The sequence below is a fragment of the Malania oleifera genome, chromosome 13 (genome assembly GCF_029873635.1).
Source record: "Malania oleifera isolate guangnan ecotype guangnan chromosome 13, ASM2987363v1, whole genome shotgun sequence".
Taxonomy (NCBI): domain Eukaryota; kingdom Viridiplantae; phylum Streptophyta; class Magnoliopsida; order Santalales; family Ximeniaceae; genus Malania; species Malania oleifera.
In genome coordinates, this window is record NC_080429.1 from 81,872,224 (window position 1) to 81,944,312 (window position 72,089).

Genomic DNA, 72,089 nt, shown 5'->3' on the forward strand with positions numbered 1-72,089 from the left:
ATTGAAGTGTATTGTGTACATTTTGATTTCCTTAGAGAAATTTGTGTGTCATTACTTCCGTGGATGTAGGCTTTGCCGAACCACGTAAATCTTTGTGTTGATCTTATTTTGGTTGTGTGTTATTTACATTCCCTTGTTATTATTTATTCCGCTGTGCATCTTCATTATACAATCCATATCACAACAAATTAGTATTAGAGCGTAGTTGTTATGACATCAATATAGTCTTTTGCAAGATTTGACGTTGTCAAATTTGATGGAACCAGAAATTTTGGTTTATGGCAGAGGAGAGTGAAAGATATTCTAGTGCAACAAGGAGTGGCTAAAGCATTGCTTGATACTCGACTGGAAGGAATGGATGAGACAACATGGGTAGATTTGAAAGCAAAGGCAACGTCGACAATACACTTGTGTTTGGCCGACAAAGTTCTCTATCGGGTAATGGAGGAAGATTCTCCAGCGGCTATTTGGAAGAAGTTAGAAAGTATGTACATATCTAAATCCCTCAATAACAAACTTTTTCTTAAGTTGTGTTTATATTGGCTTAAGATGTTAGAAGGATCTAGTCTAGATCAACACATCAATGCGTTTAATCAAATCATAAGTGATCTTATGAGAGTTGATGTGAAGTTTGATGAGGATGATAAGGTTTTGATGCTGTTAAATTCTTTGCCCTCGACTCATACCTATGAAAATCTTGTGACCACTCTTACGTGGGGAAAAGAAACACTTGATTTGGAAGAAGTAACAAGTATTTTGTTAAATTTTCATCAAAGGTTGAAAATATGTGATGAAGGAGAAGAACTTGTGGTAAAGGGAGGTAATGAGCGAGGCAAAGGAAAGTTTAAAAATGGGTCTAATCAGAATTCCTATAATCAATCCAAGAAGAAGAAGGAAATTCGATGTTATAAATGCGGTAAAAAAGGGCATGTGAAATTGAAGTGTCCGGATTGGAAGAAGGAAAGTGCTAATAAGCGTTAGGAGATTTCTAAATCTGTGAATGTTGTTTAAGAAGAGGATTCAGCGGATGGTGATGTTCTATCAATTTCAGCAGAATCAGATAATCTAATGGACTCTTGGATACTTGACTCGGCATGTTCTTATCACATGACTCCAAACAAGGAGTGGTTCAACACTTATAGGTTAGTAAATTCTGGATCAGTTCTTATGGGTAATGATACTTCTTGCAAGATCATTGACATAGGAAATGTAAAGATAAAGATGTTTGATGGTGCTGTAAGAACTTTGTGTAATGTAAGAAATATACTTGAATTGAGAAAGAGTCTAATATATCTTGGTACTTTGGATTGAAATGACTTTAATTACAAGTCCCTAATATAATTTTTTTTTTTGTACTTTTTGTTGTCCCATTTTATCCTCCAAAAAAAGAGACTCGATTTAAAAAAAAAAAAAAGACTTTATTCCTAAAAATAGAAGGACTCGAACTTAGAATAAAAATGACTCAAATTAAAATTAAAATTAAAACAGCTCAATGAAAAAAAAATTTAAATACTAAGACTTAATTCAAAATACTGGGACTTGATCTTAATTTTGAAAAGGACTCAATTTTGAAAATAATTGGGACTCATTTTTTGAAAACAAGCGGGACTTGATCTTAATTTTGAAAAGGACTCGATTTTGAAAATAATCGGGACTCATTTTTTGAAAACAGCCGGAACTTGATCTTAATTTTGAAAAGGATTCGATTTTGAAAATAATTGGGACTCATTTTTATAAAACAACCGGGACTTGATCTTAATTTTGAAAAGGACTCGATTTTGAAAATAATTGGGACTCATTTTTTTGAAAATAATCGAATCTCATTTTTTGAAAATAATCAAGGCTCGATTGAATCCTCCCATTCTAGGGAATAAAGTCAACTTAAATTGCGCCAGGTCTTCCTTAGGGAGGCCTGGTTAAAATTGGGGTGTCTACAATATTGATTACAATAAAAGAAAAAGTATTACTTGATGGTTGTCGATGGTGGATTTTATCTGAGGGTCCCAACAAAGAGAGAATGATGGTTCCCGAATGAGAAAGAAAAAGAAGTTTTGATGGAAAAGGGGTAAAAATATTAAAAAATGGTCCCCACCTTTTTCTTTTTATGAAAACACAATAAAAATAAAGAAAAACCTTACGAAAGGTTTTTCTAGAGTCTACAGAACCTAACAACCTAGGCTCTGATACCAAACTATAACAACCCAAAAATTTCACCATTTTTTTCCATAAAATATAACATAAAAATTACTCTGATACCCCTGTATACCTGTTATATCATCTCAGGACCCTGATGGCACTAAGGTATCCTGTACATAAACCGACACACCTATGCAGCGGAAAACATAAAGTCATACATCCATAATCACAATACCAGAATTCAGTGTTTCCAAACCATATGTATACATATTTACACATCACTTCAGTATCATCTGCTCAAAAATATAATCCCCTGAATACACTTACCCAATAAATAGGGCAAAATAAAAGATTTCTCTATCTGCGAGCCTGATCTGCTCACCTAGTTGGATCACCTGAAAAATGTTAAACCACTGGAATGAGACAACGCTCAATAAGGGGAAATATGCTATTACTAGTGTGTGGTAACTGAGTTTCATAAACATTATAATAACAATATCTGGAACTGTAAAAGCTGATAACTTAATATATGGTATAAATTGCATTTATCATAGTCTAAAGTATAGCTGTAATATCTAAGTTTTCTACTTTTCATACTTCTAATATCATACTATATTGTTGATATTCTGTAAATCTTGTACACATATATATAATTGAGATGTTTATCCTAGAAAATTGTGCGTCATGATTAACCTCTCATGACAGGGTTGTGCGGCCCATGGGCAGAACTTAATCTTGGTTGGCCTACCAGGTAAGTCAACTGTACTCTATCAATCCTCAGACTGGCCAAATTATGTCATCTCCTAAGCATGGAATTGGTAACTACCTTGTCAAACTGACCTCCTCAACTCAGAATACTAGGGAGACTACAATCTCTCTATAGGCACGATTGACGGAATCCACATACTATATGAGATATGTGGTTACACTCTGATACGTAAATAGCAACGGTACTGTGCTCTGCTAGCTGAACATAACTTGATTCATCAAGGGCTAATATTGTATATACTATTTTTATAGATATCCTACTGTTTTCATCATGATTCCAAAATAACCATAACATTATAAATTTGATCTGAAAATACTATAGTATCTGATTGTAATGTCTGTGTTATGGTTTTGGAAAGCATGACATTCTGTAATTACTATAAAATATCTATCTGGTAAATATATTTGTCTTTATATATACACTGTAAATCATAATATTTGTAGCCACGTAAATACTGTGCTAATATGCTATAAGCTCATGCCACACGATTTAAATAAATAAATTCACATGCTATAAAATCTGTATTTCCTGCTAAACATATATATTTTATAATCTGAATAATAATAATATGATAAAACATATAATTTTTGCTGATAATCATACTAGAATTCCTAGCATAGCATATTTCTCTTACCTAACTGGTTAGGAGGCTCGCCTCTAACTTAATCCTCATACTCACGGCGTACTATCCCCAAAATTCTATAATAATACATATATACACACATTTCAATAGATTAATTATATTCCCTCGAACCTACATACTCGTAAACTTTCTGAATTATATTTTACCCGGGCTCCTGAAAATATTCACTGGGTCCTCAACCCATGCCTGCAGGGTCCTAAAACACCATATTCCTGAAAATATAATTCTCAAATTTTACTTCACAAAACTCCAGTATATTAGCATATAATACTAAATCTGACCTCAAATGAACTGGGTAATACTGAAAATGTTCAAAAAAACCACTCACTCTGGTTTTGGGATGGTTCCCAAATTTCTCAAATCAACGTTTCACTCCAACCATGTTATAGAGAATCTCCCCAAGATTACCGTGGTAACTTCTGATCGTCGAATCGGGGAGAGACGGAGCCAGAAACTTAGAGAGAAGTGAGAGAATCCCGTTTTTAGAGAGAGAGAGAGAGAGAGAATTTCCTTCGCTAAAAACCTGTTTTCTGCATATTTATAGATGTCTTGACGCGTGGCCTCGTCGACGAGTCACGTCACCTCGTTGATAAGTTCAAGAGAAGTTTTATTGACGAACCCTTACTCTTCATCGACGAAATTTAGGTTCTGAAAATCGTCCTCTTGGTATCTTCTCGTCGACAAGACATGTGTCCCCGAGACCCTGTTGACCTTCTTAAAATTTTCCTTTACTTCTTCCTTTCTTTTATTATTTAATTACCATAATTCTACGGGTCTCTACAACATATATAGACAAAAGACATTCATCTCCCTTGAGGTTTAACAAAAATATAGAGACCCCAGCTTCCTTAAAGTTTCAAAAAATCCATTGACCTCTCCTAAGGTTTCAAGAATTTCAAGGACCTCCCTTGAGGTTTGGTAAAAGCACAAACCTCAATTTGTATTTTACAAAATGAAAAATCTTTTGAGGTAAGGTTTGTGTCTTTTGCCAAACCCTAGAGGAGTTTTGTGATATTTTTGAAACCTTATATCAGGTTTATGAAAATTTTAAAATCTTAAGAGAATTCATTGTCTTTTTTGGCTAAACCTTAGAGAAGGTAAGTGTCTTTTATCCTAAATATTGAAGAAATAAAAAATAGTCATAAAAGTGAAAGAACGCATGCCCTAGATATATTAGTGATGGAACACACAATGTGTGTGAAATATCTCTTAAAGCATTTTTAAGCTTTTGGGTGGCTATTCTTTCTTAGGAGAAGGATTTTACCTGCAAGAGATAGAATCCTATATTAATTATTTGTTTAGTATGCAAGAATGGAATATAATGGAATTGGATTAATCATTATAGAATTTCAAATCTTACCATTTTCATTTTTTTTTTCTATCCTCAATTTTCAATTCATCTAATCATTCTAGCATACTAAACATTAAGTAAGAAAATACGAAGAAATTATGCTTAGTTTTTATGTTTAATAGAACAAGTATCTTCAAAGAGATATCCTAATGGTAAAAACTAGACATCTATTTTGGAGGTCTGAGATTGAATCTTGGAGACGATAGGAGTATAAGATAATAAGAGTTCTTTATCCTTTATTACACAATCTGAATTTAGTTTCAACCTCTAATCAAACAGAAAAATAAAAAATATGAGCAGGGATGGTTTATTTTGTCTGGTTGAGGAGCACATTTAAGATGTTTTTTATTTTTATTTAAAAAAAAAAAATTTGCTTGCATGATTAATGAAAAATAATTTAGTGCTGCATCAGGAAGTCCGAAAGGCTTGTTGGTGGCTGGAGTTCCTATGTAATAAAAAAAAAAAATGTTCTAATTAAATAGCAATATTGGTAAACCCTAGGCAACTTATTCAATTGGCATAAAAATAGTGTGATTTAAGTCTAAACTTGAATTGATTTTATGTTAAATTAAAACTACGCATGTTGGTCAAAAGTAATAAACTTTGATAAAATTTAGGTAGTCTGACAAAACTAAATACACCCTCATGTGTCGTAGTGTGAATTTTCACTTTTTTTACCATTTTTTTTTTTATTTTTTAAAAATTATAATTTATTTTACTTTTTCATATTTAATTGTTACATTTTTTTTAAAAAAGGTATTAATAAATTAGAAATGACAATTTTTTAAGAAACATTGTAGTAACTAAAGTTTAAAAATTTTAATTTAGAAGTCTTGGTTTTCAATTTAAATTACGTAAATTAGGATTGAAAATGACTATTAACATTCAATCCATTAATTAAAAATAATTATAATTTGAAGTAACAATGATGTGTATAAATTTATTAAAACTAATTTCTACACACACATTCCATAAAATTATAAATAATATTTTCACACAATTATTTATGCAATTGCATGATCGGGCAGCTGTGATAACTTACTTAATTTATTTATAAAATAATAAGTTTCTATCCTAAATTTTTTTAAAATATTATTTTAATTTTTTAAAAATTAAAATTTTTAAAATTTAAAATATATATTTTAAACGAAAAAAAAACACAATATTTTTAAAATGAACCCGGTTCAGACCCAGAAGAAGCAGTGACTAAGTATGTCAATATGACTCTGAACACACCCGTTCGGCCGTCCCTGCTCCGGCAGTACACGTGTGCATGTTGGCGCGGACGTGGCCGTCTGCATGCCGAGGTGTAGAACGCACAGGCAAAGCTGCTGCCACGTCACCTAAACATTAAAACAACAGACAAATCTTTTTGTACGTACTAACATACGTAGCTTCTTCATGAACCTTCCTATTAGGAACAAAGGCAAGAGAGAGAAACAGAAAACAGGAAGAGAGAGAGAGAGAGAGAGAGAGAGAGAGAGAGAGAATGGCGTCGTCCGGTGAGCAGAAGTACGCGTTTCCGCCGCAGACGCAGGATGAGCAGCCGGGAATAGAGTATATTATGAACCCGCTTCCTAGTTTTCCAATCCTCACTACAGCCCCTCCAACTAGCTTCATGTACGCTCTCTCTCTCTCTCTCTCTCATTAACACACTTAATAAATCATTAACTCCGAATATTTATAATTGAAAAAGATTATGCATTAAAAAAATCTACCGTACAAAAGTTTTATGACCCCTCAGAATTATATGTTATATATGAAAAGATTTTTCTATATTGTGAAATTTATATTTATGTTCATATTTTGTATACAAGGCAAAAGACACTCATTTTGTTCTAATAAAAAATACAAAATTTTATTTATCATGTAAAAAGTTTACCGATAGATTTTAAAAATTTTTATAGATTTTTTAGACAATTTTAAAAATATTTGTATTTTTTATTGTCTGTCTGTGTATCAAATATTAATAATTCGTGTTTTTCTTTTCAAATTTAATTTAAGAGAATCTTAGCTTAGAATTTTTAATAGAGCTTTGCGTTTTCTTAAAACAAAATAAAAGACCTGAAATTTTTGACATTCTAAAAAATTAGTGCGAAATTTGTGTTATACAAACTCCACTGTCATCTTTTACAATCTTTTTCCTTATATTATAAATATTTAGCTTAATTAGAATAGCTTTGTTCTTTTGGGTACCCTACAGAGACTTGTCCTTCATGAATATGGTAATTGGTAAGGGTGTAGCTGTATGGATGACCAGAGCAGCCCTCAAGCCTTTGTAAACTTCTTTATGCAATATAGATCCATTATTGCTTGTGTTTCTCTTCCTTGATGTGGCCTTAAATCTTTATATTAAAACAAGAAAAAAAAACATTACTTGTATTGTAGTTTATGATTTAATTTATATCCCAAACTTTGTATTGTAGTTTATGATTTAATATGTCTTTTTGGAAGAATTCTTTTAATATTATATAATTTACTTAAATTGTTGTTCTCTATGCCAAGAATCACCCGGTCTGATACAAATTGTTGTTCTCAACAATCAGCCTAAGAAATCAATTGTCGATTTTGAGTGTGCGCAGCGGAAGACCTCACATGAATTTTTACAAAGAATCAATGGAATAAGCAAGCTAGCACTCGATAATGAACTATACTAAATAAGCGTTCACTTAGAATCAATAAAAGTAATAATTAAAACATAAGAATTTACATGATTCGATAATTTGCTTCCTTCCACGGGAGGAGCGGCTATTTTTCACAATGAACGATGAAACTTACAAAAGCCCAATCACATTAGGGTGACACAATAATAATTACATACTAATATAATGCGTACAGAAGATTTATAGTTTATCTAAAACACTTTTGTGGCGATCCTTTAGGGAAATTCTTCTAAAAATTCTCAATCTACTGGTCTTGGATTCGCAAATCCGTGATATTTGCGAGTGAAATTGTCGACTATTTAGGTCGAACCATCGACGGTTTGAAGTCGAGAAGATTATCCTTGCAACACTACCTGAAATCATCGACGGTTACACCCTAAACCATCAACAGTTTGCCCTCAAGGTTGTCCCCTGCATCTCTCTCTTGGTCCCTGGCTTTACGGTGCTTTTCCAGATACATGTGTTTCACTCATAATTTGAGCCACATCCCCAACAATCTCCACCCTGGCAAATATTTACCACTTAACAGAAATTCGAAAGCACAATTCCCGTTGTTCCTCCCGAGCCAGTAGATTGGGACCCACCTCCCGTCTAATACCTGGAGACGTAAATTAAGTTCAAACCACACTTGAACTTCACTGTGGTAATAGGAACTCCACCTAACTAAACACCCAACTCCTTGAACCATCCTCTAAATCAAAATGCCACTTTGGCAGCCTCAGCCTCTCCCAAGAACTCCGATCCAGCTTTAACTAGCACACTCTGAGACTATACCTTGGACTTTAAACAATTAGGTCTTCCAACAACATACTCCGTTGCAAGCCTCCTATCTTCAAAGTCCCCTATGTAGCCTCCATCTACGAACCTCACAAATGATGGATCCCTCTGTTGTCCGTTGAAGTACTGCATTGCATTGGCATAGAAAACTTTTGACACGTCTTGAATATCACCATCCATCATTGAGTTCTAAGCAGTAAACTATTTACTTAGATTCGTTGTCAGTGTACTAGTGATAGGTTTATCATTAACCATGCTAAATCTTTTCAACACCTGATTCACAAAATCACCCTAAGATAATCACAATCTTCATATAGTTTTTTCCATACAGTCGCCCTAAGATAACACAAATCTTCCCGCAACTATAACTATAAAGTCACCTTGAGATACTCCTAATCTCCTTATAACTTTACTTTTGCGAATCTCCAACCCAAGAATACTCTTGTTAGTACCCAAAACCTTTATGTCAACTTCTTTTCTCAACAGAGATCCTAACTTTTTTACCTCAGTCAGAACCTTCTCAGCAATTGAAATGTTACTCATATAAAACAACAGAATATTTGCCCACTTGTATTCTCTCTCCCTCTCTCCCTCTGGGAGCTTCATCAACCCCCTTGTTTGATTCTTATATAGTAGCTCAATCTCCTCCACCATGGCACCTATCCACATACCCTTCTCCTAGTTGTGCACTACCCCTCCTAAAAGGTAGTAGGGTCCTTTCTGGTAGTATTGGTTGCTTAAGGCATCATATCATACTTGGGCGGTGGCCTGATAATGCCTTTGAGCCTATTGTGATCTTGCTGGTCTCCTGAGCTTGAACTTCCTATATTATGATCAATGTCATCTATGCCTTAACTCTGAAACTCCACCTGTATCACAATCCCCTTTCTAGTTCAATTTATCTTGTGATACTGCAAGTCACCTGAGTTAGAACTCGCTATACTTCTGCCCTGAGTCTCCAACTTCACCTGCAAAATATGCTAATTGTTGTTACTGCAACTTTCTAACACTTTTTCTCTTCATTTACGAGAGTACGTTGTCTTATGATTCTAACACCTAAAACTATGTCTCCACCAATCGTCACCTTATTTGTCATTAGATCACTTAGCTTGAACCCATCTTTTTTATATCCCAAAACGATGTACCGTCCGGACATGACACCAAGCCTAGATCCCACCTCACTAGAAACGTGCATGGTTGGACCCTCTCTTAAATCAGAGAAGTCTATCGCATATCTTGTCCAAGCCTATCCTGAAACTATCCCATCTAGTGATACCTTGGGAGATTAATTAATCGAGAAACTCGTCATACTTGCTGACTTTACCAAGAAGTCCCTTGCAAGCCTTGCATACACCATGTCCTACTCACAAAACTCCTTGAACATTAGCGTACTTAACATTAATATCTGACTTGAGGAACTCTCTCCTGGTCTAGTACTCCACCTCAGCCACAACTTAAACCTAACAAACATCTCCAACTTGTGCGCATGAGATACCCTGAGACCTTTTGTGATAACCTTACAAAGTACCCATGTCTAACTCGTGATGCTGCCCTCACAAGTCCCCAAACATCCATAACAATGTAGTTAAGAATACCCTCCATTTTGTGCATGGTGGGTTAACACAAATCGATATTATCTAAGTCATGCCCCTTAAAAAATCTAATATAATGTCTCGGTCCCAAAGTGGATACCGAGAATTCCTGTTCATAGAAACAACACCTATGTAACGGAAAACATAAGTTACATCATCATATTTACAATACCAGAGGTTCAGTAATTTCCAAACATACATACACATTTCTTCGAAATCATCCACCAGATCCCCTAGGAACTATTCAAAAATACATCTCCCAAAATCACTTACCCTACAGACAGGGCAGTACAAGGGTCTCCTCTATCTCCGAGTCTGATATGCTCGTCTAACTCGATCACCTGAAATGTTTATGAATACTGAGATGAGACAACTCTCAGTAAGACGAAATATTTTATTACTAGTGTGTGGAAAATAAGTCTACGTGAGCAATATATTCATTCATCAGGCTGTGACGGGGATAACATATAAGGATAAGATACATCACAACTGACACTTATGTCACTTAAAGCACAAGTGTTTATTAACTTTCTATTTAATCATACTTTTAGCTACTATATATATATATATACACTTTCTGTTTCTGAAAATCTATTTATAACTGTGAAAACTTTCCTAGATGAATAATTGTATGTCATGATTTAACACCTCATGATAGGGTTGTGCGGCCCCGTGGGCTGGATTTAACACTAGTTTACCTACCAAGATAAGTCAACTGTAAACCTCTGTCATCAGATTGGCCGCCTCAACGTAGACCACCAGGGAGTTCATCTCTCCCAAGGCACAATTGACTACTCATAAATTGAACACTTTATCTGAGATGTGTGGTTGCACTCTAAACTGTAATAGTTACGATACCGTGCTCTGTAATATGATCTGGTCTATCAGGGTCTGATATTATATAATACTATTTAATATATCTTATTATTTTACCATGATTTTGTTTCAACTATAATAACCTTGATTCTGTAAAATTGTGTTAACCATAACGTTGTAATGAATTGATCTGTGTAAGCTGTAATATCTGTATATCATGGTTCTATAATATGAATATCATGGTACTGTAAAAACTGTATATCAAAGTTCTGTATAACCGTGTAAACTATAATTTTGTAAAATACTATATAGTCATAGCTCTGTTAATAAAAGTGTATAATCCGTATATCATGATTCTGTAAAAACTATATAATCGTAGTTCTGTAAAAGCTGTGTAGAATTCTGTACTATACCAATAGTCTCATGCCACACAATAATTAGAACTCATTAAATATAATTTATAAAACTGTATAATTTCTTATTCTGAATTATTCAAAATTTTACTCTGGAAACCCATAATCATATACTATATTTTACTAGTAAAAATCTATAATTTAATTGGCATGACATATTTCTCTTACTTGAGTAACCGAGACTTGTTTATTATTTACTAATTTATGCCTACGACATTCATGATTTCAAAACCCTGAGATTATACATATATATTTTTCCTAGTCAATCAACAGAATTTCCTAAAATAATTATCCAACTCACATCTTTTCTGAACCCTATATTCATAATTTCCTAGACTATAAACTATTATCATCTTTACCTGAGTTCCCGAGAAAGTATCCACTAGGATCCTTATCTCATGCCTATGGTGTTTGCACTAAATCCTGTATTTCACATCAATCCCAATTTAATCAATTCAAACTTCATTATATTTTGTCTAACACAAATCCTAAGCCCAAAAATACCTAAAATTCATGAAAACTTTAAAATAACCCATTTACCCTGATTTTGGGATGGTGCCTAAGAACTCCAGACCAACAATCTGCTCCAGTAATCTTGTAGAGAATTTCCCCACGAACTTTGTGATAGTTCCCAATCGTCAAACTGGGCTTTAATGAACCGAGGATCGTAGAGAGTAGGTGTCCATGCCCAATTTTATAGAGAGAATAAGAGAGGGACTGCTTTTATCTTGCCAAAAACTAATTTTCACGTATATATAGATGGCTAGTCACGTGGCCTCATCGACGAACCCAACAAGGGATTTTGTCGACGAAGGTAGCGAGATCATCGACGAACCATTAAGGTCTGAAATTCCCCTCTTGATATCTCTTCGTCGATGAAACTCAGGTACTCGTCCATGAACCATACAGGTAAGTTCGTCGACGAAACCTAGGGGTTCGTCAAAAAACCCTGATTTTGCCCTTCTTTTGAATTTCTTTTCTCCCATTTAACTCCCTTTTTCTTATTATTATTTAATTGCTATTATTTTTCCAAGTTTCTACATTCTCCCCTTCTTATAAAAAATTCGTCCACGAAATTTGCTATGTATGTTATAGACGATCCCCTGAGGGAAAATTCGCTACTTATTTTATTAATTATCCTCACTTATGGCGGAGGAATATCATGGTTACATTTATGGTTATGAGAGATTACAATAACTAACCAAAATTTCCCCCAAACCAACTATATCCTATAAACCCAAAACACAACTTAATACATCAATTACCCTGCACTGTATAAAAAAAAATTGAAACAAAACTTACCTTATCTGAACTATTACTTTTCTTTTTTCTAACTAGTATTGATCCCCCCCCACTGAACAGATGTGGGTACTTCTGTCGTATCTCGTCCTCTATCTCCCACGAAACTTCCTCCAATGCATGATTCATCCACTGTACTTTTACTAGTGAGATTTTCTTGGTGCGCAACTCTTGTTCTTTTCTATCTAGAATCTGCACTGGTATTTCTTTATATGTTAAAGTATCTCTAATCTCCAACTCCTTAAATTTGATCACGTGGGAGGGATCTGAGATGTATTTCCTCAACATAGAAACATGGAATACATCATATATCCTGGATAGTGCTGGTGGTAAAATTAATCTATAGACAACTGGACCCACTTGCGTCATCCATGCTTTCGGCTTCTTTTCGTATGGACTATTTGTCATTCCTTGTTGCACTAGCAAGTCATTCACCCTCCTCTACCATTAGCTCGAAATTCTCCGTTCCATTGATTTTACCAACCTCGAACCTCACTGAAGAAATCCCAGTCATTGAGAACCAATAGCTCCGATACCACTTATTGTTCTTCACACCAAGAATCACCTGGGTCTGATTCCTGCTGTTGTTCTCAACAATCAGCCCTCAGAAATCAATTGTTGGTGCCAAGTGTGTGCAAAAAAAGACCTCACACAAACTCTCACGAACAATCAATGGTACAATGCTTGCACTCGATGATGAACTATATTAAACAAGCATCCACTCAACAATGAGAATCAATGAAAGCAATAATTAAAACACAATAATTTACGTGGTTTGGCAATTTGCCTACGTCTATGAGGGCAACAGTTGTTTTTCACTATGAACATCATATTAGGGTTACATAATAATGATTATATATTAATCTAATGCATACAGAAGACTTATAGTTTATGTGAAAATATTTCTGTAGCAATCTCTCGGAGGAAGTTCCTCCAAAACTCACAATCTGCTAATCTTGGATTTGAAAATCCGTAACGTGAAGCCAAGAAGATTACCTTTACAACACTGCCTGAAACCGTCAACATTACACCCCAACCCGTCAACAGTTTGCCCTCAAGGCTGCACCCTGTATCTCTCTCTTAGTCACTCGCTTCATGGTACTTTCCCTGGTACATGTGTTCCTCTTAGAATATGAGCCACATTCCCAAGATAAATCCTATATCTTGTATCTATGACTAGATGATGATTTCAAGAAATAATCGATAACAGTATTTTCTTCAAAAATATATCCTTATTTTGTTAATTTCTAAATTCTTCTGATAAGTAAAATAATTTTCTTTCTGGTTAAAAGAAATATATACTATATGAACTATATCTTATATGATTAATAAAATATTATTTTTTTTCTATTTATATTAAATAATATCATTGTTGTTCTAATTCACATGTTGTGGGAAGTATTCTATCTACTTGCACGAGGTTTAATTTAAGTTTAATATGGGATAAATTTATCAATAAATAAGATATTGTACTTGGGTCAATTCAGTATAGTACAACATCATGTAGGTCAATTCAATAAGGTATCAAATTCAATAAGATTCATGTCATTTAGGTTAACTAGGTGAGAGAGTCATGGAATTTATGTTTGCAAGAAATACTTTTGTGCTGCCAAAAAGAGAAACATGAGCATAGTAGTTAGTGTGTCTCTAGTAATGGAAGGCATGAATCTTGAAAATCAAACCATTTTTTATGATAATTGGTTACTGCTACTAAGCATAGAGACATTAATATCTCTGCTTTTCCAGAAAGAATTGGCTAAATTGATAGTTAAAGAGAATTCCCAATTTGGAAAGAGTTGAAAAGTTAACCCTTCAGCACGATCCTCCTTTATTTTATGCTCTACCAAAATAACAATGTTAGGAGATTGGGCTAGAGCATAGGAGCCCACCTCCCTTTGTTTGGGGCTTCTATTTAAGCCCCTCACATTCCACGACAAAATAATCATGGGTCTGGGGGTTTAGATAACTCCCTACCCCCTTCCTTCATCCCCAAATTTGGATCTTCTAAATTAGTTTCCTCTTCCAGTGTACTAAGGATTGCAAATTTGTTAGGAGATGCCCTTTTAGATTCCTTAGCCTCAAGAGTATTTTTATTGGTTTGAGTTGAGCTTCATGCCACTGCTCTCCCTTTCTCTTCCTTCCTCTTGACAAGGCCTCTTCCGATGATATTCTCTCCTTGGGAGGTTCTGCTGGGATTAGGGCTTTATTAATAGGTTTAGGTTTCCACATCTCTTTGGGCTGAGGTGTGCAATCCTTGTGGCCAAAGCATTTACACTTCATACACTTGTTTGGCAACCAGCAATATTCCACTTCTACTTCAAAAATCTCTCCATTCCTTATATCTACTTCAAAACCGGATGGTAAGGGGTTGTCATAATTTATCTCAATGCAAACTTTAGCATAAGAAAATCTACTTCTCTTCTCAGTGGCATTATCCATATAGAGGGGGCTTGCTTATGGCACTTGCCACATAACTCATACCTTGGGCTATCCATAAGACATGAGGGACATTAAAGAGCTTGACCCAAATTGGAATGGAGGAGACTTGCTCCTTCTCTAGTCCAATAGCCTTATGCCATCTTTGCAGAAGAAGGGGTTTCCCTTAATGTCAAGAACACCTCTTTCAAGCACTTCCTCAAGTTTTTGACTATTAGAAAATTTGAAGAAATAGAAAACCTTCTCAGTTACTGACACTTTAGCCAGGTTATTGCCCAATTTCTTTCCACCATTCCTTTGAAAAGATGATATGGAAGTCTTGCACCTAAGAAGAACCCAACAAGGCAAAGCTCAAAGTGTTCTATACCTTCTTCAACCACCTCAAGGGGGGTCACCCTAATTTTCTTTCCTGCCTCTGTAGGAGGTTGGTAATCTAGAGTTGTAGCACCCTCTATATTTCCCATCAACAAGAATTTCCATGAAGTAGCCATAGCTGACGCAAGGCACAAGAGCTTGGGCCATCTCAGCATAGGAAAATCCAAGAGAACCCCTAAATCAGGAAAACTAGCTTCTAACTTGGTGCTTTTATGGAGTTTTTAAGTTGTGGTCCTTCAATAAAATTATTTTTTTGAACATATAAGATCACTAGATATCACGTTGATTGTTCCCATGACTAATGGCAAGGATCAAATCATAGAAAAAACATTGCATATGTTTCCATCCAAATCAATTATAAAATTTGATAATTCTATTTCTATAACCTTGCAAAGTACCTAAACATTGTCAAATCAATAGCGTAACTCATTTCTTGGTTCGTCATCATCTAGTATAAGAGTAATATTCTTATATTTGAGTTTATTTCTTAGAAGTTAGGGAAGCAACCTCTTTGCTACTTGCTTATTCTATGATAATGAATTTAAATCTACAGAACATTTGTTCTTCATTTCTCTAAAAGGATATATGATGAAGTCCTCTACCTTGCTAAAGCTTCATAAGCCTTTTTCTAAGTGGGATGATGAAATTACAAGATTAGCTACCTTGCACTATAGCCTATTGCAAATATTTCAAAGTTAGTATTGACACTAGAGAAGAAAAATAATAAAGTGGTGTTTGAGAATTGTTCCCCTTCTAAAATGATATTATTTTCAAAGTAGTTGGAGATATCAGAGGCTACATCTTGAGCAAAAAGAGATTCATAAAAGTTGCTCCAGCTTAGTGTAATCTAGTGGTTTGTTTCTTCAAGAGGTTGTATGATGTCCTACTTACTTTGATTTTGTGTGTGCTCTTATTCTCCTGAGTAAATGGGTGGTGATGTAGAACAAGTACTAGAATTTAGATATAAAGGGAGAATTAGGGAGAGAAGTTGAAAAAGAAGAAGTAATAATAATAATAATAATAATAATAATAATAATGAAGAAGCAACATGACAAAATAGGATAGAATAAAGTGGTAGAAATAAAGATAGAATAGAACAAAGATAAGTAAGAAGGAAAGGAAGAAATACGGGAAGCAGAAATCTTATGGGAGAAAGAGATCAATAGAGAGGGGGAACTACAAAAACTTAATTTCAAAATGATAACCATATAAGCAAACTATAATAGGTGGACTAACGAAATTTATGAAAAAGAAAAAATGAAAATTGGAGTAATGACTTATATTTTGAACATAATTAGAAACTCAAATAAACTATTATGTGTAATACATATCCATATTTTTTGAATAAATAATTTTTATATTCCTTGAACAATGTAAATATACTTGCCTTATTTGTCATTTTCTTAATTGATATATATAATAAAGATATTAAAATGGGGCTTATGCTTTCTTTGTCAAATTGAATATGGTGAAAATGGAAGTCATTGCCATGACAATCTATAAAAGGAAAATATCAAAATTAATGAGGCAAATGAATATGATTTTTCATGTTGTATCAAATAACAGAATTAGGCAATGCATTGTCATTTTCAAATTTCACCATGAAAATATCTATTCCATTTTATGCCGGTTAGAATAACATCATGAACTAGTATATTCATATATATATATATATATATATCAAATCTTCTTTTGCGTGTGAGAATTTGCAAGTGTGGGAACTAGAAGAGAATATGTGTTAGTGTACATGTCACTTTATAATTTTTTTTTAAACAAAGTACTTTTCCAGGGAAAAGTTGCAATTGTGACCGGTGGTGACTCTGGGATAGGAAGAGCTGTGTGTCACAGCTTTGCCTTGGAGGGGGCAACTATAGCATTCACATATGTGAAGCCTCGAGAAGACAAGGATGCACATGACACGCTTCAAATCATACGTCAAGCTAAGAAACAAGATGCAAAAGACCCCATTGCTATTCCAGCAGATGTAGGGTTTGATGAAAATTGCAAAGGAGTCGTTGATCAAGTGGTAAATGCTTTTGGTCGAATCGACATCCTGGTTAACAATGCAGCTGAGCAATATAAGGTTAACTCAATAGAGGACATCGATGTCGGGAGGCTTGAGAGGGTGTTCAGGACTAATATCTATGCTCACTTTTTTATGATCAGGTAATTACTACTTGGACTACTTGCTGCCTTACTTTTAGGTCCAAAATATTGCTCTAGACTCAAAATATTTTCCAGCAGTTAAGACAGTAAAGTTTCTACCTTACCATGAATTTGGTAGTTTGAAATTCAAGCTCTAAAGTTTAAGTTTTTATGAATTGGAAAATGAAAAATGAAATACAAAGTAATAAGTTATGCTCAAATCCATACTCATTTAATTTCAAATGTGAGATCTACACTCATTCTTCTATTAGTTTAATCATTTGTTTAATTATAATTTCCTTTTAAAAAAGAGACTGATGATGATGATGAGGATGAATGATAGGCATGCTTTAAGGCATATGACAGAGGGGAGCTCTATAATCAACACCACATCAGTGACAGCATATGCAGGAGCCCCTACCTTGCTGGAGTACGTAGCCACCAAAGGCGCTATAGTGGCATTCGCAAGGTCACTAGCTCTCCATCTTGTGGGGAGGGGAATTCGTGTGAACGGTGTAGCCCCCGGTCCCATTTGGACGCCATTGATACCAGCCTCTTTTTCCAGGGACGAGGTTGCTAATTTCGGAATTGAAACACCCATGGGGCGAGCCGGCCAGCCTTACGAGGTTGCACCGTGTTTTGTCTTCCTTGCCTCTAATGCAGACTCTTCTTACATTACTGGCCAAGTCCTCCACCCTAATGGTAAGGTTTTCACTTCTATAAGAAAACTAATATACGTTTTGACTTGCACATTTAGTTACACTAATAGACATGGATAAATGTTGATGGCACTTTTTGAACATTTTGGGTTTTGTTTTTGCAGGTGGAGCCATAGTGAATGGTTGATGTGTTTGAAACTAGAGAGAGAGAGAGAGAGAGAGAGAGTGTATGTGTGTGTTTTTAATAAAACTTTTAGCCCTTTTGTTTTTTTTGGTAAGAATCGGTTGTAAGAAGATTTTATTTATTAGGGAGAAACACAAAAGCTAAAAAAAAGCTTGGATCGTATGAATAACTATGAATATCTTCCAAATCAATTTGAAGTGTGTTGCTAAGTGAAACTTAGGTATTTTTATTTTGCAAATTATTCCGATAAACTTCTATACAAATCAATTAATTTATGGGGAGTTATCCATTGGTGTATTGATAAGACCATTCACTAAATCATTATTAAATTAATCAAAAAAAATTTTAAAATGTAAATATAAATTAGAAATCAAATGACATACAAATGCACTTTCATTGAAGTTAACAATGCAGAAGTCAAAGAACTAACAATAGGTCTAATCAAGCGACCAAATTACAAAGGCAAATGAAGTACCTTAAAAACACCCATTGTTCAATATATACATTTTCTTAATTTCTAAAACACAAATTTTCTAGCATGTCAATACACATGAATTAGAAATTTATGCACATGGTTCATATCCTAATGATTAAAGTTAAAAAAAAATTTGCATTGAAAATTTTTGATTTGAATCTTGATATGAAATGAGAGGAAACTATCTTTCATAATGTGTCTTTAGTACTAATATATCCAAAATTAATAAACTCATTCATGACGGAAAATGGTTACGAAACCACCATTAACACCTCTACATAATCGACATGTTAAAGTCAATATGTGTATTCATGAGGGGAAATGGTTATAAACCGCAATTAAAACCTCCACATATATGCCCTTAAATTTTCATAACTCCCAGCCCAATAATGCACTCATCAATGTTGAATTGAAGGAGAATCAACCTCTACCACTATAAAAAGGGATTATGAGAGTAGGTAAGCATCTTATTCTTACTCTCACTTTTCTATTACTGTTGCAACCTAGAGTCTCCCAAAGTTCCTAACTTAGGCATTGGAGTGATCCCCCAAAGTACACCCCGGGTCCTTCAAGTCATTTACGTTTGGTTCTTTTCAAGTGGTTGCGGTCGAAGGAAGATGAACCAAGGCTGTTCGATTTTTGGCAACAAGTACAATATAAGCACCAACAAAAAAATAAATAAAAAACAAAACAAAAACAAAAAAAAGCCAAAACAAAAACAAAAAAAAGTTGGTGTGCACAACATGATAATCGGTTCAAGAAAGGATTAGAGACCTATAATAAATATATTTAAAATATATGGTTGCACATGCACAAAAAAACACTAATATATGCTAGCATGTAGGGCATAGACAAAATGTTAATTTATGAAATACTACACTTTTATATCAGTAAACGTAAAATCTTTTATTATAGAATGTCAAGTGTGCAAGAAAAAAAAAAGCGTTGCACCTACGAACAAAAACTAATCACCTAGACAATTACAAGACTAAGTAATTTTTTTATAAAAAAAATATATGAGCGTAAAATTAGTTGTCTCCATCTAATAATTATGCATCATGACTAAAATGCTTGAAATATACAAATAACTCCTATTATAAAATCTAATCATAACATAGAAAGAATACTTTAAGAAGAAGAAGAAGAAAATTGATGGCAAAAAACAAGGTCCAACATCAATACTTAAAGTTTCCAATCAAACAATTGTTCACTTCCTCAATTTTTTAATGCGTTCCTCATGGATATAAGATTTAATCTTGTTATATTGTATAACTCCTATACATTAATAATGAATGAGTCTTCCGCCTCGCTCATTCACTTGTATCCATTGTGGATGATACTAGACCATTGATTTTTTTTTTTTTTTTTTTTACCGTGCCAAAATACCTCTAATCAGCGCAAAAATACAATTCGTCATTAAAAATGAAAGTAAGTTATGTCAAATTCCCTCACAAACAAAATGCAATACAAAGTTACTTGTTTCGTATCAGAATCAAATAATCACTATATACTTCACATTTTGGTTTGATTATTTGAGTGCTTCTTTCTATCATCCCCCCAAACCCTAAACTAAATAATACACCCAAATTATTATAGAGCCGACAAATCATCTGATTAGTCACCATTAAAGTATGAAAAAAGGCCCCTTTCCTTCAAAGTTTGGTTTTCAATACTCCTTGAGGGTAAATTTTTTTTAATAGTAGTAGTTTTTCATCGCTATTTAATATTTACTATTTAATTCAAACTATTCAACCTTTGACTCATTTAGCACATGCATCAATATATATTGTTAACTGAAAAAAAACAATACATGTCTTTTTCCCTAATGATTGTGTTATTAGATTTACCACAAGTTTGGGATTGACTACAAATAGCTCACAGGTTTTGTCTTTGCTTTACAGGTAGTGCCAAATAATTTCAAATAAGTGGACTACTCTAGTTGCCCAAAAAGGATAAATGGTAACAAATTTTACAAATGTTGTTATCTTGACTCCACTCAAACTCCTAAAATAGTTTGAAGGGTTGAATTGCAAAACAAGTGGCTTTAATTTTGAAACCATAGGCCTAGAGTACATAAGCAGCTATAGTAATAGACAAAGTTGATATAAATGTTTATACTATCTTTTAATTTGATAAAAAGTTATCAACTCATCAAGGCTTTTGCCAAAAAAGAATACCTTCAAAGCTGGACCAATATTTTGGTCGGCTATCCTTTTACTTATTGTCCATTAAATCATTAGAAAAGCAAAGCTCATTACAGAAAATAAAAATCGAGCATCTCAATTACCTATAAGATTTAAGTGCTTAGTTGGCTTGATCTAATTAGAAAATGATCTAGTTTTTCAAGTGTTTTAGATTTGAATCTTCAAAAGGGTGAGAAAGGATATGAAATGAGAGGAAACTATCTTTTATAATGTGCCTTTAGTACTAATATACCCAAAATTAATAAACTCATTCATGACGGAAAATGGTTACGAAACTACCATTAACACCTCTGCATAATCGACATGTTAAAGTCAATATGTGTATTCATGAGGGGAAATGGTTATAAACCGCAATTAAAACCTCCACATAAATGCCCTTAAATTTTCATAATTCCCATAAGCCCAATAATGCACTCATCAATGTTGAATTGAAGGAGAATCAACCTCTACCACTATAAAAAGGGATTCTAAGAGTAGGTAAGCATCTTATTCTTACTCTCACTTTTCTATTACTGTTGCAACCTAGAGTCTCCCAAAGTTCCTAACTTAGGCATTGGAGTGATCCCCCAAAGTACACCATGGGTCCTCCAAGTCATCTACATTTGGTTCTTTTCACGTGGTTTCGGTCGAAGGAAGATCCACCAAGGTTGTTCGATTTTTGGCAATATAAGCACTAACAAAAAAAACAAAACAAAACAAAACGAAAATCCAAAACAAAAAAAAAAAAAGTTGGTGTGCATGACATGATAATTGATTCAAGAAAGCATTAGAGACCTATCATAAATATATTTAAAATATATGGTTGCACATACACAAAAAAACACTAATATATGCTAGCATGTAGGGCATAGACAAAATGTTTATTTATGAAATACTACACTTTTATATTAGTAAACGTAAAAACTTTTATTATAGAATGTCAAGTGTGCAAAAAAAAAAAAAAAAGCGTTGCACCTACGAACAGAAACTAATCACCTAGACAATCACAAGACTAAATAATTTTTTTATAAAAAAATATATGAGCGTAAAATTAGTTGTCTCCATCTAATAATTATGCATCATGACTAAATGCTTGACATATACAAATAACTCCAATTATAAAATCTAATCATAACATAGAAAGAATACTTTAAGAAGAAGAAGAAGAAGAAGAAGAAAATCGATGGCAAAAAACAAGGCTCAACATCAATAATTAAAGTTTCCAATCAAACAATTGTTCACTTCCTCAATTTTTTAATGCGTTCCTCATGGATATAAGATTTACTCTTGTTATATTGTATAACTCCTATAAATTACTAATGAATGAGTCTTCCACCTCGCTCATTCACTTGTATCCATTGTGGATGTTACTAGACCATTGTTTCTTTTTTTTTTACCATGCCAAAATACCTCTAATCAACGCAAAAACACAATTCAGCATTAAAAATGAAAGCAAGTTATGTCAAATTCGCTCACAAACAAAATGCAATACAAAGTTGTTACTTGTTTTGTATCAAAATCAAATAATCACTATATACTTCGCGTTTTGGTTTGATTATTGAGTGTTTCTTTCAATCATTCCCCCCAAACCTTAAACTAAATAATACACCCAAATTGTTAAGTTTGGAAGAGAAAGATAAAAATCTTTTTGATGCCCTCCTCTTTACAAGAGATACAAGGGTATATATATATACATAAGATAATTGAAAAATGGAAACTATAGATTTTTCTATATGGAAAAAGTATATTACTTTAATACTCCCTCTCAAGTTGGAGCATGGAGATCCGTAATGCCCAACTTGCGTGATAAACTTTGAAAATGATCACGACCCAAAGCTTTGGTGAAAATATCAACAAGCTGACTGTGGGTAGGAATATGTTTAGTGAAAAAGAGGTCAGCTCGTAACTTCTCACGAACAATGTGACAATTGATTTCTATACGTTTTGTACGTTCATGGAAAACTAGATTCTGGGTAATATAAAGAGCCGCTTGGCTGTCAGAATATAAGAGCATAGGCTGAGAATGCGGTACTCCAAGATCATGTAAAAAAGTTTTGAGCCATGTAAGTTCACATGTAGTGGAAGCAAGTGCACGGTACTCAGCTTTGGTGGAGGAGTGAGATACGGTAGTTTGTTTCTTAGTGCACCAGGAAATCAGACTAGTGTCCAATTGAATGAAAAAACCAGTGGTGGAGCGACGAGTGAGGGGACAACTAGCCTAATCCGAATCAGAATAGGCTGAGACTTGAAGAGTGTTGGCAGTAGGAAAAAATAAGCCCTATCTTGGAGAAGTCTTAATGTAATGAAGAATATGTACAGCAGCATCATAATGTGGTCGTCTAGGTTGGTGCATAAATTGACTGAGAATGTTGACCGGAAACACAATGTCGGGACGAGTGATGGTGAGATATATCAAACGTCCAACGAGACGCCAAAATGAGCTTAGATAGGAGAGAAGATCACCATCATTATTATCGAGCTTGAGATTTTATTCCATGGGAAAGTGGACAGGACGAGCACCAAGATGACCGCTATCAGTAAGGATGTCAAGAGCATATTTGCGTTGATTAAGAAATATGCCAGTGGGAGAGCGAGCAACTTCGAGGCCAAGGAAATATTTCAATTTGCCAAGATCCTTTAGTTTGAATTTCTAAGCAAGCATGACTTTGAAAGTACTAATATCGGAGGGATCATTACCTGTCATGAGAATGTCATCAACATAAACAAGTATGAGAGTAAAAGACTAACCCCGAGAACGGGTGAAAAAAGAATGGTCGGCCTGAGATTGAGTGAAACTCCCAACAAATAAAACATAAGATAATTTAGAGAACCAATTGCGAGAGGCTTGCTTAAGACCTTGAAGGGATTTCTGAAAACAACAAACACAAGTCTCCCCTTGTTTGTAATAACCCGGTGGAGGGAGCATATAGACCTCCTCATCGAGGTCACCATGGAGAAAAACGTTGTTGACGTCCAATTGAAGGAGATGCCAATTCTGAGTTACAGCCACTACAAGAACACGCCTAACAGTAACGAGTTTAGCAACAGGAGCAAAAGTGTCAAGATAATCCAAATCTTCTACCTGAGTATAGCCCTTGGCCACCAAGCGAGCTTTGTGTCACTCTATGGATCCATCGGTCTGAAATTTTGTTCTGAACACCCATTTACGGTCAATTGGTTTTTTGCCAGGTGGAAGATGTTGAAAGACCCATGTATGATTGGTTTCTAAGACCTGGATTTCAGAGGCCATGGCATCACGCCAATGTGGGTGCAACACAGCCTGAGAGAATGAGGTGGGTTCAAGATGTTGGGACATGACAGAAAGAAAAGCCAAATGTTGATTAGAGAAACGATGATAAGATAAAAAAGAGGAGAGACAATGAATAGTACTTGAGGAACATCTTGAAACCTATGAAGTTGGGGAGGACTTTGGTAAAGTAGGGCATATATAATCAGCCAAGTAAGAGGGATGTGTGACTGCTCATTTGGGCCGAGAAGAGGTGGGTGGAGGGGGTGGGGGGGAGAGTGTCGGGGAGGATACCAAGGGAGGAGGGGAGAAAGGTAGGGGCTAGGGGCTAGGGGAAGGTGTGTAGGAAGGGTGTATATCAGGAATAGGAAGGTGAAGGATGGGAGAAAATATAGGAGTTGGAGGTATGAGATGATAGGGAAAGATATTTTCTTGAATAGTGACATCACGGGAGATGAGAATTTTTTTGTTTTCAAGATCGTATACACGATAAGCCTTATGATGAGTTGGATAACCCAAGAAAACAAATCGAAGAACGTGAGGAGAGAATTTATCGCAGTGTTGGCGAGTGGTTTGGGCATAGCACAAGCACTTAAACACTCGCAAGTGTGTATAGAATGGTGGTTTCTAAAAAATAAGTTCATAAGGGGACTTATGATTGAGGCTGGGTGAAGGAGTGCGATTAATTAAATAGGTGGCTATTAGAATGCATTCGCCCCAAAAAGAAATGAGAAGACTGGTCTGAAAACATAAACACCGAGCCACATTAAGAAGGTGGCAATGTTTATGCTCGGCAACACCATTTTGCTGAGGTGTATCCACATATGTGCGCTCGTGAAAAATGTCTTGATCATGGAAAAAGGTTTGAAGCAAGGTGGATAGAAATTCTCGACCATTATCAATGCGTACATGCTTAACAGTGCAATTGAAATTATTTTTACCCATGGCGCAAAAATTTTTAAGGCAAGTGAAAGTATCATATTTCAGGCGCATAAGATAAACCCATGTAGCACGTGAGTAGTCATCCACAATTGTTAAAAAATAATGTGCACCAAAGAGTGAAGTTGTAGGATAACCACCCCATAAATCACAATAAATCCAATTAAAACAAAATGTGCCCTTATGTGTATTCAAGGAAAACGGTAAACGAGGGTGCTTTGCTCTAGCACAAACATCACAAGGTAAATGAGGAGAAGAAATATTTAAGGTTTTCGGAATACATGAAATGGAAGGGTGACCGAGACGTTGATGCCAAAGAGTAGCGTCAGAAACACGTTGAGAGTGGAAAACTAAGGCAGAGGGGGGTTTATAGTGGTAAAGCCCATCCCGTACTTCGCACGTTCCAATCAGCCTCCTCGTTGATAGGTCCTGAAAGACACAAAAAAGTGGGAAAAAATATAGTAACACAATTGAAATCAGTGGTAATTTTGCTGATGGATAATAAGTTAAATTTAAATGAAGGCATATAAAGAACATTAGAAAGAGAGTAATTAGGAAAAAATCGCATAGTGCCCGTATGAGTTATAGGAACAATGTCACCATTTGGAAGCTTAATGGGGCATGGCTAATTAAAAAGCTGAATATTATCAAGAGAAGACAAATTAGAAGTCATGTGATCGGAGGCACGTTACCAGCAAAATTAGCAGAAATTGATGTTCAAGGGCGATAAAAGATCCAAGAGTTGATGGTATTGTTTGCTGGTGAGATCAGGGATAACAATCTCAGAAGAGGTTGAAGAACCTATGACCATATTTGCCGCCATAGAAACACCAGATGCTTCCATAACATCATATCAGTTTAGAGGAATCAAACCGCCGAATTTAGTCAAATTCGATCGTTGCAACAATGAAAAAAATATAAACCTTCGATTTGATAATCTTTGAGTTTAAACAGAGAAGCCAAAAGTGTCGTCAAAATGTTGAGACCACTAAGGCCAGCGGAGCTGAAGATGAGCAACCGAAAAAAATGCCGAAAAAGATGGGCGCCGGAAGAGAAAACACTACTGAGATGGATCGCTGGAAAGCTACAAACAGAAACTAGCCAAGACAATGAACTAGAACTAAGAGGGATGATGTTGGAGATGGGAAAGAACCGTCGGATAACTGAGGAATGATGGAGATGAGACTTAGCTAGACTGAGATAATGCTAGAGATGATGACGTCGAAGAATTGAACTGATACGGGATCGTCGAAGAAGACAGCCAGAGTAGCGAGTTGCAGAGGGAACTGGGAATAGCTGAAAAAAACTGAGAGATGACGACCAACGAACACCTGAGCTGCTGGAAATCACCGGAGCTCCACTTGAAGGTCGCCAGAGATAACGGAGAGCGACGACGGATGCGACAGATGCAGTAGTGTCTGGCCGCAGGTGACAGGCTTAGGGAGATAGCCTTGGATGAGGAGGTTCTTGTAGGAAAGACATGAGAGACTGCTACTTCTGCTGAAATTAAAAAGAACCGAGAGGGCTGCCGTTGCTACTCTCGCCAGAAAAGATGGAGATGATGGGGACGACACGAGAGATGCTTTAATACAAATTATTATAGAGCTAATTAAAGTATGAAAAAAGACCCCTTTCCTTAAAATTTTGGTTTTCAATAGTCCTTAAGGGTAATTTTTTTTTTTAATAGTAGTAGTTTTTCGTCTCTATTTATTATTTACTATTTAATTCAAACTATTCAATTGACTCATTTAGCACATGCATAATGAAAAATGAACAATATATATTGTTAAGTAAAAAAAAACAATACTTGTCTTTTTCCACAATGATTGTGTTATTAGATTTATCACAAGTTTGGGATTGACTACAAATAGCTCACAGGTTTTTGTCTTTGCTTTATAGATAGTGCAAAATAATTTCAAATAAGTGGGCTACTCTACTTGCCCAAAAAGGATAAATCATAACAAATTTTTCAAATGTTGTTATCTTGACTCCACTCAAACTCCTAAAATAGTTTGAAGGGTTGAATTGCAAAACAAGTGGCTTTAATTTTGAAAGCATAAGCCTAGAGTACATAAGCAGCTATAGTAATAGACAAAGTTGATATAAATGTTTATAACATCTTTTGATTTGATAAAAAGTTATCAACTCATCAAGGCTTTTGCAAAAAAAGAATACCTTCAAAACTGGACCAATATTTAAGTGCTTAGGTGGCTTGATCTAATAAGAAAATCATCTAGTTTTTCAAGTGTTTTTCTTTTCTAGAAGGGTTGCATTTCATCAATCAAACGAAGTTTTGAATCCTATTGTTTTAGCATTTTAGAAAAAAAAAATAATACAAAGTCTTGTAATCTTTACCAAAAGGCATAAAAAACATTATTTTATCGCTATGCACTACAATTATTGATAGATTAGATAAAAATATCTGCTCAATCAAGCAATTGCCTAGGTTTTAATTGAATCATTTTTGTGACACAAGGGATTTCTATAAATTCCATCCATTTTATTTTGATTTAAATTAAGAACAATGAGGCACGCGTATTTCAAAACTAAGTATCTTTATAAGATTATCGATACAAAAAAATTTTGTGGTTCTTTTATAATGAAGAATCAATTCCAAATATTAATCAAATCCTAAGAAGTGTTAATAGAACCAAAAGTGGTAGCAGCTATGTTAACGCAAGTATATGTTAGGGGGTGACGTGGTGAGAAATAGAATGGAGCAATGGAAGTAAAACAAGGGTGGGGTTGCCACTTTGTCTTTTTTAAGGAAGGATAAAACAAAGAAAACCTTAACCCTATGTTTAAAGAAACCTTAAATTTGGATTTGTATTGGATTTGGATAAATTGTAATATAAAATTGTGTTGAAATTTGTGCAAATCCACCTAAATCCAAATTAAAATCTAAACTCCAAAATTCATGCTCCTAAAATGCAGCTTAATAGTTTATGAATAGAGAAGTGGATTTGGAAAGCAAAGAAGGTGATATGCACCTCATAACATCTATTCTAATAACAGTTGCGCTCATTGGTTGAATATTGTTTAAAAAGAAAAAAAATGAAAAGGAATTTTCTTTAAAAAAAAAATAATAAAAAAGTGAAGAGATGCTTTCCTCGTGCTCCATAAACAAAACACCAACAATAGTGTGATTTTGAGATGAGAGGGATGGATAAAGTCATTATTGTAAACCCGTAAAGCTTTTGAGGGGAGACTTAAAAAGGGGGTGGGCTCAAGTACTTTTCAATACTAGGTTTTGTTTAGAGATGTTGATGGTGGGAGTTGCATGGCAATCTCCAAACAAGAAAGCCAAAAAATATGAAAAACTCTTAACTAAGAAAACAAAAAGATTGGGAAGTCGAGTTGCCACCTTATTTTTTTAAGAAGGGAAAAACAAAGAAAAACCCTAAGAGATTCTGTGCAGGGTGCCAATGAAAGGGATTGATAGTTCCCAAACGAGAAGAGTTTTGGGGTAAAATAGTTAAAAGCGCAAGACATGGAGTCGCTACCTTTATTATTATTTTTTTTTAAAGAAAACTCAAGGAAAATAAAGAAAACTCCTAAAAAAAAGTTTACAAAAATAAAATTTTGAGTTTAAGAGTACATTTGTGCGTAAAGAATGTGGTCAGCCAACCATCTCAATGATGATTAGCTGTTTAGCCCCCTTAATGGCACCCATTATTAGAATGGTTACTATAAATACACATGTGTTGCCTTCAAAAATAAAAGAAAGTGAAGATAAAATAGAAAATATCCCTTTTTGTCCTCTAGTGTTGGTATCACTACCCAAACACTCCAACATGACTTCAAGGAGTCCATAGTATTGCTCTAAAAAGGGGTAATTGGTCTCAAAACTCTACGCTTGATGAAAACATGCTGATGATGATGGTGATAAGAAAATGGTTTGAAAATGTCAGGCTTGTATTACTGATCTGAAAATCAAAGTTTAAGAAAATTGGCACTAGATCTGTATTACCAGTTTTTGAAAATGGTGAGTTTTTGAGAAAGCGTTTTGAGTTGAAAATGATTATATGCATGAGTTTAAGAAAAAAAAATTTTCATCATTGGCCATTTATAGTCAAGAAAACTCTAGAAAACATACTATTTTTGGATTTTTGAAAGCATTTTTTTTCTAACAGCAAAATTCTGACATTAAACAAATAAATATGGTTCATTTAGTCTAATTCTATTGATTGTAGTCATAATCCTTCTCGTGTATATATATGATATACCCTAAATATATCAGCATATAAAAGGAAGTCAAAACCCAGCAATCATTACCCAAGGCAAATCCTTTGGTAAGAGCAATTAACTCTAATCCAATAATGAAGGGAGAGATCCACATTGATGCTTTAAACCTCCGAAGTGATCCACCCCCCCGCGTCATAATGACAGATCACCCCAAGGGTCAAACCTTGCCACTACAAAGAAGGGTGATGCAAACAAGCCAAGGTAACTCACTCTTAACCCACTTTATTGTTGCATTCAACCTCTTTGAAGCGTTCCCTTACTTAGCCATCGGAGTTATCCCCAAGAGGACACCCCGGGTCCTCCAAGCCTACTGTGTTTCCATCCTTTTCAAGCCATCAAAAGTTAGAAAGCAACGTCGTATGTCATCACCAATTTTATCCCGCAACAGTTGGCGCCATCTGTGGGAACCTGCTTCTGAGAGGTACTCATCTTGCTTTCGACCTCCAACATTCAAATAATGCCAACCACTCATGGCTTTAGCTCTGGCCCTGCTGTTGGAAAAGAATTACCTCAATCCATCCACTCCACACCTGCAAAACATTCAGGAGTCACCAAGGAGGAATTTCTTGCCTTCCAAAAGAAGATGGAGAATATGTTCAACCTAATCTTACAGCAAAAGAGTCAGGAAGAGCATGTCCCCCACCAACAATAGGTTAGCCTTAACCCACTTAAGAAAGCAGAGGAACTGAAGGAGAGTGAGGAAAAACTAACCTCACTAAGAAGGTGGAAGACGCGAATAGCATAGGAGTTAACGTGCAAAGATCGACCGAGTTGGAGGAAAGGATTAAAAAAATAGACCAAATTGAGAAGATGATGAAAGAAGGCCAAACCAACTCCTTCTATGGGGAAGCCTCTCTAAGATCCTCAGAGCCGCCATTCGCTAAAGAAGTTATGGAGGTCCCGATGCCCAGCAAATTCAAAATGCCAACCTTTGAAAGGTATAGGGGTTTGTCTGACCCGATCGATCATCTGGACACCTTCAAGGTGTTTATGCAACTGCAGGGCGCACCTAATGCCATTATGTGTCGGGCATTTTCTGCAACCCTTAAAGGTAGTGCCAGAGATTGGTACCAAACCCTATGGTCTGGATCAATCAGTTCTTTCTTGGAGATGGAGTAGCGTTTCGCCAATCATTTCCTCAGTAGTCAGAGAATCGTCAAAACGTTGGCTCATCTGATGAGCATGGTTCAGGGAGAAAGGGAGACGCGAAAAAAGTTCATGCACCGCTTCATCATCGCGACCATGGAGATCCACAACCTAGACATTGGAGTGGCATTAGCAGCCCTGACGACGACCCTTCAGCCAGGAAACTTTCTTTCTTCTCTAAGAAAGAGACCCCCAGCTGACATGGGGGAACTAATGGCAAGAGCACAGAAGTATATTAATCTAGAAGAGGTAATGGACACAAGAAGAGAGCGAACTTATCTAAAGAGAAAAAGTTCAAAGGATATGGGGGAGACCTCTAAAATAGGGAAGGGGCAAGAGAGTAACAAGTTGCATAGTAGCCCTAGGGGGTTAGGACATACAAGTAATTTCCGATCCTACACCCCTCTAGATATCTCGCATGCCAATGCCCTAAGGGGTTCTGACCTAATCTAGCATAACCAAGAAAATTGTTCCATAAAATTGCATCTCTGACAGTCATGTACTCGAACATTTTGTGTGTCTTTATTAAATTATCAAATTTTGCATACATACCTATAACTACATTGTCTCTCGCGCTATTCGATTTCAGCCCAAAAAATGAGCATCACTCATTAGCCGGCCCAACTGACGAGGAAAGCTCGTGAGGCCTGAAGATTGCCCAACAAATGAGCTTAACTCAATTGGTGAGATCGGCCCAACTGACGAGCAAAGCTCGTGAGGCTAGAAGATTGCCCAACAAATGAGCATAGCTCATTAGGCGAGATCGGCCCAACTGACGAGCAAAGCCTGTGAGGCCAGATGATTGCCCAACAAATGAGCATAGCTTATTTAGGCGAGATCGGCCCAACTGACGAGCAAAGCTCGTGAGGCCAGAAGATTGCCCAACAAATGAGAAATGCTTATTAGGTAAGATCCCTAACTGACGAGCAAAGCTCGTAAGAATAGAAGAATGTCCAACAAATTAGCACAGCTCATTAGGCAAAGAAAGCCCAATTGACGAGCACAGCTCGTGAGGCCATATAACCGCTAGAGAGCAGCTTGGTAAAAATGCTCCAGAGAGCAACTCGGCAAAATTGCTTTAAAGAGCAACTCGACAAAATGCTACAGAGAGCAGCTCGACACAAATGCTCCAGAGAGCAGCTCGGCACAAACGCTCCAGAGAGCAGCTTGGCAAAACTTGCTCACAAAGAGTAGCTCAAAAAAAAATTCAATCAAGAGCAGCTCGACAAGAAATGATACGACGAACAACTCTTCTAGAAATGTCAAGACGAGTAGCTCGGTAGAAAATGCCCACGAAGAGCAGCTCGGCAAAAACAACTTGACAAAAAGTGCCTTGAAGAGCAGCTCGACCTAAGATGCCCACGAAGAGTAGCTCAGCAAAAAACAGTTTGGCAAGAAGTGCCTTGAAGAGCAGCTCGGCAAAAAATACCCACGAAGAGTAGCTTAGCAAAGTAGCTTGGCAAGAAGTGCATTGAAGAGTAGCTCGGTAGAAGATGCCCACGAAGAGCAGCTCAGCAAGAAGTCCCTTGAAGAGCATCTAGGTAGAAGTTGCCCACGAAGAGCAGCTCGACAGAAGTTGCCCTCGAAGGACAGTTTGGAAAAAATAGCTCGGCAAGAAGTGCCTTGAAGAGCAGTTAGGCAAAAGTTGCCCATGAAGGATAGCTCGGCAAAAACAGCTCCGCAAGAAGTGCCTTGAAGAGCAGTGCGGCAGAAGTTGCCCACGAAGGACAGCTCTGCAAAAATAGCTTGGCAAGAAGTGCCTTGAAGAGCAGCTCAGCAGAAGTTGCCCACGAAGGACAGCTTGGCAAAAACTGCTCGAGGAGAACAACTCGGTAAAAATAGCTTGGCGAGAATAGCTTGGCAAGGGCAGCTCAATACAAATAGTTAATGAAAATTCAAATCGGAAAATCGGCTCGACAAAGCCATGTTCACCTCCACCTCAGCTCGGACTAGCCGATGCCCCCTCGAGTCTGGCTCGGCAAAACCCGAAGTGTCACAAGATCAACTCAGGTAAGCCGAGCATGCCCCAAATCTGGCTTGGCAAGCTATAGATAAAGAAGTAGCTAAAGAGGGTGTTAAAAAAATTTTCCGGGGGCACCCAAAAAGGCTCGTCCATAAGCATTACAGCTTAGTCCATAGAGCGAAGGCTTGGGCCGAGAAATCTTTTATTAAGAAACCACACATCATTACCTAGGATCAGGTTATGGCCTAGATCAAACAAAACCAGGCTCCACAAAAACCTAATAGGAACAACTTTCAAACTTTAGGAACATGGTTCAAAACTTTGAAACTAAAGGGGGGGGGGGGGGAGACAACTGATATGCCCTAAATATATCAGCTTATAAAAGGAAGTCAAAACCCAACAATCACTACCCAAGTCAAATCCTATGGTAAGAGCAATTAACTCTAACCCAATAATGAAGGGAGAGATCCATGTTGGCGCTTTAAACCTTCAAAGTGATCCATGCCCCTACATCATAATGACATATCACCCCAAGGGTCAAACCTCACCACTATAAAGAAGGGTGATGCAAGCAAGCCAAGGTAACTCACTCTTAACCCACTTTACTGTTGCATTCAACCTCTTTGAAGCGTTCCCTTATTTAGGCATCGCAGTTATCCCCCGGAGTACACCCTATGAATGACACCGACCCGCCACATGGGCCCCAAGTACTACTTTAGTGACGTTAGTGTACCTGATACCTTATTCATCAAATATAAAATACACATATGCTATAGAAATAAAATATAAAATCCTCAAATTACATTACCAAAGTTCTAATTATCTTTATACACACATATATCCATTTTCACATAATTACATCCCATAAAACTAAACCAAAATAAAATCTCTATCTACACACTACCTACATAAAATTCACACCACTAGCCCGGCTCCTCTAGTCTGCTAGACCCGATCTATAAGATTCCCTAAAAACACAGTTTGTAAAGTAAGGATGAGGCACAACTCAATAAGGGAAAGACTAAGTTAATGTCAATGTGTGGCCAGCATGCATTTAGTTTACAGAAAATAACCAGTTCACTAAGCAGATAAACACGTTTAGAAAAACATTCTTAATTTATACTCACACACACAATTAATCGAGGATAGGGAAGATTACCAGCCCATACAAGTAGTTTCCCTTTGCTTTAGCACCATTACTACTATCAGGGCACTCACCTTTCTCAGTAAGCTCTCGAATTTATCTTATTAATTAATCGTATTCACATAAATTAACAGATATACATATAAAACACTTCTTGTGACAAACACGCCATTTACATCCCTATGGCATGGGTTGTGCGGCCCGAAGGTTGGACTAATGTCCTGGGGGATCCACCTAGACAGTAGTCATCTATACTCTTCGCTAACATACTCTGCGAGTACACGTAACTCCAACTTCTGGTCCGATTGCCCTCACCTAGAGGGGTGCATTCTCCTCACGTAGGCAAATCAGATAAGGCCACCCTACACCTCTCAGTACAGGTGTGGGCGCACGCGGCCACATAACAAATCTCTAGCAATGGTACCGTGCTCACACTACACTAGTCCCCAAGGTTCCTAAAGCATATTATGCAATTTAGATAATAAAAAATACCATTTAAAATATCAATTCACATATATTTCCTGTTATTCCAAAAACCTGGCCCCCGGCCACAAAATGCAACCCGGCATATAGCCATCAATTAAAACTCAGCCCTCAGCCGTCAAATAATAATCTTGGACCTTGGCCAATCAAATAGTACCCCGCCACTGGCCGTTATTTCAAACTCCTGCATTTCATAAACAGTTCCAATATTTTCACAAGCATTCGAGTATTTTTCACAACAATTCCAGTATTTCTCAAACAATTCAATATTTCAAAACCCCAAATCCGGATATACAATAATCCATACAAATTAAATCATCTGCTACAAAATTTTCCACATTTTAACATATCCATTTAAATAAACAAGCTTTCCACCGTTCATTTATTCAAAAATATCATACCGTATATTCTACGTTTGTAAATCCCATTTCGAACGGTGGGTTTCCAAAATAGCATTTAAATTTCCAAATAAATAAATGTATTAATTTAATTGGTTCAAATTAAATAAAATTTCTGACTTAACTTAATCCCCTTACCTGATTCCTAAAAAAACCCGTTAATACCTCGGCCTACGCCCCAGGCGTTAAAAAAAATTCCTAAGCCCCGAAATTCAAAATTCACTATATTATTCGTCACAATCCCTAGAACAACTTTCCCTAAATTTTTCCTAAGTTCTGAATACCTTAAATAGCCTAATAAAAGCCTAAATTATTAAACTTTCCCCTGATTTAGGATTGGTACCCTGGAGTTCCAATTCGAAAACTCGCTCCGGTTAGATTGTAGAGAATCTCCCACGAGTCTTCTGGAAATTTTCATTCGTTAATAGGGCTTATAATTTAAGAGAAATTGAGGTAAGTTTGGGATTTGGCCTTACCCGAGGAGATATGCCTATGCCGCTCCCATGAGAGATTCGCTCCAGTAGAAATGTTGGTGGCTGCGAGCAAAGCCCAATGGTATTTTCGAATTTTTGATCAGCCGAATAATGGAGAAGAGATGGAGGGAAGTGGGAGAGAGGAGAGAGGAGACAAAGGACTGCGCAGCTTCTGTGCGTAGACTGAAAAAGAAAAGAAAAGAAAAGAAGGCTCCTGAAGGATCTTTGATCCTTCAAGATAACTGAACATTTATATATATAATAATAATTATTTTTTTTAATTAATTTTTTTAAAATTTAAAATTTTAATTTTTTAATAATACATTTTTAATTTTTTTTAAATTTATTTATTTATTTATTAGGATCACTTCATTCTCCCCTCACAAAAATTTCGTCCTCGAAATTTGTTAACTACTATCGATCACATTCTTAACTCACGATCCATGTTTACAAAAGAGTCAATAGCCACCCACATAGCAGTCCCATCCTAAGTTTATTAACTACCCTCACTTATGGTAAAGGAATACCATGGTTTCAATACTGCCTTTGGGAAATTACAATAACCATAACAAATTTTCCCAAAGACTATCCAAAATTGAAACTATATATAACTAACCACACAACCTTCTCTAATCCTTCAACATACAATTATACCCTTACCCATTTGGCACTAGCCCTCGCTGAACAGTTGTGGGTACTTCTGGCGTATTTCCGTTTCTAACTCCCAAGAGGCCTCCTCAACTGTACGATTTCTCCATAGCATTTTCACTAATGGTATATGTCATGCCCTGAACCCCACAATGGGACCCAGGGGTGAAAATGTAACCTAACCTATCCCTATATCATACAAATAATCCACAAATACGATACAAATGATGAGGGTCCGACCCCGTGGGGTTCCCAGGCACCCTAAACACATCCAACACAATCATATACGCAGCGGAAAAAGGTCATTCTATATATACATATGTAGTACCATACCAGAGTCTATATAAGAGTAGAAATAAGCTCTATCAAAACGTACAAACGGGTGCCCAAATACATCTCAAAATGACAACCCACCAAAATACAGTCCTAGCACTTACCCAAGCACTAATCGCAGTATACCGGCCACTACGCTCCCTACACTAGGACGCTAGTTCCTATTACTCGAAGGACCTGTGAAAATGTACATATGGCAGGGGTGAGACACCTCTTAGTAAGGAAAAACACAAGTCATATTGGTATGTGGCATTTGAGTGTTATCATGATGCAACATACACACACTTAAATGCAGTCGAGTACTAGTTTACACAGTGCATACACACACACATGCACATGATTAGCAAATCCGGTGTCGTCGCACCCTTCGGCCCAAAGTCGGCCCGCGACAGACGGCACTGGCCAGTAGCCAATGCGCAAACACGGCACCACCGACACATGGTTAGACCTTGACTCCCATGGCATTGTACCGGCGCTAACTGGTGGATCCACACCCTTAGGCCTAATCTTCCGGTATAGGCTCACGCCCTCGGATATAAAGCCGGACACTCTTACCTACGTGGCAGGTGATAAACACATGCCCTTAGACATAGAGCCAGACACTCTTGCCTACGTGGCAGGCGATAAACACACGCCGTCGGATATAGAGCCGGACACTCTCAGTACCTGGAACAATTCGAAACCCCGTTCCTACTAGCATTTCAATAGTCACACACACATGCATACTCATATAACCAAATAAACCACACCCATTTGGTAATCTAAATCATGGTTTTCGAAAAAAATATAGTTTAAACAAGTCAAGGCACGACCATCCCAATAATCTAGTATAAATCTACATATACACCCGATTTTCAACAAAAGCAAGGATGCAGCTCGTCGTCCCCTTTTTCCCAAAACTGTAATAATGAAAAATCCATAGTTTTCCCTGTTAGATCCCCCCAAATGAGTAGCCAAAAAACACAAAGGATCGTGAACCACAGTTCTACCGAGCCCGATTTCAAAAATAATCGATATAAACACAATTCCCTTTACCTTTTCCCCAAATAGCAAATCCCAAACTCCAAGGGCCCTAAACAGCAAACCGAGTTCCAAAACCTACAAATCACATTATAGAATATACTCACAAGACTGTTTTCTACAAAACTATAGGATCATAAATGAAAACCGAGCCTTACTTCGATTTTACGCCGAAACCCGAAAATCTACGAAACAGGATTCCGATCTGTAGAACTTATAGAGAATCCTTCCACGATCCTTGTGGTAACTTCAGATTCCCGATTCCAGCAACAATCGGCAAAGAAATCTAGAAAGATAGAGAGTAGGGAGAGTTCTAGAGAGAGAGATAGATATTTGAAGTTTTCTTAGTTGAGAAGTAAAGAAATTGCTATTTATAGCCCCTTTCACCAGGGCAAACTCGTCGACGAGTTGGTGTCCTCATTGATGAGACTCTATAGTACACTCATCGACAAGATGGAAAATTCGTCGACGAATCCTGATATCACCGTTTCTTGAAACTCCTTGGTTTCTCCTCGTCGACGAGCCTTTGAATTTCGTCGACGAGAAGGACAAATACTTCGTTGACAAAAGTCGGGCTCTTACAGTATATCCTTAGTACGCAGTTCCTACATTTTTCGATCCAAAATCTGAACTGGTACCTCCTCATATGCTAAAGTATCCTCGATCTCCAACGATTCATAACTGATCATATATGAGGGGTCTGAAACGTACCTCCTCAACATGTACACATGGAACACGTTGTGTATCCTGGACAGTGCTGGGGGTAGTGTTATTATGTATGCTATTGAACCAATCCTCTCTAGAATCTCGAACAGCCCAATGTATCTAGGGTTCAACTTGCCCTTCTTTCCATACCTCATCACCCCCTTCATCGGAGCATTCCTCAAGAATATCATATCACCTACTTCAAATTCTAACTCTCGTCGACAAGTATCCGCATAAATCTTTTGTCGAATCTGGGATATCTTGGTCCTTTCTCTGATAAGTTCGACCTTTGTAGACCCCTGCTGAACAAGTTATGGTCCCAAAATCTGCCGCTCGCCTACTTCATCCCAGTACAACAGAGATCTGCACCGGCAACCATACAAAGCCTCATATGGTGTCATTCCAATGCTGGCCTGGTGACTATTATTGTATGCAAACTTAAGCAACGGCAGATATCGGATCTAACTGCCCCCAAAATCTAACACACATGCCCGTAACATATCCTCGAGAATATGAATGGTTCATTTAGACTGCCCATCCATTTGAGGGTGAAATGTAGTACTGAAAGTGAGTTGAGAACCCAACACTTCCTGCAAAATTTTCCAGAAACAGGAAGTGAACCGCGGATCCCGATCTGAAATGATGGATATGGGCACGCCATGTATTCTGACTATCTTCTAAACATAAAGTTCTGCCAACTTATCCATGGAATAACTGGTTCTAACTGGAATAAAATAGGCAGTCTTTGTCAATCTGTCAACCACTACCCATATGGCATTTTGCCCATCCAACGCTGAAGGCAACCCCGATACAAAGTCTAATGAAATATACTCCCACTTCCATGTAAGGATGTCAAGTGGTTGAAGTGATCTCGTTGGCCTCTAGTGTTCTGCCTTCACCTACTGACATGTTAAGCACTGACCCACAAATTTAGCAATTTTCCTTTTCATGTTACTCCACCAGAACGATTCTTGCAAGATCTTCGTGCTACCTAGGTGAATAGTATAAAGAGAACGGTGAGCTTCCCCTAGAATCGTCCTCTTTATCTCTACGTCATCTGGCACACACAGTCAAGTGTGAAATCTGAGAACTCCATCCTCAGCAACATTAAAGTCTATATGCTGCTCATCTTGTATCTTCCCTACAATCTCTATCAACTTTGCATCTTTCAACTGAGTTGTTCTAATCCTCTCCCATAAAGTCGGTTGAACCACTAGACTAGAAATGAATGCTTGATTATTCCCTTCTACCAATTCTACACCCAACCTCTCCAGGTCCATCACGATATGATGAGAAGTCACAATAGATGAGGCTAACGTACCCCTAGATTTCCGGCTCAATGCATTAGCTACCACGCTCGCCTTTCTTGGGTGATAGCTAATGGTGCAGTCGTACTCCTTTATCAACTCGAGCCATCTGCATTTCCTCATATTCAACTCCTTCTGGGTGAGGAAGTACTTGAGACTCTTATGGTCAGTAAAGATCTCACACCTTACTCCATAAAGGTAGTGTTGCAAATCTTTAATGCAAATACAATTGCTGCCAGCTCCAAGTTGTATGTAAGATAATTCTTTTCGTACTCTTTCAACTGGTGAGATGCATACGCAATGACTTTCCCCTGCTGCATTCGAACACAACCAAGTCCCTTCTGTGATGCATCACTGTAAATTAAAAATCCACCCTCACCTGATGGAAGGGTCAACATTAGGGCAGTGACCAGACGCTGCTTCAATTCCTGGAAGCTCTGCTCACATTCGTCGGTCCAGTCAAACTTCACATTCTTTCTTGTGAGTCGTGTCAAAGACCCTGATAATCTGGAGAACCCCTCGACAAATCGGCGGTAGTATCCAACAAGACCTAGAAAACTTCTGACTTCCTGCATGTTCGTTGGCCTTGCCTAGTCAACTACAGCCTCCATTTTTCTCGGATCCATTGAAATCCCTTCCTTGGATACCACATAACCTAGAAATGCAACTTGCTCTAGCCAAAATTCACATTTCTTAAGTTTAGCAAATAACTTCTTTTCCCTGAGCACCTGAAGTACTAGTCTCATATGAGCTTCATGCTCCTCAGGGCTCCTCAAATAGACCAAAATATCATCTATGAACACAATAACAAACTAGTCTAAGCACTCATGGAATACCCTGTTCATCAGATCCATAAATACCGATGGAGCATTCGTCAACCCGAACGGCATAACCAAGAACTCGTAATGGTCGTACTGAGTTTGAAAAGTAGTTTTCGATAAATCATTTGATCTAACCTTCACCTGATGATATCGAGATCGCAAATCGATTTTAGAAAAATATGTGTACCCTAAAACTGATCAAATAGGTCATCAATTTAGGGTAATGGATACTTGTTCTTCACTATTACCTTATTAATCTCTCAGTAGTCGATGCACATCCTCATCAACCCGTCTTTTTTCTTCACAAACAATACTGGTGCACCCCAAGGTGATACACTCGGTCTGATAAACCCCCTATCTAGAAGCTCCTGTAGTTGCTCCTTTAGCTCCTTTAAATAAACTAGAGCCATTCTGTATGGGGCTTTGGAGATTGGTGTTGTCCCTGGGATCATCATATTCATCCTCAGTCTTAGGAACCCTAGTTGCACCTTCAGTTTTCATAGGGACATAGTTTCCCTTAAAGACAATCCTCCACACCTTCCAATCAGTATTCTAAAGGTAGATGTGCATCCTCTGTTTCTAGAAGGTGTAATTAACATAGGAGGTCGTGTGGAAGATGGTCCCTCATGGAAAGGGGTCACAGAGCTATGAGCCATATGTGATCTTTTTGCAAAATAACAGCTAGTTTATGCTACATGGCTCTGATACCAATTGTTAGCTTTGTCATGATCCCAAGAGGAGGGTGAATTGGTATTTTAAAAATTTATCTCCTAGGTATTCCTCCTAACAGTAGTATGTTCACAAGCCTATGGTCAATCTAGTGCAAGTAATATAAATATATCAGAAATTAAGTAAAGTAGTTTAATTACTCACACATGCACCAAAAAGCAATAAAGAGAGTGTGACACGCAGATATGTTATCGAGGTTTGGCCAACTGCCTACATCCCCGGCTTGGCTAACCAGCACAAGGATTATCATAATAACTTGCTCACTTAAACGGGTTGAGCGGAACCTATACAAACCAGGTCAATTAGCATAGGACTGACCTCAACCTTTACACCGATCCTTATCGGGCTGGATAACCGCCCCCTCAAGCTATGCCTGGAATCTCTCAGATATACAATCAAATGGTAGAATATGAAAGTGTTTTCACGTAAAGCAGATTTGTACCCAAATGCGTTCAATTACATACACAACAAATGATTTAAAAAGTAAGCTCAATGTGGTCTAAATGGTTCAAATCTCAAATATATTTTCTATCAGTGTAATACGTACGTGAGAGTGTTAAACAAGCATTCTGTGTATTTCAAAATATTCAATCAAACGTGCTCACACAGAATATCAAGCAAGCCTTAAGAGTATTGATTATCTGAATATCTCAATCACATAAATATGTATATGCTTGGACTGCAAAAAATATATATATGTATATATATATACATATAATCTTTGTTTTCAGAAAACAATATATGAGTGAATAAATATTGTAACAAAGATGTTTCACCTTAAAAACAAATATCTCCTCAAGTGGTTTTCAAGATAAAGAACAATATATATTTGTAAATGATTTTGAAAATATTTTGCAACCAAAAGCAAATACGAGCTTCCCAAGATGTTGCAACAGATATGCAATCTCAGAAGATCTAATAAAGTCTTCTTAGGATGAACTTATTAGCAAAGTCCCCTAAGAATCCTTTTGGGTTTGGCTCTCAACAAAATGAATCAATCTCACAATAAAGAGGAAGCAAACCTTCCTATTTGAACACTCAAAAATACTTACGAAGGATTTTGTAACTTTGGAAGGTAAGCTAGAGTGTTTGTAGAGAAAATATGAGCAATAAGAAATTTTTGGCTTGAGAGAATTTGATTTGCTAATCTTGTCTTAATTTTCCCAAAGGAAGGGATATATATAGACATCCCATGATTTTTGACCGTTGGAGACCTATTAGGAATTGTTAGAAAAGTTTAATGACGTTTAAAACATTTTAACCCTGTTTAAAAATATATACTCCAGTAAAAAATGAGGTGCAACCTAAGATGTCCGGTCGACCAGAAAGGTTTTGGTAGACCAGATCTCATATGTTTCAGTCGACCAAGAGGATTTTGAACTAAGGGCTCGGTCGACCGAAAGTGGGCAATTTCTCATTTCTCCGAGGTTCGTTCTACCAGGCCATTTTGAACTAGCTGATTCGGTCGAATAAACCGCTGGGAATTTTCCCAAATGACCCTCGGTCGATTAGGTAGTTGGAGTACAAAATGGCTCGGTCAACCAAATGGTCAAATTGTTGACCAGAGAGGGTTTCGGTCGATCGGGGGGCTTTGAACTGCATAGGTTCGGTCGACCAGGACCTTGGTCAACAGTTGACCTAGGTCTGGTTTGGTCGACCAGCCCAAAATGAACTGTGTTGGCCGGTCAACCGAAAGTGGACAATGTGTGCATTTTGGTCCTGTTTCAATATACATTCACCCTATTCAAGTGTCTAATACATGAAAGTGCAAAGGTGAGTGTCCTAAGGTCATTTTTGTCTAAAATCAAGACACCGAAAGGATCCGGTGTTGGTCGACCAAAGGGTACACCCTAAGGTCTCTTTACGGTCACTTTTAGTTCGTATTTGGTTTGAGCTTACGAAATAAATCATACATGTGTTGTGTGCTTATTACATAACAAATATCCTAATTACTATTACAAACCAAATAGATATGAAATGCATACCAAAAAGAGATTGGGTTTTTAACTTCACTTTCTCTTTGTGTCGTCAATGTATCTGCTAATATAGACCTGCACATGAACTAGATATTCATTAAATACAAGAGTATTTTTCATTATCAAAACCGGGCGTGACCTATAATGTCAACATTCTCTCCCTTTTTGATGATGACAAATATGACCAGCAAAAATATAGGGTTAAGCCTAAGAAGGCTCCCTCTCACAATATGCATCCAATTTATTTTTAAAAACATAAGTCCTTTTTACCCATTATTTTTGCCTCTTTCCATCTCCCCCTTTGGGCAACAACAAAAAGGGTCATTTGAATTAAAATCCTAGGCAACAGGTAAATATTACAGTTATACAAGAAGAATTTTGGAAAGATTTAGAAAAATTTCGGCAAAGTTCCGTTTGTAAATCGGACTTTCCAAAAGACATCCTGTACAATCGTAACCTATTTGGGTTTAAATTTCCTAACAATTTATCCACAACTACTCAAACAATTCAGTATGGTCCAATACTCAAATATATATGTTCAATATGATCATTTAATGGACAATTTGTGCATCTCAGATGATAATCAATATAATCATGCAATAGAAGTACAGAGTATGCATACAATCAATAATCAACTTTCACAAAGTCTAAGGCAAGAGGATTAGTTAATCAATAGTACCAGTTGCTAAGACTTGGAAAGTTTCCATGAGAGGACTCCCCCTAAATTTATGCAAGTTATGAAACATTCAAGTTTAGGAAGCATTCTACTATGCATTAAGCCTAACTCACGTCTAATTTGTATGAACCTATCCTCAGGTAGTGGTTTAGTGAATATGTCGGCCCATTGTTCATTAGTGCATACAAACTCAAGAGCCACATCTCCTTTTTGCACATGATCACGAAGAAAATGATGTCTAATCTCAATGTATTTAGTTCGTGAATGTGAAATAGGATTTTTAGAGATGTTGATTACACTGGTATTATCACATTTAATCGGTATTGTTTCATAATGCAATCCAAAATCCACAAGTTGTTGTTTCATATAAATAGTTTGGGCACAACAACTTCCAGCTACAATATATTCAGTTTCGGCTGTGGATAAGGTAACAGAGTTTTGTTTCTTTAAGAACCAAGAAACAAAAGATTGTCCTAAGTAATGAAAAGTGCTGCTAGTGCTTTTTCTATCGACCTTACTACCGGTAAAGTCAGCATCAATGTAACTAACAATCTCAAAGATAGTATCCTTAGGGTAATCCTAATTTAATAGTTCCAACTAGATACCTTAGGATTTGTTTAACAGCTTTTAGATGAGATTCCTTAGGAGCAGCCTGAAACCTAGCACACATACATGCACTAAACATAATATTAGGCCTACTAGTAGTGAGATATAGGAGACTTTCAATCATGCCACGATATAATTTTATGTCAACAGGGATTCCTTGCTCATCTTTATCAAGCTTAATGGAAGAGTTCATAGGTGTGCCAAGAATTTTACAATCTTCCATATTAAATTTCTTTAGCAAGTCCCTCATGTATTTAGATTGGCATATGAAAGTTCCTTGATTAGCTTGCTTAATTTGTAGACCTAAGAAGAAACTAAGTTCACTCATCATGCTTATTTCAAACTCACTTTGCATGCATTTGGCAAACTTATTACACAACTCATCATTAGTTGCTCCAAAAATGATATCGTCCACATAGATTTGAACAAGGAGCATATCATCATTTTTGGATTTGATGAAGAGTGTAGTGTCAATTTTGCCACTGGTAAACCCATTTTCTAGTAGAAAACTACTAAGCCTCTCACACCAAACTCTAGGAGCTTGTTTCAATCCATACAAGGCTTTAAATAACCGGTAAACATGATTAGGATATTTATGATTTTCAAAACCGGGTGGTTATTTTACGTATACCTCTTCATTTATATAGCCATTTAGAAAAGCGCTTTTAACATCCATTTGAAACAACTTAAAATTTTTAAAAGCAACAAAGGCAAGTAACATATGAATGGCTTCTAATCTAGCAACAGGAGCATATGTTTCATCAAAGTCAATCCCTTCCTGTTGGTTATACCCTTAGGCAACTAGTCTAGCTTTATTCCTACTTACTACCCCATTCTCATATTTCTTATTTCTATATACCCATTTAGTTCCAATGATGGTGTGCTCATTAGGCCTAGGAACTAAGGTCCATACTTTGCTTCTTTCAAATTGATTAAGCTCTTCTTGCATGGACATTACCCAAGACTCATCTTCTATGACTTCTTTAATATTTTTAGGTTCTTCTTGGGATAAGAAAGTAGAATGATTCACTATATTTCTCAAGGAGGATCTTGTGGCTGCTCCACGGGATGGTTCGCCTATAATTTGATCTATAAGATGATTTCTAATGAATTTCCAATCTCTAGGCAACTCCTGATTTCCATTTCCATTATTTTCAAGTGATTTTTCAATTGCTTCTTGATTTTCACTTGCATTATTTTCAATTGACATTTTCTCTAAGCATTTTCTAATATCAATATCATCTTCATTATCTTTATTAGAAAATGGATTAGACTCATCAAACACAACATGAATAGATTCAATAACAGTTAAGGTTCTTTTATTGAAAACTCTATATGCTTTGCTATTTAATGCATATCCTAGGAAGATGCCTTCATCAAATTTAGAGTCAAATTTTCCTAGATATTCATTATTTCTAAGTACAAAGCATTTACAACCAAACACATGAAAATAAGAAATATTAGGCTTATAGTTGTTCCATAATTCATAAGGGGTTTTATTAATTGATGGTCTCATCAACACCCTATTCATAACATAACATGCAGTATTAATAGCCTCAGCCCAAAAATATTTAGGTAAGTTATGCTCATTTAACATGGTTCTTCCCATTTCTTGCAGTGACCTATTCTTTCTTTCTACTACACCATTTTTTTTAGGTGTCCTAGGTACAGAGAAGTTATGTGATATGCCCTCTAAGTCACAATATTTTTCTATGCTTTCACTTTTGAATTTCGTGCCTCTATCACTTCTTATGTGAGTGATTTTATATCCTTTTTCATTCTGAATTTTCTTACAAAGTTTGGTGAATTGTTCACATGATTCATTTTTATGTCCAAAAAACAACAACTATGTGAATCTAGAAAAGTCATCCACAATTACAAAAACATAAGATTTACCACCAAGACTTTGCGTAGAATTAGGTCCAAATAGATCTAGGTGAAGCATCTCCAAAGGTCTAGTAGTAGATATGAATTTCTTTTTCTTAAAACTAGATTTTGTTTGCTTACTCATTTGACATGCATCACAAATTTTATCCTTTACAAAAGACATTTTAGGCAAACCTTTAACCAATTCTTTTTAACAAGTTTAGACAATAAATCCATGCTAGCATGTCCTAAACGTCTATACCACAACCAACTAGCTTCATTTATAGTAGAAAAACATGTTACTTGTTGTGAAGCTAAATTATCAAGTGAGGTAGTATAGACATTTTCATGTCTATCAGCAGTAAAAAGCACTTTGTGGTCCGTTTTATTTTCTACTATGAATTTTTCATTTTCAAACGATACTTTATATCCTATGTCACACAATTGACTTATGCTAAGTAGATTATGTTTCAGTCCATCAACCAACAAAACATTATCAATAATAGGAGAGGAATCCTTAACAACCTTACCTACCCCGATGATGCGTCATTTGGCATTGTCCCCAAATGTTACGTAGCCTCCATCCTTGGGAATAATTGATGTGAATTTGCCCTTGTCACTGATCACGTGCCGTGAGCACCCACTATCCAAGTACCATCTATCCTTGGGGGAGGACGATCTTAGGCATACCTACAAAGTAAGCTAAATGACTAATGCTAGTCTCCAAATTTTGTTGGGTCCACGGGGGTTAGTAGCAGGATCTCTCTTAACTACCCATACCTTCCTAATTCTAGCATGCTTATTTCTAAGTGGACAATCAAATTAAATGTGGTCAATCTGTTTACATTAAAAATATTTCAATCTACACTTAGGTTCTTTAGGAGGAATATGAGATTTTGACTTACGTGTAAAATGTCCTAAGTAAAGATTAGGTCGTCTAACATTTTCAATAGCATTAAAACCAAAACCCTCTTTACTTAAGGAGTTTCTTTGGGCACCAAGTAATTTTTCAAAATTTTCTTTACCCTTGGTGAATTTAAAAATAATTTTGGATCTATCCTCCAATTTCGTCTCAAGCTCAACAATAGTAGTATCATTTTCTTTCAAAATAGAGGCATGAGAGGTTTTTGCCATATTAAATAATTTTGACCAATTTTCATATTTCTTTTTCAAATCATTATTCTCTTTGGTAATTTTTCCTAACAATTTTGAAACACGAATATATTCAAATTGTAATTCTCTAAATGCAGGCATGCTATCAGAATCACAATCATCAGATGAATAATAAGAAGATGATGAACAAGAAGACAATACCTCATCCTCGTGTGCCATCAAACACAGATTAGCGACCTTCGTGTCACTATGATCTGAATCTGAGTAACTGCTGCTAAATTGGTCCCATGAAGTCCCAACCTTCATGGCTTTCTTCTTTTTCTTAGCCTCCTTTTTCAGCAGTGGGCAGTCAGGTTTGATGTGCCCCACCTTGTTGCAGTTGTAACACGTAGGAGCATTTGATTTTTCATTTCTTTTGCTGGACTCTCTCTTCTCATTAGTGGAGTCTCTGTATTTTCTAAATGGCTTCCTATTCTTCCTAAAAAATCTGCTAAACTTTTTGGTTAGCATGGCCATTTCATCATCAGTGTCTGATTCACTATACTCACTAGATGTGTTATTAGATGCTTTTAGTGCAGTCACTTTCTTAGCCCTGTTATGCTCATTAAGTCTTTCATTTATGGACAATTCATTAGCGATCAAGGAACCTATTAGTTCATCTAAGCTCATGGCCTTAAGGTCTCTGCCCTTAGCAATGGTCATAGCCTTGGCTTCCCAAACAGGAGGTAAGCCTTTAAGGATCTTCCTGATCATCTCATATGTGGGATAGGTCTTTCCTAATGCATGCAGTGAGTTTATGATGTGTGTGAATCTAGTGTACATGCTCTGAATAGACTCACCTACATTCATCCTAAAGGCCTCATACTCACTAGTCAACATATCTATCCTACTATCTTTCACATCTCTAGTACCCTCATATGTAACCTCTAACTTATCCCATATTTCTTTTGTAGTAGAACATGCTATAATCCTGTTAAATTCATTTACATCAAGACTACAATATAAGATATTCATAGCAGTGGCATTAAGACTAACCGCTTTCATATCATCATCATCATATTCATCCTCAGTCTTAGGAACCCTAGTTGCACCCTAAGTTTTCATAGGGACATAGTTTCTCTTAGTGACAATCCTCCACACCTTCCAATCAGTATTCTGAAGGTAGATGTGCATCCTCTGTTTCCAGAAGGTGTGATTAACATCACTGAAAATAGGAGGTCGTGTGGAAGATGGTCCTTCAAGGAAAGGGGTCACGGAGCTATGAGCAATATGTGATCTTTTTGCAAAATAAAAGCTAGTCTATGCTACGCGGCTCTGATACCAATTGTTAGCTTTACCGTGATCCAAAAGGGGGGCTGAATTGGTATTTTAAAAATTTATCTCTTAGGTATTCCTCCTAACAGCAGTATGTTCACAAGCCTATGGTTAATCTAGTGCAAGTAATATAAATATATCAGAAATTAAGTAAAGTAGTTTAATTACTCATACAGGCACCAGAAAGCAATAAAGAGAGTGTGACACGCAAATATGTTATCAAGGTTCAGCCAACTACCTACGTCCCTACTTAGCTAACCAGAACAAGGATTATCACAATAACTTACTCACTTAAACGGGTGGAGCGACACCTATAGAAATCAGGTCAATTAGCACAGGGTTGACCTCAACCTTTACACTAATCCTTACCGGACTGGATTACCGCCCCCTCAAGCCACGCCTGGAATCTCTCAGATATACAATCAAATGGTACAATATGAAAGTGCTTTCACGTAAAGTGAATTTTTATCCAAATGCGTTCAATCACATACACCACAAATGATTTAAAAAGTAAGCTCAATGTGGTCTAAATGGTTCAACTCTCAAATATATTTTCTATCAGTGTAATACATACATGAGAGTGTCAAACAAGCAATCTGTGTATTTCAAAATATTCAATCAAACGTGCTCACACAGAATATCAAGCAAGCCTCAAGAGTAGCGATCAGCAAAATATCTCAACCACATAAATATGTACATGCTTGGACTGCAAAATATATATATATAATCTTTGTTTTCAGAAAACAATATATGAGTGAATAAATATTGCAACAAAGATGTTTCACCTCAAAAAAAAAAATATCTCCTCAAGTGGTTTTCAAGATAAAGAACAATAGATATTTGTAAATGATTTTGAAAATATTTCGCAACCAAAAGCAAATACGAGCTTCCCAAGATGTTGCAACGAATGCAATCTCAGAAGATCTAATAAAGTCTTCTTAGGATGAACTTATTAGCAAAGTCCCCTAAGAATCCTTTTGGGTTTGGCTCTCAACAAAATGAATCAATCTCATAGCAAAGAGAGAGCAAACCTTCCTATTTGAACACTCAAAAACACTTACGGAGGATTTTGTAACTTTGGAAGGTAAGCTAGAGTGTTTGTAGAGAAAATATGAGCAATAAGAAATTTTTGGCTTGAGAGAATTTGATTTGCTAATCTTGTCTTAATTTTCCCAAATGAAGGGATATATATAGACATCCCATGATTTTTGACCTTTGGGGACCTTTAATGACGTTTAAAATATTTTAACCATGTTTAAAAATATTAACTACAGTAAAAAATGAGGTGCAACCCGAGAGGTTCGATCGACCAGAAAGGTTTCGGTCGACCAGATCTCATATGGTTCGGTCGACCATAAGGATTTTGAACTAAGGGCTCGGTCGACCGAAAGTGGGCGATTTCCCATTTTTCTGAGGTTCAGTCGACCAAGCCATTTTGAACTGGCTAGTTCAGTCAACCAGACCATTTGAGAATTTTCTTAAGGACCCTCGGTCGACCAGATGGTCAAATTGTTGACTAGAGAGGGTTTCAGTCGATCGAGGGGTTTTAAACTGCATAGGTTCGGTCTACCAGGACCTTGGTCAACAGTTGACCCAGGTCTGGTTCGGTCGACCAGCCCAAAATGAATTGTGTTGGCCGGTCGACCAAAAGTGCACAATGTGTGCATTTCAGTCTTGTTTCAATACACATTCACCCTATTCAAGTGCCTAATATATGCAAGTGCAAAGGTGAGTGTCCTAAGGTCATTTTTGTCCAAAATCAAGACATCGAAAGGATCCGGTGTCGATCAACCGAAGGGTGCACCCTATGGTCTCTCTACGGTCATTTTTAGTTCGTATTTGGTTTGAGCTTATGAAATAAATCATACATGTGTTGTGTGTGCTTATTACAAACCAAATATCCTAATTATTATTACAGACCAAATAGATATGAAATGCATTGCAAAAAGAGATTGGGTCTTGAACTTCACTTTCTATTTGTGCTGTCAATGTATCTGCTAATGTAGACCTGCACATGAACTAGATATTCATTAAATACAAGAGTATTTGTCATTATCAAAATCGGGCGTGACCAATAAGGTCAGCAATAATCCCTAAACACCTTGCTACATACTAGCACTGACCCTATCGGTGTGCCCACTACTAACTCTGTCTCTAATAGTTGAGCCCCTAACCCACATAGTTTAACAAATCCCCAAGACACAAATGAGTGGGTTGCACCTGAATCAAATAATACAACGACACTATATGGCAATATGTAAATAAGATATAACCCGAATTAGAAATTTTACCTTCAACATAATTATTGCAAATATGGAATAATGGAATTAATATAATATATAGGTTCCAATTTAATAATTCATATTCCAATTCTATCACCAAACCATTGAGATAAAAATCTCCATCCTAACATTAACTTCACACACACACCCACTCATCCTAACATTCTAACCAAAATTTTCTGAGTTCGAGTTCCTCAACCTAGAAATGAAACCATCGATGGATTTACCATGGTTTTCTAAAACTCGTGACTGATTCAGAAAATCACAGAAGTTCGTCAATAGATTTCTGCCTCCAAGCTTTCAGACCAAAACCCATTTTAACCTACCCACCCTATCCCTATCTTATCTCAACCTATACTTTGGTATTTATCAATCCTCAAAGTCTGTAGAACTTAGCAAACCTAGGCTTTGATACCACATGTAACGACCCCGACCCGCCACGTGGGCCCGGAGTGCTACTTTAGTGACGTCAGTGTACCTAATACCTTATTCATCAAATATAAAATACACATACGCAGTGGAAATAAAATATAAAATCCTCAAATTACATTACTAGAGTTCTAATTATCTTTATACGTACACAAATATATCCATTTTCACATAATTACATCCCATAAAACTAAAAAAAAAATAAAATCTCTATTTACACACTACCTACATAAATTTCACACCACTAGCCCGACTCCTCTAGCCTGCTAGACCCTATCTATAGGATTTCCTAAAAATACAGTTTGTAAAATAGGGGTGAGGCACAACTCAGTAAAGGAAAGACTAAGTTAATGTCAGTGTGTAACCAGCATGCATTTAGTGTGCGGAAAATAACCAGTTCACTAAGCAGAAAAACACATTTATGAAAACATTCTTAATTTACACACACACACAATTAGCCGAGGATAGGGAAGATTACCCGCCCATACAAGTAGCTTCCCTCTGCTCTAGCACCATTACTACTACCAGGGCACTCACCTTTCTCAATAAGCCCTCAAAGTTATCTTATTAATTAATTGTATTCACATAAATTAATAGATATGCATATAATACACTTCCTCTAACAAAAACGCCATTTACATCCCCATGACACGGGTTGTGCGGCCCGAAGGCTGGACTAATGTCCTAGGGGATCCACCCAGTCAGTAGTCAGTTATACTCTTTGCTAACATACTCCGCGGGTACACGCAGCTCCAACTGCTGGTCCGATTGCCCTTACCCAGGGGGGTACATTCTCCTCATGTAGGCAAATTGGATAAGGCCACCCTACACCTCTCAGCATAGGTGTGGGCGCACGCGGCCACATTACAAATCTCTAACAACGGTACTGTGCTCATACTACACTAGTCCACAGGGTTCCTAAAGCATATCATACAATTTAGATAATAGAAAATACTATTTAAAATATCAATTCACATATATTTCCTGTTATTCCAAAAACTTGGCCCCCGACCACAAAATGCAACCTGGCATATAGTCATCAATTAAAACTCAGCCCTCAGCTATCAAATAATAATCTTGGCCCTTGGCCAATCAAACAGTACCCGACCACTGGCCGTTATTTCAAACTCCTGCATTTCATAAACAATTCCAGTATTTTCACAACAATCCCAGTATTTCTCAAACAATTCAGTATTTCAAAACCCCAAATCCGGATATACAATAATCCATACAAATTAAATCATCTGCCACACAATTTTTTACATTTTAACATATTCATTTAAATAAACAAACTTTCCACCGTTCATTTTATTCAAAAATATCATACCGTATATCTTACGTTTGTAAAACCCATTTTGAACGGTTGGTTTCCAAAATAGCATTTAAATTCCCAAATGAATGAGTAAATAAATAAATAAATAAATATATTAATTTAATCGGTTCAAATGAAAGAAAATTTCTGACTTAACTTAATCTCCTTACCTGATTCCTGAAAAAGCCAGCTAATACCCCGGCCTACGCCCCAGGCGTTAAAAAAAAATCCCTAAGCCCTGAAATTCAAAATTCATTATATTATTTATCACAATCCCTAGAACAATTTTCCCTGAATTTTCCCTAGGATTTGAATACCCTAAATAGCCTAATAAAAGCCTAAATTATTAAACTTACCCCTAATTTAGGATTGGTACCCCGGAGCTCCAATTTGAAAACTCGCTCTGGCTAGATTGTAGAGAGTCTTCCCACGAGTCTCCTAACAATTTTCGTTCGTTAATGGGACTTATAATTTAAGAGAAATTGAGGTAGGTTTGAGATTTGGCCTTAACCCAGGAGATATGTCTACGCCGCTCTCACGACAGATTCGCTCCAGTAGAAATGTTGGTGGCGGCGAGCAGAGTCCAACAGTGTTTTCGGATTTTTGATCGGCCGAATAACGGAGAAGAGATGGAGGGAAGTGATAGAGAGGAGAGAGGAGATGAAGGATTGCGCAGCTTCTGTGCGTAGACTGAAAAAAAAAAAAAAAAAAAAACAGAAAAGAAGACTCTTGAAGGATCAAAGATCCTTCAGGATAACTAAACATTTATATATATATATATATATATATATATATATATATGTATAAATAATATTATATTTATATTATATTATATTATATTATTAATAATTATTATTTAATTAATTAATTTTTTTAAATTTTTTTAAAAAAATTAAAATTTTATTTTTTTAGTTTTTTAATAGTATATTTTTAATTTTTTAATTTTATTTATTTATTTTTTAGGATCACTACACCCCGGGTCCTCTAAGCCTGCTGTGTTTCCATCCTTTTCAGGTTGTCAGAAGTCGAAGAATAACGTCGCAGGTCATCACCAATTTTATCCCGCAACAATATATATATATATATATATATATATATATTTGTGTGTGTGTGTGTGCGTGTGTGTGCGCATTTAAGTATGTATGTGAGTTTCTGGGAAAGCGTTTTGAGTTGAAATGATAATATGCATGAGTTTTAGAAAAAATAGGGTTTCATCATTGGCCATTTATAATTTAGAAAACTCTAGAAAAAACATGCTATTTTTGGATTTTTAAAAGCATTTTTTGTCTAACAGCAAAATTCTGATATTAAACAAATAAATATGGTTCATTTAGTTTAATTCTATTGATTGCAATCATATTTCTTCTTGAATCGTACATGTATATATATATATATGCATAATATATATGTATATAAATGTGTATATATGTATATTTATATGTGTGTTTGAATATGTTATATGTTTATACATGTATGTATTTATATTAGAATATCTGTGTGTGTATGTGTGTGTAAGTATGTATATGTGTATGTGAGGTGTGTGCATATATGTTATGTGTATAAGTATGTGTACATGTATATGTGTGTGTATATATGTATGTCTTAATATGGATTTTTGTTTGTGTTTTAATGGATATTTTATCTTGTCATATTGAAATCCCAAAAAAATTGAAAAATGTGAAAAATCTTAAAAATATAAAAGTTTGTTTCTAACTTATGGTGAGATGAATAAGAGAATTTTACTATGTAGTGTTTCTTTCTCTCATCATTAGCGTTCCATTTGAAACTTGGAAAATCTTAAGGAAAGGAAAAGAAAATATGAAATAATCTATTTATTTTTTTTACTTTCATTTATCAAGGAAAGTAAGAAAGAAAATAAAAAATATTTCAAATTGATGAACAAAAATATGATTTTAGACACTATTTACATTTAATTTTCTTAATTTTTAACCACATTAAAATAAATTTCCGTTTTTAGTAGTATTTGATATCGAGAGAAAATATAGTGAAAAATGAGTTTCCTCCTTATTTTTCTTTTCTTTCTTTTCCCCAGCCAAAATCCTTAATCCAAACGAATCCTAGGCATGTCAAGAATTTTTAATCTTCGAAAATCATATGATTCGAGAAGGATTATGACTGCAATCAATAGAATTAGACCAAATGAACCCTATTTATTTGTTTAATGTCAAAATTTTCCTACTAGAAAATAAAAATGCTTTCAAAAATGCATTTTTCTAGATTTTTCTTGATTATAAATGGCTAATGATGAAACCTTAATTTTTTTTTTTTTCTAAAACTCATGCATATCATCATTAAAACGCTTTCCCAGGCCTTCACCATTTTCAAAAACTAGTAATATATGTCCGGTGCCCATTTTATTAAACTTTGATTTTTCAAATCAGTAATTCAAACCCAACATTTGCAAACCATTTTCTGCACCTGTCACCCATCGCCATCATCATCAGCCTGTTTTCATCAAGCTTAGAGTTCCGAGACCAACCCCTTTTAAAGCAATACTATGGAATCCTTGAAGTCATGCTAGAGTGTTTTGATAGTGATACCAACGCTAGAGGACAAAAAATGGATCTTTCTATTTTTTGCTAATATCCTTCCTTACGCACAAATGTACTCTCAAACTCAAAATCAAATTTTTGTAAACTTTGATTTTTTTAGGATTTTTTTTTTTTATTTTCCATGAGTTTTCTAAAAAAATATATAAGGTAGCGACTCCATGTCATGCACTTTTAACTATTTTACCCCCTTTTTAAAACTCTTCTCGTTTGGGAACTATCGATCCCTTTCATTCGCACCCCATGTAAAGACTCGGAAAATAATAATAATAAATAAAAATGAGAAATCGGTTTGGTGCAGGACCAAACCATTGACGATTCGGCGAGCGCAGAGAAAATCCTCAACGGTTTTGAATTACCAGGGCTTAGTAAAGGTAAAATGGTAAAAATCGGTTTGGTTAAAAACGAAACCGCCGACGGTTATTTCTGGGGCAGTAGCTTATAAATAGGTTTTTAGCTCATTTTTTTAGGAATATTATAACTCTCTCTCTCTAGGCTGCGAATACCCCCTCTCTCTCTCTCTCTCTCTCTTCAATTTTTCACCCACATTCAGCCTGAATTAACTAATAAAAATCATTTTAGGATCCCGACGTCGATTCTTTGCAGTTTCACCTGAGCAAATTGGTTATTTGCGGATCCTAAGTGACTCACTTCTAAAAATGAGTAGCACTAGGGTTATCCCAAGTATAGGAGTTACGTCGTGTAATAATTAGCCCAAATAGGCCAGATCGTCTTCACGGGGAATGCAGATTAGTTTTAAACTAGCTTGAAATAAGAGAAGAAAATGAGAAAATAAATTTTACTAAACATGATCTAGATTCAAAATTTTGGGTTTTTGGAGAACTTGTGATGGAATTAAAATGACGCAAAACTTAAACTATGAACCTAACACGCATGAACAATAAAATAAATACTATGAAATTAAATAGCCCAAATAACTATGCCAACCTATTATAATTCATTTAATAACTCAACAAAAATAACTAAACTCCAACTCAACACAATAATGATTTGAATAAAATAAATAGATCCAACAATCTCTAAAAATAAACCGAACTTAACACTGGTTCAACTAAAAATGAACCTAATCTAGCAATATCTTAAACATAAAGAAACCTAACACTAACGTAAACAAAAATATACAATCCAATAATCAACTCAACCAAATATTAAAATAAGGAACAAAAAGTAAATAAACAATTATGAATTCTTCAACAATGAAATATACTAAACACACTAATTAACTTAAACAAACATTTAGTTTCAACACTAATTTTAAATAAAAACAAGCTAAACTCAACAATAAATCTAACTCAAACAAGATTTAATGACTTTAAATATAAAAAAAAAAAAAAAGACAAACTGACTTCCATAATAAAAATAAGCCAAATAAAATTTCATTCCAACACTAATTTTAAATAAAAATAATAAACAGAACTTAATAATAAGAATAACCCAAATAAATATGTAATTTCAAACAGAGAGAGAGATCAATGGAGGGCTGGCCATGAGAAATGCCCCAACACTACGACAGTTCTTCCTCGTGCAGCAGCCCGCAGCACCTCCCAGCACAGCTCCCTTGAAGACCTCTATAGAAAAAAACTCTAATAACCCTATAAAAAACCCAGCCTAAAACTAGCCACAACTTTTTGACTTTTCTCCCCTTACTTTTCTTTTCCTTCCTTTTCTTGCCCTCCAGCCCACTGCCTTGCAGCAGCCCCAGCCGTACACCCTCCAAGAAATCCTACTTTAAACCCCACAAGAAGCCTCTAATTGTTGACTTTTCAAATGCATTAAAAAATTTTTTTTTTTTTCAATTCCTTTGAGCCCTCTAAAGCCCATAGCCCTCCTTGCTTTCTTTTTCTTGAGTGCACGGCGCCTTCATGTACTTTTATTCTAACAACCCACATTGAATCGGCCCATTCATTTAATTTGCTTTTATTTCATGGCTCACATGTAATATATTATGCCCATATACTTCCTTGTCTTGTGCAGGTATAACAACTTCAAGATCAATTTCGACCTTCATGAAGCCCATTTCTTGCAAAACTCAAAACATGAAAGTTGTAGATAATCTTTTCTTCTTTCTCTAGAAATTTGAATCATCACGATCGGAGCTCAGACGGTAAATTTATACATGAATTACGGACAGGTGCTAGTTTTGGTTCCCGTGAATTTTTCTACAATAGAAAACTGCCAAAAATTCATAAATTGTGCAATAAAACTCAAAAAATGATAAACAAGGCACTTTGTTAAAATATTGGATGTAATTGATCATTTAATTAAAAATATTATTCATAAAGTCCGGGTTAAGATGCCTAATTACGCAGTTTTAGCGTGTAATCACACCCCCCAACTAACGTTTTGCTAGTCTCTAGAAAATAACGTGAATGAATTTTAGGATGGTGCCCACAACTACGAACTTTGGCAAAACTGAAATGAATGCACATACAACACAGTCATACCGTTTCACATACAAGAATATAACTGAATTTCACACGAACTCCTTCATATTCAATGCACACAACTCCAAAGCACGTCACTCATGCAAGTTTCATATTTTATATAGCAATTAAGAACAATATACTCACATGAAGTAAATCAGCAGTACAATTCATAGTTAATGCGGTCATATAAGTTCGAGTATAAATCAGTAAAATCTCGAGGTGTGTGTGATGTGTGTGACCCAGTACACCTAGGGATATCAGTGGACACCTACAAAACAGTCGCTTTGACTCGGCCTAACTAGTATACCCTCAAGAACACTCAAAGAAAATGGGTTCACTCGTCATATGTGAGAAGGAGTGTTGCGATCAAATGTCTCGCATACTAAAAGGAACGAATGCTAAGTATATGGAGTGGACTAGTCAGAGAAGGATCTAGCCCATCTGTGAGGTATTAGGACCTTCACACTAGCATCTTCTCACCTACTCGCCATATCCAACCGAGACCACCCTAAATCAACTTATTCACAAACTTGTCGTGAATACATCTAAGGCATTAAACGATTGAAAAATCTTCATATGTGGAAAACATGTGTCGTGTCCTTGACTTTTTTGTGGTATTTCTGTGGAGTCGGCATTAGCATTTTCATTTCATGCACATTTTTATTTCTTATTCTTTCTTCTGCTCATTCTTCATTTTCTATCTTTTCTTGATCAATTAGGACAATCTTTACACTTCTTTTGTTATCTTCATACCTTCAATGGGAATTAAGCTCTAATAGTGGACCATGAACTAAGTCTATCTCCAGGGATGGCTCAGCCTTCACATCTTGAGTAGGATACAAGACTTAGGTTTCTATCTCCCCACTAGATGTCATCTCTGAGCTAGCAAAAAAAAAAGAGACTAGTGTACAAGAAATCATCCAAAAAAATAGAATTGAGTTCCATGAACTCTGATTTGATGTTAATGCTCAAAAGGACGATAAATAGCTCAAAGATATCTCACAAGGTGTCATAGTCATCACAGGTGTTCTCTCAGTTCTCACAAGGAAATCCTAAGTGCAATGAATCACATGAATGTGTTTATTCAGCCTCGTAAGATGTTATGTAAATATAAGAAATTATATAACCAGATTAAAACAAGTGTACTACCAATTAATTCTTCATGGAGTCACAAAATCATATAAAGAGAAACTACACCTAAATGACTCAAGTGTGTAATTCTTAAATTATACGCAAGTATGTGAAGGGTATAAGTCAATTCACAAATAAGGAATTTAGCATGCTCTAAACTCAATAGCAGTATTTCCCAAATGTGGATCTAACTGACATGCAAACATCACATGCAATTTTCACATTGAATTTTTTTTTTTTTCCACATGGAAGCACACTACTACACATGCAAATTCTCTTCCCCCAACTAAAATGAGACATTGTCCTCAATATGAAAGCATAGGGAAAAATGGGAAAAGATATGCATAAGGGAAACAAACCAACAGAAGAAAAAGAACAATAGAGAGCCACAATCAACAAACACAATAGAAAAAGAAAAGAAAGACGCAAATAAGAACAAATAAAACGAAAATAAAAATAAAAAAGTAAACAAGAAAGGTCAGAGGACTCCCCTAGGGTCTTGCAGATGCAAGACCTCCTCGTGTGGATCGAATGGAGTCATGAAAGGATTGAGACGCTGGCTATTGACCGTGAAACTGTTGCCATTCTTTGGATCTACAATTTCTATTGCGCCATGCGAATGAACATTTTCAACGGTGTACGAGCCACCCCACCGGGACTTCAGTTTCCCAGGAAACATATGCAATTTGGAGTCATAGAGAAACACTTGCTGAGTAGGGAAAAGTTGTTTGTCTTTGATTTTCCTATCATGCAGCAACTTTATCCGCTCCTTTGCTAATTGAGCATTGTCGTAAGCTTCCCTCCTGGACTCTTGAAGCTCACATATCGGCAATTTCCTTAAACCTTTGGCATCATCAAGTGAAAAGTTAATCTATTTTATAGCCCATAAAGCATGATGCTGAATCTCAACAGGTAAATGAAATGTCTTACCGTAAACTAACCTATAGGGAGACATCCCTAAATTCGTCTTAAATACAGTTCAGCAGGCCCAGAGTGCATCAACAAGTTTTTCTGACCAGTCTTATCGATTAGGACGCACCATTTTCTCAAGTATGATTTTGATCTCTCTGTAGACCAACTCAGCTTGACCATTAGTCTGAGGGTGATATGGATCAGAGACCTTATGGGTCACTCCATACTTTTGCAAGAGTTTTTCAAATGATTTGTTACAAAAGTGCAACCCTCCATCACTAATGATCGCCTTGGGCATGCCTAAACATGCAAATAACTCCTTAAGAAAATCGATAACAACCCTGTGGTCATTTGTTCTGCAAGGTATAGCCTCCACCCATTTTGACACATAATCCACTGCAACTAAAATGTAAGAATGCCTAAAAGAGTTTGGGAATGGTCCCATAATATCAATCCCCCAATAGTCAAAAATTTCAAGAGTTAAAATGGGAGACATAGGCATTTCATTCTTTACTGTGATTCTCCCTAATTTCTGACAAACCTCATAGGTTTTACAAAATTCTCAACATCTTTGAACATAGTAGGCCAGTAGAGTCCACTTTGCAAAATTTTTGAAACAGTTTTCTTTGCAGTAAAGTGGCCTCCACATGCTCCACTATGACAAAAATGCATTGCAAAGGTAAATTCATCATCGGGCACACATCTGCGAACCAATTGATCAGAATAATATTTAAACAGATATGGATTGTCAAAATAGTTGTGTCGTACCTCTGCAAGGAACTTACACTTGTATTGAGTTACCTAATGGTCTGGCATTCGGTCAGCAAACCAAGGAGCATGCGACACTGCAAAAAGACGCTCATTAGGAAAATCATCATTTAAAGGAGGAAAGGATACAGATATATCAGGTAGCTGCAAAAGAGAAAGATGGTCAGCTACAACATTTTCTACTCCCTTTTTATCTCGAATGGTGATGTCAAACTCCTGAAGAAGTCGAATTCATCTAATCAACCTGGGCTTAGTATCTTTTTTTTCAAACAAATATTTCAACGCAGAATGATCAGTAAAAATAATAACAAAAGATCCAATGACATAAGAGCGAAATTTTTCCAAGGCAAACACAATAGCCAACAATTCCTTCTCAGTGGTGGCATAGTTTTTCTGAGCATCATTTAAGGTGCGAATTGCATAATAGATGACAGAAGGCTTGTTATCAACTCTTTGATCAAGAATGGCCCTAAGAGCAAAATCACTAGCATCGGTCATAATCTCAAACAACAAGTCCTACCGAGGGGGTCGCATAATGGGTGCCATGGTCAAATATTATTTTCGTGTCTCAAAAGCCTGTTGGCATACATCAGTCCATAAAAATTCAGTCTCAGTTTGCAATAAAGAACACAGTGGTTTAACAATACTACTAAAATTATGAATGGAACGCCTATAGAAGCCGACATGGCCAAAGAAAGAATGAATATCCCTCACTGTCTTAGGGATAGGTAATTGGGAAATCAACTCTACCTTGGCTTTGTTGACCTCTATACTACGCGCAGAAACTAAATAGCCAAGTACCAAACCATTACTTACCATAAACTGACATTTTTCCCAATTCAACAACAAGTTCTTTTCTTCACATCTTTTTAGGATAGCAGTCAAATTTTTTAAACACGTTTCAAAAGACTTACCAAACACAGAAAAATCATCCATAAAAATTTCACACATCTTATCTAACATGTCAGAGAAAATACTCATCATGTAGCATTGGAAATTAGCAGGTGCATTGCATAATCTGAATGCATCCTGCGAAAAGCGTAAGTACCAAAGGGGCAAGTGAAGGTAGTCTTATCTTGATCCTCTAGTGCTATGGCAATTTGATAATACCCAGAAAAACCATCCAGAAAACAATAAAAAGCATTACCTGCTACTTTTTCGAGTATCTAATCTAGGAAAGGTAACGAGAAGTAATCTTTTCGACTAACCGAATTTAATTTACGATAATCAATACACATTCTCCAACCCATTACTTTCCTAGATGATATCAACTCTCCACTAGCATTCTCAATGACAGTTAAACCAGATTTTTTTGGTACAACCTATGTCGGGCTTACCCACTTGTTGTCGGAGATAGGATAGATGATGTCAGCAGCTAATAGTTTCAGCACTTCTTTCTTTACCACCTCTTTCATGGTTGGATTCAATTTCTATTGTGCATCACGAACTAGCCTTGCATCTCCTTCTAGAAAAATATTGTGAGTACAGATTGCAGGATCAATACACTTGATGTCCGCAATAGTCCAGCTTATTACTCCTCGATGCTGCCTCAATACCTGCAATAACTCAATTTCCTGCTTCAAAGTAAGATGAGAAGAATTTACCACAGGGAAGGTGCCCTCATCTGGGCCCAGAAAAACATATTTCAAGTCCTCAGGTAGTGGCTTCAACTCAAGTGCAGGGACTTCTTCTTTTGATGACTTCATGACTTCTAGTAAGTCAAGATTTTCAAAAGTTGGCTTACACCAACTACTCATACAACCTGCATCTAACAACTAAGGAGAACCATCTATCTTTGTGCACTGCCCCTCAGATTCTGTCAACTCTCTAGAAAAAGGAACTGTCTCATCAAAAACATCAGGCTGCTTGGGAGAGTCATTCTTAAATGCATTGTCAGAACCAAACACTGATAACAACTCTAAAATATCAAAATCATTTATCATATCAACTGCACATACCTCAGAGTCATCATAACCACTAGGCATCTTGCAAGCATTGAACACGTTCATCTCTAATGTTATATTCCCGAATGTGAGCTTCAGCACTCCACTTCGGCAATTGATCAACGCATTGGAGGTAGCAAGGAATGGGCGTCCAAGTATAATAGGTGCCTGGGAAATGGTAGAGATAGGCTACTACAAATCCAAAACCACAAAGTCCATTGGGTAGTAGAATTTGTCGACTTGAACCAATACATCCTCAATAACACCCCGTGGCACCTTCACTGATCTATCAGCCAACTGTAGCACAATAGAGGTCTTCTTCAGCTCACCTAACCCCAACTGCTCATATATCAAGAATGGTTTCAAGTTCACACTACTCCCCAAATCAAGTAGAGCTCTCCCAATACGAGATTCACAGATCATAATGGAGATGGTGGGAGAACCAGGATCTCTGAGTTTCTGAGGAGTTTCACTCAATATAAATGCACTAACCTACTTTTTCAAGAAAGCTTTCTTCTTTACGTTCAATTTCCTCTTCACTGTGCACAAATCCTTCAAAAATTTTGCATACGAAGGAACCTGCTGAATGGCATCTAGAAGCGGAATATTAACACCTGCTTGAAGATCTCCTAAATCTCAGTATGGTATTTGTTCTTCTAACCAGCTGTCAACCTCTGAGGATAGGGTACCACAGGTTGGTACTCCTTACTAGTCTCAGCCTCTATGTCGATTGACTTCTTCAATTATGGACTTACTTCCTCTTATTTTTCCTTGGCCTTATCTGTCTCAACTGCAACTTCTGGTGCAGGGCAGCTGTTTGCCTCTAACTAGATATCTATGGTTGGGGGACTTCCTTCCCACTTCTCAAAGTAATGACAGCCTTTACCATCTCAATGGAATCCCCTAAAACATTATGCACTGGCTGCTGTTGCTACCGGTATACCTAAGGATTATGCTGAGGCTGCACTGGAAATTTTCGCTTCTCTAAGGTACTCAACTGTGAACTAATCTTATTAATGGCGCCTCACAATTCATTGTTAGTTGTGGCCTAAATTTGCATGAACTTCTGAAGAGTATCCTCAAGAGACCTTTTCAGTGGAATGGGTGCAACATTAGATGGAAACCCTAGAGGTGAGTAGTGCTGAGAAATCGGATGTGGCTGATACAGATGCTGAGACTGTGGTGCAAAAGACTGGGGAGGCTGCTGAAACTGTGAAGAAGATTAACCAGCCTGATCATTCCTCCATGAAAAATTTGGGTGATTCCTCCATCCCAGATTGTAAGTGTTTGAGAAGGGCTGATTGGGAGCTCTGTTAACCCAATTTGCTGACTGAATCTGATCAGACCTACTATTCTACACTACTGTCATGAACGGACAATCCTGAGCCTTATGGCTAGAGTCGGAGCATAGAGAGCACACCTCAACTGATTTCGCTGCTCTCACCTTCTCTAACTCTATAACCTATACCCTCCTAGCTAATGCAGCAATACGAGCCTAGATATAAGTTTCCTCATTTACCTCATATCTACCTCCACCATCAATTGCCCTGAGAGGTTGCACTGTCGTTGGCGCCCGATCAGATCATGTATTCCACTGTTGTGCACTTTTAGCTAAGAAATCAAAAAATTCTAGTGCCTTATCTGGTTCCTTGTTGAAGAACTCCCCATTACACATAGTATGAACAAAATGCTTACAATCAGGAGTGAGGGCAGTATAGAAATAATGTACCAGCCTCCAAGACTCAAACCCATGATGCGGACAAATATTAATCAGCTCTTTGAACCTTTCCCAACAAGCCTGGAAAGTCTCATTGCCTCTTTGCATAAACTGACTGATTTGCTCCTGTAGGAACTAGGTTCTCTGAAAAGGAAAAAAATTATATAAGAACTCGCGTTGCATGTCAATCCAATTAAAAATAGAGTTAGGTCTTAGACTTAGAGAGTTAAACCAGATCTTCGCTTTATCCTTCAAGGAAAATGGAGATAAATGAAGCTTAATGTATTTATCAGTTTCTGCTCTAGTAATGAAGGTAGTACATACCAACTCAAAATTGGTCAGATGCTAATAAGGACTCTCAGAATCCATCCCGTGGAACTGAGGTATTACTAACAACATACCATGCTTAATGGTGAAATTCGATGCATTATTTGGCAGAGCAATACAGGATGGTGTAGTGGTGCATGTAAGCTGCAAAAAGTTTTTCAAAGTGTGTGGTGCAGGTAGATGTTCAGCCATGGTTTCCTCAAAATTCTCTTCAAAAAGATCACTCAAATCAATTTCAGTATCCTCACTTACAACAAAAATAGGAAACTTACTACCTATATAAGGTGATAGTTTGTATAGCCTATGTGAAATGTCTCTAACCCAAGGCATCAAGCATCAACTCAAATAGCAGATACTCACCAACATAGTAGCAGTCAAGCATGATAAATTTTTTTTTTTTTTGCTTTTTTTTGAAAATATTATTATTATTATTATTATTATTATTATTATTATTGTTTTAAAATTATGAGAAAAATCAAAATAAATGGAGAAATACTAGATTAAAACTAATTCTGGCACTCACCGGCAACGGTGCCAAAAACTTTACTCACTTCTAAAAATGAGTAGCACTAGGACTATCCCAACTATAGGAGCTACGTCATGTAATAATTAGCCCAAATAGATCAGATCGTCTCCACGGGGAATGCAGATTAGTTTTAAACTAGTGTGAAATAAGAGAAGAAAATAAGAAAATAAATTTTACTGAACATGATCCAGATTCAAAATTTTGGGTTTTTGGAGAATTTGTGATGGAATTAAAATGATGCAAAACTTAAACTATGAACCTAACAAGCATGAACAATAAAATAAATACTATGAAATTAAATAGCCCAAATAACTATGCCAACCTATTATAATCCATTTAATAACTTAACAAAAATAACTAGACTCCAACTCAACACAATAATGATTTGAATAAAATAAATAGATCCACCAATCTCTAAAAATAAACCAAACTTAACACTGGTTCAACTAAAAATGAACCTAACCTAGCAATATCTTAAACATAAAGAAACCTAACACTAACGTAAACAAAAATATACAATCCAATAATCAACTTAACCAAATATTAAAATAAGGAACAAAAAGTAAATAAACAATTATGAATTCTTCAACAATGAAATATACTAAACACACTAATTAACTTAAACAAATATTTAGTTCCAACACTAATTTTAAATAAAAACAAGCTAAACTCAACAATAAATCTAACTCAAACAAGATTTAATGACTTTAAATATAAAAAAAACAAAAAACAAAAGACAAACTGACATCCATAATAAAAATAAGCCAAATAAAATTTCATTCCAACACGAATTTTAAATAAAAATAATAAACTGAACTTAATAATAAGAATAACCCAAATAAATATGTAATTTCAAATAGAGAGAGAGATCAATATAGGGCTAGCCGTGAGAAATCCCCCAACATAGCGGCAATTCTTCCTTGTGCAGCAGCCCGTAGCGCCCCCCCAGCATGGCTCCCTTGAAGACCTCTAAAGAAAAAAAAAACTCCAATAACCCTACAAAAAACTCAACCTAAAACTAGCCACAACTTTTTGACTTTTCTCCCCTTAGTTTTCTTTTTCCTCCTTTTCTTACCCTCCAGCCCATTGCCTTGCAACAGCCCCAGCTGTAAACCCTCTAGGAAATCCTACTTTAAACCCCACAAGAAGCCTCCAATTGTTGACTTTTCAAATGCATTAAAAAAAAAAAAACAATTTTTTTTAATTCCTTTAAACCCTCCAAAGCCCATGGCCCTCCTTGCTTTCTTTTTCTTGACAGTATGGCCCCTTCATGTGTTTTTATTCCAGCAACCCACGTTGAAGCGGCCCATTCATTTAATTTGCTTTTATTTCATGGCCCACATGTAATATATTATGCCCACATAGTTCTTTGTCTTGTGCAGGTACAACAACTTTAAACTCAATTTTGACCTTCTTGGAACCCGTTTCTCACAAAAGTCAAAACATTAAGTTGTAGATAATCCTTTCCTCTTTCTCCAGAAATTTGAATCGTCATGATTGAAGCTTGAATAGAAAAGTTATGCATGAATTACAGACAGGTGCCAGTTTTGGTTCCTGTGAATTTTTTTGCGATACAAAACTGCCAAAAATTCATAAATTGTGCAATTAAACTCAAAAAATGATAAACACCGCACTTTGTTAAAATATTGGACGTAATTGGTCATTTAATTAAAAATATAAGTCATAAAGCCCGAGTAAAGATGCCTAATTACGTAGTTTTAGCGCGTAATCACTAAGCATCACTCTAAGGTTTAGGTAAGGGGAATAGATTATGTCAGGAATTTTTAGAAATTTAATCGATTAAATTATAGTATGTGTTACAAATCCAAAATATATGTTTTCCTGAGTATACAGGCTTATGGAAATGGAAACTCTAAATTGATATATGTATGTTTTGAGAAAAACTGGGTTTATAAGTTTGAGTAAAACCTTAGAGTTGATTCTACTATTATTTTCAACAGAAAAATATAGTTATCTCGGGCAAATTTTTATATTATGAATTATTACTCAAATTGTGTGGCATGAGATTAATACAGAATAGTGATATGACTGTATTTTATATAGAATTATGATAAGATAGATTTATACAGAGTTATAGTATGACAATATTTTACACAGAGCTATGATATGACAGTATTTTATACAGAGTTACAAAATGATAGTGCTCTATATAGAACTACAGTATGACAACATTTTATACAGAGTTACAGAATGAGAGTGTTCTATATAGAACTATAGCATGATAGCATTTTATATAGAGTTATAGAATAACAGTATTCTATACAGAACTACAGTGTAATAGTGTTTTATATAGAGTTATAGTATTACAATATTTTATATGCAGAACTATAGTATAATAGTTTTATACTGAATTGTGAAAATGAAATCATGATGTTGTATTATTTTATAAATCACATTATATGGTTTAAGAACCCTAATAGACTAAAGTTAAGCACAGTATCATAGCTTCATAGATACCAGTGCTGCCACACTATTGTGAAAGTGCTGGAGGTATACAGTCAATTTGGCCAGTGAAGAGTAAAGTTACCCCCTAAAGTTCGGACCAATTAGGTAAGCAAATTGTACTTACAGTTACAAATATAGATACAGATACAGATACAGATACAGCTTGACTTAACCTAGTGGTAGGCTAACCATGGCTAAATCCAGTCTTCGGACCACACAACCCAGTCATGTGGGGTTAATTCATGACGTTGTATGTTTATCCATCTAGGAAAGTTCTTTTATGCATATATGCATATTTACATAAACAGAGAAATTTATATGCCAGAGTATGTTTTGAAAAGAAAGTAAGTATTTTGAAATATATATAAAAGTATGAGTACATTTTTACATGATTTTCTCAATTAAAGTTAAGTTAATTAATGGATATGTTTTTACTACAGTAAAACTCATGTTGCAACACTCTAATAATAATATGTTCCATCTTATTGAGATGTGTCTCACTCCTATAATCTTTAACGTTTCAGGGAATCCAAGAAACCAAGCCTAGAGATGTTCAAACAATGAATAGTTGAGATTTCCCTAACTAGGTACCACACTACCACGTGTTGTTCAATAATGAGCACCACACACACACACAAAGTGGACCTCCATTATTTTATAGCCACATGTTGTAAAATATATATTATTCTGTAAAGCTTCATTTGCCAAACTTTCCTAATCTTTTGCAAACAAAATAGCACCCCTAAACTTGAATTTTAAGTTAAATGGAAATAAACAAATAAAATTGGGTAAATAACTTCATAAATGCATTAAAAATTAATAGATTGAAGGGAAAAATATTATTATATACACAATAGAATAATAAGAACTAAATAAATAAAATTAACAATAAATCTTATCATAACTTATTTTCACCATTTCTGAGTACACATCAAAGCACGACTAATATTATTTGGACATGTAATAATTGCTTAAATTACTACACGAAGTGCATTACTTTTCACTCAAGCGACACAAATTAAAATCAAAAGTAGTCATCTAGGTGACAAAGGTCACGCAGCCATCGTGCGGCAGTGGTAGCCTAGTCATCAAGCAAATATCGTCCAATTCTCAAGGACAAAACAAACAAGCATTACGCAAAAATGTTAATGACAATAAAGTTTTGTCAACTACAAAACTGCACACTGAGCATCCCTCCCCATCGTTCTCAATATGTGACCCACACAGGGACTTTCACTGCATACTTCTCAGTATGTGACCCACATAGGGACTTTCACTGCGTACTTCTTAGTACGTGGCCCACACAGGGACTTTCACATCACACAATTGCGCACTGAGCATCCCTCCCCATCATTCTCAGTACGGTGCCCACACAGGGACTTTCACTACATACTTCTCAGTACGTGGCCCATATAGAGACTTTCACCTTCACACAGAGCTTTTACAAATAAACCTCACACGCACATATATGTTAATAACCCACAGCAATTACAATCAATTTAATTATAAAATGTTATTCTCATGCCACATGATTTAAACATTAAACCATTATTTACTAAATTGAGATGGTCAACCCTACTCACTTTATTTCTTGACAAAATACGTATAATAAATCAAACCAATAAGTTTAACCCGTCAAATCATTTAGAAAATCTACTACAATAATCCAAAAATCAAATACTTTAGTTCAATTGGTTAAACTTTAAAATAACAATTTTTATAAAATCCCTAGGCTCACAATCACCAATTTAATTAACTCCTAATAATAATAATAATAATCCAAAATCCAATTTCCATATGTCAGAATATTTAGAACAACGTATATATAATTCCTGTAATTTTATATTACAATTTAATTGATTAAATTATAAAAATTCTTCACATAATTTATTCCTCTTACCTCACCCTAAGTGAAGTGCCTAGGAAGCCTAAACCTAAAATCTGCTCCGATTAACTTGTTAAGGATCGAAGCTAGGACCCTATGGTGGTGTTCGATTGTCAATTTGGTTGAATATTGGGGAGAAACTGAAGATAGAGAGAAAGTTTACTTTATCCCAAGAGTGGTGCCTTTGATGCCCTAATCACAAATTCACTTCGGTTAAAATGTTGGGGGCCGAGATAGGAACCAGTGATATTTTCCATTCTTCAATCGGCCGAGAATCAGAGAAAAAATTAAGGAGAGAGAGAGAGAATGCTGGGGGAGTTTTGCCTCTGGATTGTAATTCAATTTTTATCCTTTAAACATATATATATATATATATATCATATTATTCATTTAATTAATTTAAATTACTAAGAATTAATTAATTAATTTTTTTCTCAGGTTACTACAATTGCTCTTTATTATGATTCCATTAAATGCTCTCAATGTAGGTTTGTGTGCCTTTATGAAAATAGCATTGTAGCATGCTGTCCATATTTCACTTGATGCTTAAATTACATTGATGGATAGTAATTTGTTATTATCTGGTATTGTGAATTGTTGTTGAATATACTGATTGAGAATATCGGATTGCATTGAACACCATCTGCAAAGCTGTTGTAAAAATTTATTTATCTGCATGTTTGGTTTAGAATGCCTCTTGCATGACGGATGCAGTGACGTGAATTGCATACTAGTAGTGGTTTTTAGGTTGATACATGTTTTATATGATCTATCTACTGAGAATAACCAGCTATCAAGTACATGTTTTTATTTTGGAAATGTTCAATTTACCGACGACATGCTGTCGAAATTTTGTAAATTTTTTCCCAAATTAAAACTTTGTACATAAATGATTATGATAGAATAAATGATAAAATATTTTTGAAAGGATGAGTGAATCAACTAAATATAATTTTATCCTCGCATAATCATCGAATATTTAGAGAAGCTCTGCTCCATCCCTATAGAAAGAACGAAATGGATTCATGTGCATCATGCTTTGCTTTTTGAGTATTAAGGCTCTTTTGAGAACCTTGAACATCATTGTAAGAACCCGAATCGTGATAGAGGGGTTAAATAAATAAGAGAGGGGCAAAATTGGGAATTTGGCAGATTTCGTCGATGAAGCCAGATTTCGTCGACAAAGCCTTTGTTCTTATCATCGACGAAATTCAGGGGCTCATCAACGAGGAGAAGCCGAGGAGTCTCGGGAAAATTGGAGATGTTAGATTCGTCGACGAAGGCACCATTTCGTTGACGAATTCCCTCAAGTCAAAGGGCTATAAAAGGAAATTTTCATTACTTCACCATTAAGAAAACTTAAATATCTCTGTCTCTCCCTCTAAACCTCTCCCTACACTCTCTCTCTTTAGATTTCTTTGCCGATCGTTGATGGAATCCGAAATCTGAAGTTACCACGAGGATCGTGGAAGGATTCTTTACAACTTCTACGGATTGGAATCTCGTTTTGGAGATTTTTAGGTTTCGATGAAAAATCGAGGTAAGGCTCGGTTTTCATTTTTGATCCGGCAGTTTTGTAGAGGATGGTCTTATGAGTATATTTGATACTGTGAATTGTAGGTTTTGGAACTCGGTTCGTTGTTTAGGGGCGTTGGAGTTCAGGATTTGTTATCCAGGGAAAAGGTAAGGGGAAACTATGTTATATTGGTTATTTTTGAAATCAAACTTGGTGAAACTGTGGTTCACGGTCCTGTGTGTGTTTTGGTTACTCATTTGGGGGGATCTAACAGGGAAAACTATGGGTTTTCATTATTACAGTTTTGGGAAAAAGGGGCGACGGGCTACATCCCCGGGTTTTGTTGAAAATCATGGGTATATGTTGATTTATACTGTGATATTGGAATGGCCATGCCTTGACTTTGTTTAAACTGTATTTTTTTGGAAAACCATGATTTAGATTACCAAATGGGTGTGGTTTGTTTGGTTATATGAGCATGCATGTGTGTGTGCTATGTTACATGGCTAGTAGGAACAGGGTTTCGAATTATCCAGGTACTGAAAGTGTCCGGCTCTATATCCGAGGGCGTGTGTTTATCGCCTACCATGTAGGCAAAAGTGTCCGGCTCTATATCCGAGGGTGTGAGCCTATACCGGCAGATCAGGCCGAAGGGTGTGGATCCACCAGTTTAGCGCTAGTACGATGCTATGGGAGTCGGGGACTAGCCATGTGCCGGTGGCGCCATGCTTCTGGGGTTGGCTGGGCCAATGCTGGATTGTCGCGGATCGGCTTCAAGTCGAAGGGTGTGACGACACCGAGATTACTTATCATGTGTATGTGTATGTGTGCGTGTATGCACTGCGGAAATTTGTACTGGAATGCATTTAAATACGTGTATGTTGTATCATGATAACACTCAAATGCCACACACACCGATATAACATGTGTTCTTCATCATTGAGAGGTGTCTCACCCATGCTATACGTACATTTTTATAGGTCCTTCGAGTAACCGAAACTAGCGTCCTAGTGTAGGAAGCGTAGTGGCCAGTGTACTGTGTTTAGCGCTTGGGTAAGTGCTAGGACTGTATCTTTGGTGGGTTGCCATTTTGAGATGTGTTTGGGCATCCGTTTGTACGTTTTGATAGATTCATGTTTTGCTCTTATATAGACTTTGGTATGGTACTGCATATGTATATATAGAATGACTTTTCCGCTACGTATATGATTGTGTTTGGATGTGATTAGGGTGCCTGGGAACCCCATGGGGTCGGACCCTCATCCATTGTTCTGTATCTTTGGATGTTTTTATCGAATATAGGGATATGTTAGGTTACATTTTCACCCTTGAGTCCCATTTTGGGGTTCAGGGCTGGACAGCTTGGTATCAGAGCTAACCAGGTTACTAGATCTTGTAGACTTGGTTTGGCTTAGTTATGAATACATACCAAAGTATAGGATGTCGATATGGGTAGAGTAGGTTGGGGGTTGTTCAATTGCTAGATCGGGATTTGCCGATGGTATTCTGTGTTTTTCCTAGGATGACTATTCCAGTAAAAGCAGGGTAGATCATTGATGACTTTCGTGTCGGTGTGATAGGACAGACCTAGACCTGGTAGGGAAAAGTTAACATGATTAGTGTAGATCATTGTGTTAATTGTATGTGTTGTAGGGATACTGATAGATTCCTATTGTGTTACAGAATGGAGCCCAAGGATAATGACCTGGGAAGTGGCTCCGAGGAGATTGCGAGTGATGAGTTTCTTTCTGTGCCTCGAGGTTTGACGAGGCAAATGTTACGGGAGATCG

The 72,089-nt window shown here is 36.2% G+C and overlaps 1 pseudogene; it reads left to right on the forward strand.

The window, feature by feature from the left end:
* Positions 1 to 6,299: 6,299 nt before the first annotated feature.
* LOC131146669 (glucose and ribitol dehydrogenase-like) lies at positions 6,300 to 18,449 on the forward strand (annotated as a pseudogene).
* The last annotated feature ends 53,640 nt before the right edge of the window (positions 18,450 to 72,089 follow it).